The sequence below is a fragment of the Polyodon spathula genome, chromosome 5, assembly GCF_017654505.1.
Source record: "Polyodon spathula isolate WHYD16114869_AA chromosome 5, ASM1765450v1, whole genome shotgun sequence".
NCBI lineage: Eukaryota > Metazoa > Chordata > Actinopteri > Acipenseriformes > Polyodontidae > Polyodon > Polyodon spathula.
In genome coordinates, this window is record NC_054538.1 from 33,996,775 (window position 1) to 34,068,863 (window position 72,089).

Consider the following 72,089-nt stretch of genomic DNA (forward strand, 5'->3'; position numbering starts at 1 on the left):
ATGAGGGTAAATGACTAGTCGGGTTTAATTTTTAATTTATTGATTTTTAATCCTTGCATCAGATTTCTACCCACACGCCAGATAATCTTAAATCAGAATTTTATATGTGAAGTGTTCTAAATAAATGTACATTCTGGATGACAAAATACACAATTTTAAATGAAGTTTACAAACTATACACAAAATAGATAGTTCCATTATTTTTTTATTTCCATTTGGCTGCTGCTTGCTGGTGAGAGAGCCATCTCCCTGTACACTAGCAGTTTCCATAACAGCGAATTATGCTTCCATTCATTTTTCTTGATCTCGTTAAAATGCATTTGGCATAATGTGACCTGCAACAATTAAGCTTTTTAACGAGGAATGCTTTCATTAACGACCTCATCGACTCAATTTCAAGCACTAACGGATTGATTTAATTAACACATTTTGTTTAAAAATCATTTGCTGCTAAAGATCTCGTTACTATACCATGAGTTTGATACAAAAACACAGTTTTTTGAAAATTCTGTCCTGTGGGGCTTACTAATTACAATTTATGGATGATTGCATTTTTTTTTACTCTAGTGAAGAAACAGTTATGGATAAAGGATAATGGCACTCATAACATCTATGCTTTCTATTTCCTGTATTTGAGAGTTTATTAAGTTGATACCTTTTATTGACCAATTTGATTGTCTTCTGGTATTAATAGAAAAAAAAAGGATAGCACTAAACCATCAAAAGATTTACTTTGGTATGAAATGGGAGTATAATATTTTGGAAACTAAAATGTAATTTGGATTACAAGTTTCTAAGAATGTTATTCTGCTTCACTTAATTTAGTCAGTCATACAAGCTACAGTTAAAATAACTGACCTCGCAGTGGAACAAAACAAAAGAAAAAATGTGTTATAGGATAGACAAGCATCTAAACTTTTTTGCATTCTCGTTGTTCAAGTTAGTATTCCACTACTGCGCTAGAAAAATAAATCGCAGAACAAAAAGACACAAGCCATCACCAGGTCAGTGACCTTGGATAGAGCTGCGAATCCACAGAGATGACCAGTGACTTCACATGGTCTGGACACAAACGTGTGCTCCCCTAACTGTATGCTCATATATCGCCTTGCACACCATGTGGTGAGCCACTAAGGGACCCAATTTAGAGAGTATTTCCGAGGTTTCACAATGAAAAAAAAAACAACTGAAGCCTGAAAACCAACCTGCTGGCTATTAGATACTAAATAATTGGAGAGCACATCTTGTTCTGTAAATATCCTTCTATTATAAAATATTTCAATTGCATTTGTAATCCCTTCAAAACAAAATGAAGCTTTGGCAGTAACATTTTGACAACATTATGCAGTATGCCCTTGCTTGCAATAATATAGCAGCAAGGAATGGTTCGGCTAACAGCAGCAGTTCCAAAATTGTGTGCTTCATAGAATGAAGGTGTTTTCGGGGTAGTTCAGGTTAGTCTGGGTTGTATCAACTTGCGTTCTTGAGTAACTGACCATGGCAGAAAAGGATTTACGGGTTGCTTTTAGACTTGAAATAATATATATGGAGATAAAATCTATCCACAAGTAGAGGCAATTCCATTCCCCATCAGTTCCTTTGAAGGATTTCAGCTGCAATAAATGGATGCATCCTGGAGGGAATCAATAAATATATGATGGAATTATATTATATAGGATGATATAATATATAGTATATATAATCTATAATATATATATATATATATATATAACATTAACTCAGTCAGCATGATTCTGAAACTGTTACCCATACCAGAAGCAAACTACAGCAGGGATACCAACAAGGTCATGCTTTATCATAATTTCAGCATAACAGGTAACAATTTAGATGTTTTTATAACTATGGTATACTGACAGCAAAAGTACAGTTGCAGTAGTCAAATTCTGTGCTGTACTACGTATTATTAAGTGCTTATTAACACAATTATCCAACCAGTTTCAGACTTTTTCAATGCCTAAAACACCCATTACACAGTTTATTTGGAGCGCTGCTTACAGTTAACAGCTTATATTTAAAACTGCACTAGACAGAAACCAGAAAATGTAATACTATAATAGTTATACATAGTCAACAATGTTACAGCTCTATGTTGATTACCTAAACCATAATTGCATAGCCTTGTTCATGGTAAAATTCACACTCATTTTTGATTGCCAAACAATAAATAATGGAGAAATCCAAACAAACTGGAACTATGTGCTGCCCTATGAGTTCAAACCCATTTTTACTTACTGGCAGATGATAATACCTTTCTATGATAAAGCCATTTGTTTCTCGGCCAGAAAAGACACAGAAACTGACTACAAAGCACACTATGAATTTTAAAATGAAATAAAAGTTTAATGTTAGCACTGGAGGCGTGAAATAATGATACAAAAATGATACAGTAATAGTTACATACCTTGCATACAGTACTGCTGGTTGCAAACATTATATAAACATGCCTGTACTTTTCGTTTTACAGGTACATTGGTAGTCCCCCAGGGAAACCATCACAGCATATTTCTGATAATGCTTTTTAGTGCAAATTCCAACATCAAGAGAAATGTTTTTAAAAAATCCACTGAAGCACCCAAGAATTGTAACCATTGAAAAAACATCCGCTGTTTTATTTTGTGTGATCTCAAAAATAGAAGTACTATGACAAATATATTGCTATATGTTGTTTAATGTAGTTAGAATAAATAACATACATTTCTGTAATATAACTAACATAAACCGTGTCTTAATTTCTGGAGATTAGGGCAGTGTTTGAATCTAAAGATCCAAAGTGTAGTTAAGTGTGACTTGGGTCGTTGCCTGAATGCAGTTAGATTTGTGTTTCATGTTGATTTAAAAAAAAAAAAAATGAGCAGAAAGCTGAGATCTTTCAATGGATGCTTGACTATGTATACGGTAGCTCTCATCTGTAGTGGTTTCTATAGCACCTCATTGCAATTCTTTCTTTCTTGAGCTACCTAGGCTATACCCACATCCCTGACCTTATAGTGACAATTAAATAACTCCCAGCCCAGTTTAACATTTCCATAACATAATGATCCATAGGAAAATCTGTTCATTTTAAACATCTTTTTGTGCAGATAATAGATATATTTTAAGTAAAAGTAGCAAACAATTGCACGTCATAAATCTTTTACTATACATTGTAATAAGTAAAGTCAGTATCAGTGTCTTTGAAGATAATCAGCCTGATTTTTACAAGGTGCATTTTAGAAAATAGAGGTCACAATGCATTTGCACTGCAAGTTTTTTTGCCACCTAATTATACGTCTCGATTTTCAACAGGGGCAGGTTAATTTCTCCTACTCGCCATGCCCTTTGTGACTCCTGCTTATGAGTGATTTAATTGAAACGACAATTGATTTTCAGGTTCATTAACAAGCCAATTAGTCACATTTCAATAGTCTGGACTTGCATTTAACTAGAAAGGAAAGAAGCAACGCACATGTAGTCGCAACAATTGGAAAAAAGATTAGGACGTTTGGGAAGCCAGGCAACTGATAATATTTGTGTTTGGTTCTATTTTGTTCCACGTCCCCAACTGGAAATAGTATATACCCTTGCCCTATGGAAAAGTGCATCTGTGACATCAGTCAGTATCTTTGACATAGAAAACTGACAGATCCCTGCTGATCTATCCCCAGCTGTTGTCTGGATGGCACCCGTTGCCTGAAAATGAAGGGCTACTGTAACCTTTACAGGTACAGGTATAGCATGACTGCAGGCTGTTTGTGATTCTAAATCAAACTTAAGCAGATCACACAGCTCTGTTGTAGTGTCTATATGCAACCTGTATCTACGCATAACTTGTTTTATAGTTGGATCTAGAAATGTCTGACGGGGACAAAATATTCTGGGTTTAGTGTAGGGTCGTTTTTTCCTCATCCCTTCCCTCTCTTGCTGCAGTCAAAGAATTGGAAGCACTTCGATATCCTCCATTATTACTTACAGCTCAGTAGCACTGTCAACGGTCGCAGTTTGAGACACGAGAGGGGGGCATTTCTTAATTATCGGGTGTATTTTGGTGTTTTGAACCTTTTGGAAATAAGGTGTTATTTGCAAAATAGAACCCATTATGAATTTTAATTGCTTCCATTGCGCCACTGACTTATACAACTTTTTAAAATACATTTTGCCACTTACCGGGAGTCGCAAGGTGTTTTGCGACCTGTTTTTCCCTCTGCCCCTTTTGAAAACCATTCTGAATGTGTTGTTTTTGAATAATACAATAGTACATAATCCTTCAGTAGGATAACAACCTTTTTAATTCAATCTGATGTATGCTCATATATTCTTATTGAGCACATGTTTAACAATAAATCCACTGGGTAGGTAAATCTGAATTATTATTGCAGACTCGTGTGTAACAAAGGCCAGAGTACACATTTTTGATTGCAGTATGCTTTTGTCAGTTGAAGAAAAGTATATCAACTGATGCCATCACATTTAACCTGCTTCCACAAAACACATAATAAAATACATTCCAATGCATGGGTTTCAATTATTTTCTCTCATAGAAATGTGTAAATTTTACATTTAAGGCATTAGTGCTCATTGTGCTTTCTTAGTTCAGAAAAGGAAGATTTTGGGCGATTTTCTTTCAGAACATCATCTTTGGGTTTGAATCACCATTACCACTTCCCTGGAATAGGTACTCCACACTCGTACCAGCCCACATAGTAATGAGATGTTCTGCTGCCAATAAGTCCAAACTGCACCGGCTCCTGTCGATAAGCACGGTAAAAACCTACAACATGAATTAGGCTGTTAGATACAGGAGGACTCTGCAATATGTAATGAAGTATAGGGAGGCTTTATCAGCATTGCACTCTAGATTATTACATTTTCATTATATGCATTTGCTATGTGCCAGAATTTATATGAATATGCTGAATACCACATATAGACATAAAGTCAATAAAGTTAAGGTTATACAAATAATTCTCTGTTTGACACTAGTATGGTTATATGACATATACTGTTGTGCTTTCAGACTTTTTATTTAAGATATACACATTTTACCTGGGATAGTAGGCAGTGAATTTAAAGTATAACGAGGCCCTGTCCTTCCCTCCATGTGTGAATCTACAAACTGACAGTGATCTTCACCTCGACCATAGGTATCGCCAATGCTGTAGAATGTATCTGCAACAAGTCAGGTTATATACCAGTTACGTAAATAGTACAACTATTTATACATTAGATAAGTTTAAAACTGCTTTAAAAAAATATGAAATGTTTTTTTCAGGGAAAATAAAGCACAGTCCTTAATAATAACACAAAATATCACACAAATGAAATGTTATTTAAAAATACTAAAAAACTAAAATTCAATGACACTGATTAGGGTCCTCATTAAAAAATGGGGACCCTTATACACTGATCGTGCCCGTCTGTCTGTCTCTCCGTCCGTCAGTGACACTGTACCAGTTGAACACGAATTTTGCATCAATCTTCACAAACTTCTGTCATACTTTCCTAGCCTCCTATAGAAATTTTGGATTGCATTTGGCTGTAATGCAATAAACATTCGATTGTATGTGAAGACTGTACATTCACTCATTCACTTTCTTACCTTAACAGTCCAAAAGCACTACATCATCAGTTTATGCCGTATCCACCTAATATGCATGCACATAACATACTGTAGAGACTAAACAGTGCTCAGAAGTCATTCAAGTTACATGGGGGTTTACAATAAACTTTTTTGTTTATTATGCAGGTAATACGCATAGCAGACTAGCACCGACTTTTGAAACTCAGGCACACTGGGTGTTGTGGTGGGGTATGTCAATGCTATTTCTATGCAACAGGCAAACGACAATATTTATACCACCAATGTCATTACATAGACAAATTTACATGGTGCACGGTAAGTGAAAATAATTGATAAAAAAAAGATTTCTATACTATAATGATGTAAGCGATGTCTATTTATACTAGGTTTCAATGCTAAGTTTTACAAAGATACACAAACAAGGATTTCAGCTAGATGCAAACGGTTGGTTTCACAGACCCTGACTAGCACTAATCTTGGATGACCTAATGTTAGTTTAGGTAAGGAAGTTGAAGACTTGAGTCTGAGTCTATGAAACCAGCTGTAGGAGTTCAAACCAATTCTTTACAATTCTTACATATATTTGTTGTTGAATGTTCTTGGTTGCCCTAAATATGTGTTTATATTGAATACAAAAAAATTCTACAATATTTTTGTCACATTGATAGTAAACGCTTCTTTTTTTAATTTTTTATCTTTACATCCCAAATCATTCATCATAGAAAGTATGCAATACTGGAGTGTGTCAGTGCAGTGGGGTATTGAGTTATTTATTTGTCCTTTGTATTATTGATGTGCATGCATAACTAAACAACAGATTTCTTTTCACTATTAGCCAACATTTTTAGCCAAACACATGGTTGCTCCACTGAATTTCTATTAAAATATCCATGTAGTCCATTTCTATCTATATCATCCATCTACATGTAAACTGCTACATGGATAGAATCAATGTTCTATAAAGTACAGCATCTAGTATGTTAAATATGACCAGTATAAATATTTAAATTATACATTTCATTTAACTATTTCACTGACCCACAATGTCTGTCACACTCTACATTGTGAACACGATAACTTTGCACCAATCTACAACAAACATTCATTATTTTTTTTACACTCCTACCCTGCTATGTAAGTTTCAGTACACATAGACCTTGCACTTGTTATGGAATTATGAGGACCCTCTATCTGTGCCTTCACTGCTTTTATTTCCTTTAGTACTTCAAAATTCAGCACTATAGAGTGTTTAATAGTTATTGATGAAATGCTCTTTATGCATATTCTGCCATGACTTCAAAAAATATGTAGACACATATTTTATGTTTATGTCTTCATCAGTGTACAGAATGTTTATTTACTATTTAGTTACTTTATTTAGTATGTATGTAAACTTTCACGAAACTTTACAAATCTTATCAAGCTGGTTAAATATACCTAAAAGTTGAACTTAACCCTACCTTTCAACCCGTCTCCCATGAAGATTTTGTACCGCAATGAGTTGCAAAGGACAACACCAACAAATTTTCTGTACCAGGTACGCTTCACATATTGACTCCCATCACATTCACTGTTGGTCGAGGTATACTTGAAGGAGAAAGGAATCCAGATAGGCTCTCCTCCTACAAATTATATATATATATAATATATATATAATATATATATAATATATATTATATATATATATATATGCCATTCATACGGCTAAGTATGTTACGAAAATTATGTCTTTTATTGAGTCATGTTTAAGTCAGTCCTTGTAATACATTATACATGACTTTACAATACTAAGTTTTATATATATATATATATATATATATATATATATATATATATATACATACACACACACACACACACACACACACGTGTGTGTATGTGTATATATAATATATTTTATTTTTTTTCCTTTGGCCTTTGGCCTCGCCCAATCGATGTACCCCTGCCCATAATTTAGTTTGCTGATAGTGGAGAGGCTAAATATAGGGAAGCTGTGGGCAGCTGTCTCCCCCTTCGACGAAGCCGAAAAACAGGGGAGGAGGATAACTCTAACACACGACAGGGACGAATGGATGAGGTAAGATACAAAGCCCTTTCTAGCTGATCATTGGATGTGTTCCTTATCGAATGAGATACTAGCCATTTCACTAATGAAGGTTCTGGTAATGGAGGCACCTAATATGCTTCTTTACAATTTTAATCCAGTTAAAATATAATTTCCCTGCCTGAACCACTACTTTGCCGAATTGCAAAATGAATCCCCTCAAACTACTGTGTACACTGTATACGTCAATGACATTACAAATAACAAAGCACTTGTCTACTTTCCAGAATACATGTAATATTTCAACAGACATATTATTTAGTTCTTTCTACTGTAGTTCAATAACATCTTGTCCTTTTACCAAAAAAAAAAGCTAATTGCATATTGGGCAAATGCCTAGTGAAACAAATGTACTAGTTCATTTTATATACTTAGCTTTTAAAACAGAAAATGCTACATTTAATACTGCTCTTATTTTATATTTTCATAATTAAATGATGCTTGGATGCATACTCAGAATTTGGAATTGTAATTTACTTATACAGTATTTTGTATTTTAGTTGTGCTGCCACAGCTTTGTTTACATTCTGTCAAATTGCTCTCAAAGGAGCCTTCTACAGAGAATGAATATGTACGTGTTGAAATGCCATAATTATTCATTGTTAGAACAAGAAAAGAAAAAAAATACTGCCTGTACTGTAGATACTTACCAGGGGGCTTGGCTATCAGCAGTGGGTCATCTGTAAAAGAAACCAATCCCCAACATTTTATTTTGTTCACTGAAAGTTATCTATCACCTATGCTCAGTTCAAAAGTTGGTCAATTTGACCTAAACCACATTTAGCATCTCATAACTAATGCTCATGCATAGTCTCTGCTGTTGTTTTTGCTCTGTAAAAGCCCTGGGGCATACAGTTTGAATATAGCTTGAATATCTGTCTATCTTCCTAAAGTCCTGCCTGGCTCAAAGACACTATGAGAGTTTAAGATCTACTTGTTTACTGAAAGGTAGTATTTTGCATTATTTGTGTATTATTTTCTTTAGCATGCAAGGTATTCAAATTAGCTGTGTGCTTAGACAGACAAGTCCAGGGAGTAAACAGCAGTTGTATCCAAACTGTATAAAGCAAAATTATGGAAAATGTGAAAACTTGATTTTCAGATTAAAGTTAAGGTTGCTCGATCAGGGCCATCTACACAGCATAATCTGGTTGATTATGAAAAAATGCATCATACCAATATTATGGACAGACGGTTGAATTTAGACCACACCGAAAATATTTTTTAATTTGTCCTTTTCTCTTGAAGATTTATCTAGATCTACAATGACAATGCCTATAAACAGACATTGCACTTACCTGATTCAGTTACGTATGTAAATGTGTCACTGATAGGTCCAAGACCAAAAACGTTCTTTGCCTGAACTCTGAAGTAATACCTAAAAAAGATTTGACATTTAGTCTCCTTTTCATATCAATTAAAAATGAGTCCTAATTTATGTTTTAACAACTTTCTTGCCCAAACTGGTCAGGATTAGATGATAACATAACAATTGATTTCAGTGTCCATAGAAGCAGACCCACAATGAGGCTTTTAATAGAATCTGGGGAACAAAATTAGTTGGAAAATGTTGGCAGGAATAATTAGGTACAATGAAATTTAAATGGAAATCAATTAAATTTCATGCAGTATGATAGCATGAAGCCAAATCAACATTGCAGCTCAGTTAAGTCATGAAAAAATATAAAAAATACACATTGAAGGCCATATCTGTTACTAGAACTTTTGAGAACTGTGTGTTGTTACTCAGTTTGTTTGTGGTGTTAAAACCCAGGCTAACAGTCTTATTGCCACCCCTGTACCCATGCACCCATGTAATAACATGGAATGCAGTTGAGACCTAGTTTTAAAAAGGCAGAACCTTATAAAAACTGCTAGGACAAACAAAATGGACCAATTGAATGCATGATACTGGGTCACTGTCCACTATCAAGGAAAGACTTTCATTTACAATTGACGGATAAATCATAAAATGGAAGATTTATTATTATTATTATTTTTTTTTTTTTACAATGTTTAATTTGGATGACAACTGCCAGAAACCACTGTGCATATTCCCAAAGGGGATCAACATTTATTTATTTATTTATTTATATAACTCTAGAGCTTGTAAACATGGCTCCAGTCTGAAGTGTTAACAGTCTTTTCCGCTGTGCCGTGTAAACTGGGCTTATGCTGTGGTGAGAAAATGACGCTATGTACATTTCCAGTTCACAATTTTATTACCAGCACAATTCTGGATTTAATTAGGAAGCATATGACAAACTCCAGGAACCCAGTAAAAAACAGTCCAAACGAACAATAAAAAATGAAAAAAATCTAATAAAGTGTTTTAAAATGATACTTGTTTGGGATGAAGTAACCACATCTAAGGGATTTAGTTCAGTTGGAAAATAATTGACTCTGTTGGCTCTATTGTGTGTGCCAGCCTAGCTTTTTCAAAGCTGACTTTAATTCATTGTTTGTCTTTATGGTACTGTGCAGCTCCACGTAGATAAGTTACATTGGGTTTAGAACTCCACTTAACACACATGCAACTGATTTCATAGACCACGGTTAACACTAATCATGAACGAACCTCCCTTAAGGTACTATAACTTAGTCCAAGAATAGTGTAACAGTAACTGAGGCCTATGAACCTGTTATGGCTACATTTCCATTAAAAGGTTATAGTCAATAAATCTAGGCTCATTAACAATGTGTGACAAGCGCAAGGGAAACAGCTGATTTTGTTTACATGTAGCTGTTATTTGAGTTTCCAAAATATGGTACACTTGGCCTTAGCATGTTTAGGAAACTTCAATTCTATACTCAGTGGAGGTAAATCCTATGACTCAAACATGCCCGGCATTTCTACTTTGTGCTCCTTTTAAGCACAAGGGCTGGCCGGCAACTGATGGGGAACTGTGTGTGAGCTGCAACATCTGCTTTAAATCATATTGTATATATTTTTAGAATATTAATAAAAGAACACTGTTCGTTAACAACAATAAAAACACGTTTTTTGTAAAATATTGTGATTAATTTATTGTTTAGATTTTGCTTTTAAATTGTTTGTACCTGATCCATAGAATAAAACAACAGAAAACCTAAAAAGAAAATATACTCATATGGTTGTTCAGTATAGTAGATGACACAAAATAACAGCATAACTTTGATGGGAAGCACATTGGGTACTTTTTGGTTGAGATTCACACACGATGCTTAGTGAATACACAGACATTTATCGAAGACAATGGGGGGAAAAAAATGGAAGCGGGCTAGCATGCAATTTTCTTAGTGTACTTTGGATTATTATGCAAAAAAGCTCCATCACACCAGAGGCTCCAACATACAAATGATATTGCCCAGAAGTCTGCATGCCTAAAATAAGTCTGGCTTACAAAATCAAAAGGTTAGTTAGAGTTACAAATGAAAGTGTTGTAGGGTTTAAAACACAATACATTATTTTCCTGGAAAACTTGGGTGTATTTCTGGAAGGAGAATCTGCCCACTAATCAACACATCATGTCCATTTGCCATAAAAACTCTGTGTGGCTTGCATTCATGTCGCTTCTTTTGTTTGGCCTCCTCCCCTGCCACCACCTTGCAGCATGCTTTGTCTTTTGGAGGAGGTGAACCTATGACGTCATGCGAGTGTCATGTGGGTCGGCTACGCGATTTCTCACTGATTTTGATAAAACAGCGTTGACCTGGGTGACAGACACACGTAAACAATACGCGTATCGATGACGCGGAAGCAGCTTGTTAGAGACGCTTCCATCCAAGCTTCTCTGAATTGAACCATCGGCCCAAATGTTGATTAGAGCAAATGTTTCTTCATCCTTACTGCAATCTGGCTCATGGTGTGTCTCAAGCAACAAAATTGTGGCTAAACAAAATAAACAAAAACATTCCTTGCGGAAGTGAAACCTTCACGCAGGCGTGGCTGTTTGTTTCACTCAACCCAGATCAAAATGTGGCAACCCACATCCTGAGGTGGGCCACTGGGACTGGGTTAACCCGAGTACAACCCAGGTACGTGGTTTCACACTAAGCAAGATTATGACCTGGGTAGCCAGAACCTGGGTCCAGACCCAAGTAGGAGTGCCACTGTGAAAAGGGCTTGTGTTACATTTGAAATATGTAATGCAAATTATGTAATGTTAAGTAATAAAATGCTATTCACTTTCTGTTGAATTATTCTGACTCACTCTGGTTTAGTTAACAAATCTAGTTATCTGTAGATTCGTAGCACTAACTGGATTTGTTAATCAACACTATATCTGATCTGTACTCCCCATCAAAAGATCAAAGGGCGACGTCACAGAAATATTTTAATTGGGGTTATACTCTGTATATACTTTCTTTGTGATATGTTTGTTCTCAAAATAATATTTTCATTTATTCCTGAAAACCGCTGCAACCAGGTTTCAATCTTAGACCTTTTCTCAGATGATATTTTTGTGTAAAAAATAATGTGCATCTTCAGCAATAATGAATTCAGTTAAATAAATCACAATCAGAAATGAGATCAGTCTGTGGGAATGGATTTTATTACAATCCTGTAAATCTTTTTGTCACTTGCTGGTTCAGACTGTATGTTTCCCGGCAGGGTAACAAACAAACATAGTGTGATAATCTATTATGGTGGAGAATCTCCAGCTTCATTTTTTTCTGTCTCACAAAATACAGTAGTTCATGATTCTGAAAACAATACCCTCTGAGGAGAGTACAGTAGCTCTACTACTGGAGAACTGTATGACTGTAGAATATGAGCACATTTCTTAAATATGACGATGTGTGGTGGTGTATATGGGCAGCTCACTCCTATGTTGAGAACAGGATTAAACTGTTCATAGTTTCAATTCATGTTTGTTTTACTTTGGAAATGAGGGCATTCTACAACAAGGACATTCTATACAGGCAGGACAGACTTCACTTAAATAAAAAGGGAACCAATCTACTCGGAAAAAGGATCCTCCAGGAGGTTCAGAAGCATTTAAACTAGAAAGGAAGTGGGGAGAAAGCAACAAAAACAGAAGGGAGACTACATCAAAACAAGGGCAACAACTCATGTAAGATAGCCACTAAATGATTTATCTAAATGCTAGAAGTCTCAAACAAAATGTTAGAACTTGAAGCTACTGCACAAACAAGTAACTATGATGTGATAGGTGTTACAGAAACTTGGTTATCTGATAGTGATGGAGATGAATATAATATTAGTGGGTATACACTGTATAGGAAAGACAGGCAGGACAGAAGATGCAGAGGGGTAACGCTAAACATCAAGAATAGTCTTGAAGCCCAGGTGTTAAATCTGGAATAGAAAAACAATGCAGAATCAATATGGGTCACAATAATGGACAAAATTTCAAAGGGCATAATAATAGGGGGATGCTACAGACCGCCAAATTCAGACACAGAGCAAAATAATCTGTTATACAGTGACATTAGAAGTGCGTGCAGCAAAGGAGAAGCCATACTAATGGGGGATTTCAACTTCCCCCATATAAAATGGAAAACCTGGTGGGGAGCAAGACAGAGGAAATTTAAATGGTAGAAATGACAAATGACTGCTTCCTAACACAATTTGTAAAGGCACTGACTAGAGGGGAGGCATCCTCTTGATTTAGTGTTTTTAAATAACGAAGAAAGAAAATAACTAAAACAGTGGTTAGAGAATCATTGGCAAACTCAGACCACAACGTAGTCTCATTTGAAGTGCTAGTTAAAACCCAAAAGTAAAAACTAAAGCTAAGGTTTACAATTTTAAAAAAGCAAACTATGAAGGAATGAAACAGAGACTAGCAGATTGGAGTAAAATAGAGAAAACATCCACATAAAAAAGGATGGCTATTTAAAAAATATAGTACTAGAGGTACAAAACAATTACTTCCAAAAAGTAGACAAATCCAAATCTAAAACAAAATGGCCAAAATGGTTTAATAGATCAATTAAAAAATATGTCCAGTCTCCTGAGAAAGGGATTCTACCAACAGACTAGAAAATTGCAAATGTAATACCGAGCCACAAAAAGGAAGACAAAACCAAACCAAGTAACTACAGACCAATAAGCCTGACTTCTATTATATGTAAACTTATAGAAACTATAATAAGATAAAAAATTGGAAAATTACCTATATGGTAACAGTATCCTGGGAGACAGTCAGCATGGTTTTAGGAAAGGGAGATTGTGTCTAACATGCTTGATTTTTTTGAGGATACAACATCGCAATGGATAATTGCAAAGTATATGGCATGGTTCATTTAGATTTCCAGAAAGCTTTTGATAAAGTCTCGCATAAAATAATAATTCTCAAAATGAGCAAGGTAGGGATTCAAGGAAATGCATGCACATGTATTAGGGAGTGGTTAACATGTACAAAACAGAAAGTACTGATTAGAGGAGAAACCTCAAAATGGAGCAAGGTAACCAGTGGAGTACCACAGTGATCAGTATTAAGTCCTCTGCTCTTCCTAATCTACATTAAAGACTTAGATTCTAGTATAGTAAGCAAACTTGTTAAATTTGCAGAAGACACAAAATAGGAGGAGTGGCAAACACTGTTGCAGCAGCAAAGGTCATTTAAAATCTATACAGCATTCAGAACTTGGCAAACACACGGCAAATGACATTTAATATAGAAAAGTGTAAGGTACTGCATGCAGGCAATAACAATGTGCATTATAAATACCATTTTGGAGATACTGAAATTGAATACGGAATCTATGAAAATGATCTAGGAGTTTATGTCGACTCAGAAATGTTTTCATCTAGACAATGTGGGGAAGCTTTAAAAAAGGCCAACAAAATGCTCAGATACAGTGAAATATGTTGAATTTAAATCAAGGGAAGTAATGTTAAAACTTTACAATGCATTAGTAAGACCTCATCTAGAATATTGTGTTCAGTTCTGGTCACCTCGCTAAAAAAGGATATTGCTGCTTTAGAAAGATTGAAAAGAAGAGCGACCAAAATTATCCCGGGTTTAAAAGGCATGTCATAAACATTTTTTTATTTATTGAGTGTTCACGATTCATTCATCTTAAAAAGCTTTTTTTCTGACTGCTTTAGATTGGGCTTGGCAATGTCACATGTGCTTGTGCTCTCCTTTATTACATACAGCTGCTAAATTCATTGCTGGATCAGACTGCCATGAGAATAAACATAGCTATATTGTATAGCAATAACTTAAGCCAAATCTCTGTCTTTCACCCAACTGTTGCTTTACCTGCCATAATATTTTATTGGTATCACATTTACCTGCCAGTGTTAGTCTCATCGGCCTACATTTTTTGATATGGGCAGATTGCCCACTCCATAGTAAATGTACTGTATAATGCGGGCCATTTTCCCCACTGTGTAAAACGGGGCCCATTGTCTCTGCAACTCAAAGCCTTTTTATATTATGACATGCTGTTTAACAAGTTTCAACGTGTTAATGGATAGATAAGACATTACAGCAGACCTTGAGTTTGGCTTCAGGTTCTCCACAGGTAAATGTGTCCCGCTGGAGTTTTTGGTTGACCACCTGTTATTCAAAATATCATCATACGAGGCGCTGTGTACCAAATACCCTGTTGAGTGAAAGAGGAATGAAAGTCAGACTTTGCATTTGTTTCCAATTAAGTGTTGACCCAGAACCTTCATGAAACAGTGACTGCTTTTAACAGTGTGAAACACCTGGAAACTTTTTCTATAGGGTAAGGTAATCACATGAATACTACAAGCAACACACACACACATGATATATATATATATATATATATATATATATATATATATATATATATATATATATATATATATATATCTGCTTTGAGAACAATCTTTAAAAATGAGTATGAGTTACTTGGAAAGTTGCCTTAGAAAAGTTGTGTGAACCAATGAAAAAGCATTCTTAAATGCACAGCAGTATTAAGGTTGAAGGGTTGCAATACTTTTAGAGGTAGAGTGTTTTAATTTTTAATTATACATTGCGTAATAACTTGTTCAGATGGTAACATTATTAAATAATGGAAAATACTAAAATTAGCATCAAATAATAAATCCCATCACATAATATATTATCTGAGAAGTTGTGCATGGCATTTTTCCACTTATCTAGATCAAGTGGTGTTTTAGGCTGGCTTGAATCCAACACACCTGGCTATGTTAGTTTAAGTTTAAATACCGTTCCAGTAAAATACATCTTTACTGATTGGGACGTATTAGCTTTAAAATACAGACAACACATCAACACTTATTTAGTTTATCAAGAATAGTAACAGCTTTGCAATTTCCACTTTGCACACAAATACATATATGGCTCTGGATCAAAAGCTTATTTGCCTTTGTGTGAACTTCTATTCATCTGCTAAAGAAAGCACATTGCACCATTACTGCTGTATGACCTGTGCATTCCGTAGTTTGTGTTTATGAATTTATTTATACCATTCTCATATTAGTCACATGTATTACATAATGGAGCAGGTTGAGTCTCATGGCTAAAGCAAGGAATTGGGAGCCAAGAATGCCAGTTTGGGGTTTTTATCGCCTGTGTGTAGCTATAGGAGCACGTTTCTCAGTCCTCCAAGCTGCAAAACTGTCTAATATTATATATTCAACTAAAGCAACACCTGGTTACATTCACACTCCTCATCGAGAAGAAGTCTGAAGATGCTGAAAAAGACAAAACTTTAGTTTCTTTTAGTATTTCTAAATTTAGCACTTGAGTATTTGTTAATTAAGAATGAAGACTGAAACCAACAAAAGTATTGCCTTGGTCATTGTACCTGATACCATGTCGCCTTTCACAGGACGTGCCCAGTCCAGGATGATGAAGGAGTGGCAGCCTTCCATGGCTACTACGGTGATATTGTGGGGCTTATTTTTGGGCGGCTGATTTTTGCTGTCTTTTGAAATGAGATCTTCCATGATATCCACTTGAAGGTATTCCAATGCCTCAGTTAATGAGCAGGGGGCCCCAGGGTCCTTACGGATGAAGTTCACATATGGAGCTGGAAGAAAGGAAAAAAAACTATTAGTTCTATCCAGTGTATTAGTGCAACCAATGATATGCCCCCTATATATGAATGTGGTGGATGATGCTCTTATGTTACAAAACTGGTGAGAAACAACTCAGAGTATTTTTAGTAAGACTTTTTAGTAAGTGTTTGACTTGTAATACAATTGCACTTGTGCCAAAAATCTGTTTTTACTTAAAACATAAAAAGAACTAACAAGTACAAATAATTGGCATTTAAAACATGTTTATTATTTGCAATGACACCTGTAAGTCTTGGCATTGTTTCAGATATAAAAATTACATTATTATGAATGTCGGACTCATGTCGACATTTACCATAACACTTTATAACTCGCACATGTGTAAACTCCATGTTTTCATGGAAAATTATAAGCAATACTGATCACCTTACTAAATGAAAAAAAAAAAGGAATCACATTGGCTTGCAAGCTACACGCGTATATAAGCAGGACCTTCATTTTCAAGAACTTAAAAGATTACTTTCCAAGAGTTACCTCATGCAGCAAATTAGTTTAATTATTAAGCACCTGGAGGCTTAATTCAGAACCCTCAGACTTACACTATGTAAAATAGTCGTGTGTTCTAAAGTCTTCTGAAAATCCATGGGTCGTACTTAGAAAAGGATTAAGAAAATTGGCAAATGCAGGAAAAGCACCTACTTTCTGAAACACTGATGTCATGATTATGGTGTAATACTGTTATTTTTTTTCCATATTGTCTCCATAAAACAAGCTAATTAAATACACAGACAATGTAAGATGTGTAGCCTAATAAAAGGTTCATGAACTAAAATAATTTTAACACATGTTTCATCAAAAGAATACATTATTCTAATAAAGTGCAGTAGTTTCTGAATTCTTTTTTTTTTTTTTCCAGTGTTTTCAAATGCAAATTTCAATCAGCCGGGATAAAGAAACAGAATGGCCTGTTTTTGATTCCTGAGATGCTCAACTAATCCTTCTGTGAACTTTGCTTGCAACCTGCTTCAGATCTGCACATGCTGACAGGATTTACTGCTGAACTCCAGAAATAATCTACTAGTCTGACCTGGCACTTTTCAGCAGCATGCATGGACTTTCACAGGTTGAAATTCCTCTTATCTATTTTAAGATTAATTTATTTTTTGCTTCATATAAACAATATTTATCACTGGAAGGATATTTTATGTATTTGGCACATTTTTTAATACTTTTTGACAAAACAAGGATGCAAAACTCCATATCCTGATAATTGAACTTTGAAATCTATATATCAATCTTTATACTGCAGAACTGGTTATGAAATGGTATGATCATCACTGTATGATCAATATCTAGTTATTATTCCCACTAAACACAGGTGTACATTTATTTATTTGATTAAACATTTTAAGAAAATGGTCACGTCACCTCACCTATAACTAATGTATAGATACTGAAATAAAACTTGCAATAAAGTAAGGTTTTTCCATTTTATTTCTTGATCAGTTGTCCATCGCCAATCAGATAATGTTTAATGTAGACAAATAAAAAGCCATTGAGAAATGTAACCATTGTCATTAGTTTTAAGTCGCACCTCTAAAACAAAGTTCAGATTCCAGACTGACAGAATGAGCACAAGAAAACATCTACATGAAGGACGTTGCACCACTGCAACTGTCTTTATTATGGAAATTACTCTACCAGAGGTTAGCAAATTACAGAAAACAGGATGCACAGATTTTCAGATATTTGTTTTATATTCTCAGTTATAGCTGGAACACTGATGCTGCTTTGTTCAAATATTTTAATTAATTTCAGGTGTGGAGTGTAGTAGCCACAGCTGTGTGAATCATACGAGCAATCTATCACTTCTAGGATTTCTTGCCAACTTGTTTGGAAGCCTAACACTGTTGGCTCCTGCAGTCCCCACCTCTAACACAGATGTGAGTGTGGAGGAGCTCCACGATGCTCCAACCTATTTTCTTTAGCTAATCTACCTTTGGGAGATAACGATCACTGATGGGCCATTAATTAAGAAAAGGAAAGGATATTTGCATCAATGTCTGCAGGTACGCCAAGACAAGCTTACAATAAGGCAAAACTGAATACAACAACAACCACCAGATGTAAAACGTTGTGGCTAAATCAGAAGCAAGAGTTTTGGCTTTTTATGGAATTGCATAGGTTTCTATTAACTGCAATTCTTACAAATTCAGATTTTCTTGCAGCAAAAGGCATGTGATACTTCATTGGTAAAGAGTGCAGTCTACTGGTAGCTTTCCAAATAATGCTACCCTGGCGTGCAGCCATTTATCTTCACATCTTCTGTGCCTGTGGTAAGCACAGATAAATGTATGTGTCATGCACAATTATTCTATTCGGGATTCAGACTATTCCAAAGTGGAAAGTAATTCTTTATTCTCCACAAGAGTCTAAATGCTGATTTTATCTGACCTACTAAACAGCAAATCAAACAAAAAGCAAAAAATAAAGATCTAATGTTCCTCAAATTACTTCAAATTGCAGTTTAGGCTCATTTGTCACTTTTAGTAAGCCCGGCTATTTTAACAAAGCTTAAGGCACTAGCTTTTTGACAATGTTTTGATAATTCATGAAACGGTTTTGGACCAGATCATTTATGCTTGTAGTACCCATTTAACCAGATCACCAGATTTGTCAGTAATTTTTTTAATATTTTTAAAATTGAATCATTAGGAAATTTATATGAAAGTTTGTTTTTATTGTCATGTGGAAAATGTGTTGCTATGCCCTAGTTATAAGCAGAAAATAAAACAGTGCAGAACATAGTGAGGGAGACTGGGTTAGTTGAGACATTAGCTTTGACTCATCTCTTTTATGGTAATTATTTAGGTATGCAATGTTTTGAATCATAGATGAACAACTGCTCCACCTGTTAATATGTCACTTAATTGTTTATTTTTTGTAATAACAGGTGCAGTATTTTTTTTTTCTGAAATGAATGCTTGATCTGTAACAGAGGGGTGGACTGTCAGGGGTAAATTGAAACATTGCCTTTGGGGAAAGTTGAGCCATGAGGTAAAACAGTTTGCATTGCTTATAGGTTTGCCAAGATTGTACTCAGGAGCAACTATTAAACACAGTATTGTAGAATATTTTTTGTTAATTTAGAACAATTATCTATACATAGGATATGATGTACTGGAAACTTGTCCTTAAAGAGTAAGTAGCAGGGTTCTGAAGAATATAACGTTCCACGCCCCCACGTACGGTTTAAATAACGTACCTGTAATTTTTCTTTTTATTGTTAACATCCTGACAACTTTTTACACTTATAACTTTAAAGTCTGTTTCAAAGCTCTTTTCAAAATGGCCGCTCTAGTGCACTGCGGTTTGATATCTGTCCTCTAAATCACTGCAGGAAGATTGAAAAAAAAATAAACAAACAAAAAAACACAACAGGTGCTCTGGTTTTTCTGTTCTGTACCACATCATGGATCGTTATTGCTGTGTTACGTGTTTGACAATCTGGGCAATCACCCTTACACTATAAGTGCACTAGAGCTTTGAAACAGGCTTATAAGTGTAAAAAGTTGTCAGGATGTTAATGAAAAGAAAGATTACAGGTATGTGATTTAAACAGTTGTAGCAAACGTGGGGACTACTGGCTATTTTTAATTTGGTGATTGGGTAATTTTTTGAATAATTCAATTTTTGGCTAATATATATATATATATATATATATATATATATATCATATCTATATATATATAATCTATATAGATATATCTATATATAACCATGTTACTTTATGGTATTTGTACTACCTTTATTTTTTAAACACAAAAAATGCTTGATCAACAGTATTCAAGTATTTTAAGTATTTACTTTGAAGCCTATGTCTGCCCTTAAGTCTAGGATTTATCGGGTCAGAAATAGGCTTAGTTGATATTTGTAGTATATTTCTCTAATAGTGTGCCTTAGTATATTTCTATAGTAGGGTACTATATATTGACAGGTCTCTAAATTACACATATTCTACAGTTTAAGTAGGTATGCAACACTGCACTCAGAACATTAAAATCAGTACAATACATTTCATTATAAAGCAGTTGTTATAATCCAAATAGAAACACTTGACACCATCTTAAATCAAGACTGGATCATACATCATGTTATGTTTCCATTAAATGTATGACCTTAGGTGCAAAGCTTAACAATCATTACTGCTGTGGCATTTCTGTAAATGAGACTGCATAACACATGTCCTCACATCTCCTAAAAAACAAACATGCCAAGACCTGTATGAAGTCATTCTGAACATACCTGTAAATCGTCTTTTCCCAGCTATATCAAACTCTGATGAAGGGACTGTGTTAAATGGCCTAGTTTCTGGATATCCTTCCTCAGGTTCAGTTGTGGGGGCTTCTGTTATTGGAAGGAGAGTGGTCTGGGCCTCTGCAAGGGAAAGATTAATCTTTCTTTAAACATACCGATACAAGATCGCACCTAAGCCCTATGGATCTATGAAGCATTAAAAGTATTAAAATTTCACATATGTAACAGATTGAAACCAAGGTCTTGTTGGTCACTGATATTTGCAATTTGGACAAGGATCTTCCCAAACAAAATCATATTTATGTAAACATTGATCAACATATAAATTGATCAAGCAAGGAGAAAAAACAGTGAAATCTATCTTCAGTCATCAGTTTTACCCATTCCACTTTCTCCAAATGTGTACATTTTATCACTTCATAGCTATAGAGCACCAAGATCAATACAAAAAAGTGTTGGAGCATGAGTTGTGCTATAATACAGTGGAATTACCAACACCAAAGGCACTGACTAAAATGAGACCCCCAAAGTATAATGCAGTGGTGTTCAATGTAGTTTATGCAAAACTGTACTTATTTTAAAAATACCTTAGTTTACAATATCATGGACTCGTATATCAATATTCCGCTGATGTCTATGCAGGGCTTGCAAAATTTTGGTAATGGAACTTGGCCTTCGGGCAGTCCATTGTAGACATTTGGTTGTCCATAATTGACCTACGGACTGTGATTTGTACAAAGTACACTGTACTCAATATAGGTTCAGTGTCTCAGGGTTCATATACTTTTTCAACATCAAAATTCCATACTTTTTCCAGACTTCCATTTGTTTTTCCCAGACTTGTATTTTAATTAGTTTCTACTAGTTTTTGGATAGTTATCAAGATAGGCGGGCAGCCGTTTTTTGATTTAGAGCTTTTTGATCCAGAGCAGAAGTTGCTCCTGGTTTTCTAAAAGTATTTGTCAGAATCTGGAGGTGCATATCTAGCAAGAGACAATGCAGGTATTCAAAAGAGAAGCAAGAGAAGCAAGATACAATCTAAGACATATCCAATATTTGAGAACTACGTTGCATTATTTACAAAAAAAGAATATACAAAGTTGTATACTGCATACTTGTGCCAGAGTAGGATAGTATAATGGTACCAATAGTATACTAAAACCAGACAATTTTGGCACAAGTATACTTGCAGTATGTTACTTTTTTTTGTAAGGGGTGATATTGGATTCTGATCCAAACTTCTTTATACTCTCTGTTAAATGTTGAACACTATGGGAGGTGAAAAATAACAAAAAATGAAATAACAAATGTGCACGCATTATATATTAAAATGTGCAAGTGTCATGTATTAAGCATACAGTATAAGTTAAATACTAAATACAGTACACCCTCGCTATAACAACCCTGTTTGGGTCCAAAGCCTTTTGTTCTCTATAGTAAACGGACAATTCAAAACGAACAATGTAAGCTGCTGGAGTAAATTAAGAAGTGACCTTTGGATAACGGCATTAGCTAAATTATTAATAATATTAGTACTGTTTTGTTCTTTGATTTTCTTTATTACAGTATTTGTCACTACTAGCACTAATAATAATAATAATAATAATAATAAGATTGTGAATAAAAGTAGAATTACAAGTACAGTACCTATCTGTGGCATGCAGCATCCAGTATTCTGGCTATATCCTATTCGTTGAAGAACAACAGTTACGTGCCATAAAGATGACACTGGCTACGAAAGAAGGACTGCGACTATTGTCGTTTTTTATACACAAATGAAATAAGCTTATTTGATTTGAAAAACATCTTGCACCATACAAGCAAATTCAAACAGTTTGGTTTGATTGAATGAGTAGTACACAACAAGCTTCAATATAAAAGCTGAACATTAATTTCAATAAACAACAAGTTTTTAATGAAAACAAATATTGTAGCCTATAAAGTGAAAACTGACTTTTGTTATTTTTAAATAGCACTGCTTCCGATTATGCTACTGCTTAATAACAGGAACAATATTTTATTTGAGGTTAGTGTTCATGCGTTCATGCATGCCTGTACCCCTACCCAGTGTCGGGTTTACAATGGCGCCACGCCCACACTCAGGAGCCCACATTGGGATATATTTCCATAGGGAATAAGTATATTTAAAGAATGTGAAGTTACATTTTTTAAATATGTATTATTTGAAAGTTGTATACTTTTTCAAGTGTCACAGAAACATTCTATCTTCATAGCTTATGTTTTTCTTTCGCACTCTAGGCATTCACAGTTGCGTGGTGTCACTGTCACTAACTGCTTCGTTACTGAGCAGTAACGTTACTTAATACTCTGACCTACACTGACAATGGCTCTGATGAACATGGTGGCTCTTATTATGCTGCTTCTGTTGAAATCCATTCACTATAGTCACAAAACAGCAACCTGACAATTAATAATATACCTATAATATAATATAATATTCAGTATGTTTACATGAGATCAAGTTTTCCCAAAACCAATGTATCAGAAATGAAAACTAATATATCTGAATGTTAAAAAAACACAAAGTGTTTTTAGTGTACTTTCTACTGTTAACTTTCAAAACACTCATGTCACATTCATAACACATTACGATCAAAACTACACGCTGTACTTTCAAAACACTCTTATAAAATGCTCATAACACTCTACAGTGCATTAAGCTCAAAGCATTTACACATTGCTTTTTACAGTTATGGTATTAGATTTGTATTTTCCCCAAAAGTTTATTCACTAAAGCTAATTGAATTAACCAACATTTACTAATAGGAACTGTAACTGTACAAATGTACTGTATATCAAAATACAGAGAGTTGAAATACAAAGCAAACAAAACATAAAAATTAACAAAATGAACTATATACACAGTAAAGAAAAATAAACACAGTACTACATCCGGAACACACATGCATGCATACACACACACACACACACACACACACACACAATAAATTTGAATCTATGGCTAGAGGGTGACCTTCCAAGAATACTGGTTTAAGTTCTTTTGCTCCAAAAACAACAATCATTCTTGAGGGATTACAAATGTTTTTGCTATACAACATATTTGAATATGTTACTTTGTTTAACTAAGTTTATACTAAAGTGTAATTCCTGTATATACTGATGGAACGTGACTATTCTATGGCTCACCTTTGTCATTTTCTCTGTGTACTTTTGTGTTTTGTAATGAAAAAAATGCTGACATTGTCTCAGAAAATTAACCTTTCTTCTGCTGTTCCCTTTAAGTGCATCAGGGTATTTCCTGTTGATAAATAACTAAGTATTTCTAGAAAGTTGGGCTCTCATTTTCCAACCGGTCTACTAATCCCATTGAAACTCTCAGCAAGTGGTTGGATTGTGATGTTGCACATAATATCAACAATAAACCTGAGGCAGAATTGCATTCTTTTATGTATAGTTTAGTTTGATAAATAGTATTTGCTCTAACACTTTTAGTCAAATACAGAATGCCGTTCATATTTAGCCTCGTTTAGACAAATTTAGATTAGCAGTATTGTACACACGTTTCATGCATGTTTATAAGACAATATATATAGGCTACTAACAACAAAACACATTGACAAAATAAAACTAATAGGTGAAATGTATTAAATGTAGCTGATTTTATTTATTTAAGCAGTAGTTGCAAAAATGGTATATGTACATATTAGTATTACACTGTTTATTGATATGATGATGTTACAGGGGAGTGTTGTCAGTGTATGTACCTATTGTGTTTTGGTCTTGAAACAGACTGATTTTAATGTGAATTTGAAGTGAAGCAGAGTGTTTTAAGCTTAGGCTCCTTACACTCTAGAGCTTTTTATACTGTGGAGTGTTTTTGGGCTTCCTACACACAATTCAAGCCCTGATTGTTCATATGAGAAATGTGAAGCGTGAGAAAGTGTAGTTTCCTTTTTAGTGGGAGCAACACACAGCTGGTGTTTTGGCTAGCTTAGGCTATTATTAGCTGTTTTTATCCACAGTGTTTTGTTTGCATTTTATGTACGTTTGTGTGTACGGCCTTTGCTGGTACCCTAGTGGCAGCCACCTGCACCTGCAACTCAAACTTGTAAATATTGTAAATAAAACCAGCGCGCCTGTGTGTCAAAGATAACTTTAGTCTCGATCTCCAGTCTCTTAAAAACTTCCTCAAGCCCCCTATTACAAGAGGGAAAAATGGGGGCCCACAAATCTGTTTGGTGCCAGGCCCACAAAAGGCTAATCCGGCCCTGCCCCCACCCCCACACAGGAACATTGCTGCTAACTTCCCCTATCCAAAAAAAATATAAAAACAATAACAACGGTCTGGTTCCCTCTTTCCTCTTTTCAATGAGTACGATTCAATTAATAGAGAATAAAAAAAACCAAGCTAACAACTATACAGCCTAAACAGAAATGCATGTATTTCTTTGTTTATTGCAGTCTCCACAAACTGCAGGTTCTGTTGCATTCACACCGCTAATAATGCTAGTCAAACCAATTTGTGTAGGGTGCGTGTATACATTTTTTTTTCATCAATATCGGCCTTCTGGAGTCATCTGAATGCCTTTCCACTTTTTATTTCATTTTAATCCGTTTAAATGGCAAACCATAACAAAACAAAGAACAATAGTGCACACAGCAAAAAGAGTGGACGGGCAAAATACATAGGTGAATATACGTAGAGTATTTGGGGTTAAGTACACACCAACACACAATAAATAAATGTTTAAGTTTCACAATTAATCAGCAAGATTTAGTCTCGTCATTCAGAGTGCACAGAGTACAAACTAAAAAAAAAAAAATTGCAGGGTTTTTCATTGGTATTGTGACGATGGCTTGCCATGGGTTCAGAGGGAAGAAAGAAACAGGATTTCTATGGAGCTAAAAGGGCCGTTTATTGCTCCAGGTGTGGGCTAGGCTGGCATTTAAAAGGGCCGTTGGTTTCTGAATGCTCTACAAAAGTCACTGCCACTCACTCAGCACACTCTCAGGTGGTAAAGAGCGGACCAGCTTGGAACCAGGATGCAGCAGCTACACAGACAGACAGACGCACAACACATACTGACATTGGACACAGCATACAACTATTTACAAGCAAATCCCACCCCCCAGCAGTTTAATGCAGCACCAAAATGTCCCATTCATAAGTCCAAACGTTACAGTATTTAATCGTAACTGTAACAGGGGGGAGATCTGTGCTGACTCTTCTGGTGCGTTCATAGTGCTGCAGGAAGAGGGCAGCAGCCTTACAATCCTCCTGTCGGTCATGGCAGTGAAATGGAGAGGTGGGAGAGAGGGTGTGTGTGCTCTCCCTCTCTCTGAGTGGCTGAGCAACGGGTCTTGGGGGGAGTGCTAGCCCTATAAAATAAAGTTCTGCTGTTCCCTCAGCTCTGCCCCTGTAAGACGAAACAACGAGCTAGCGGAAGCTCTGCTCCAGGACCGAGAAGGGTTGCAAAAGAACGAAACCCAAAGAAAACAAAAGAAAAATATTAAAAAAATATTTGCCCACATTGCTCCAGTAAAATTAACCCAAAATATACTATATAGATATATGATTAGTTTACTGTATGACTTTAACTAATATTGTAAGATTTCATAAAGCTAAGATTCGATTTTATTTGGACTTTCTTAAGTCCTAGCTGTTATTATTATTATTATTATTATTATTATTATTATTATTATAACGACCCAGAAATCAGCCGGAAGGTTGCAAGTGCATTGCTTTTAAACCTGCAACACCTCATTTTAGCTATGTCCACCGGTCGTATGTTACACAGCTTGACAAAGGTTTGTTCTCAGCAGCTACTGGATACTATGCAGCAGTCACTCGACTCTGCGCAAACATATAGACTTGCTTCCATTACTCAAACATGGAATGTAAAGTTTTAACTGTCACTTAGGAATTTAGCGCATATTCCAATTTTACATAAAAAATTTTAAGCCTTGTTCGCATGGGACTAAAAATCACCAGATTTTCAGTTGGCTCTGGAACTTTTACTGACATCAGTGAAATTGAGTCCCATGCGAATCATCCATTTTGTTTTACCCCAGATAATTTTTCCAGCGGCCCTCCATATATACATGGATGAAGGCTATATTTGCATCCTGAGCCATTCGAAAGGCATAATACCACAGTAGTGAGGTCAAAAAGTGATAAATCCTCTAGAGGAAATGTAATTGAACTTTGGCACATTCGACTTCTCGAGACCATCACTTTCAATTCAAGCGCAAAATGTCTCGTTTTCAGTCACTCGACAACACCCACAGTACAGAAATGTTCACTAATGATCAACAAAATGAGAATATGTTTTAAAAAAAAGCCAGGGTATAAAAACAACAAGGTATAAAGACATGTATGGGAATAAAATGTACATTTCAATGTGTGTTCAGTATTTTTTTTTTAGTTATATCAGAGTTCAGGTTAGTTAAAGAAAAAAATACAGATTATTTCATTCTTACCTTCTGGGTAGCAATTCATTGTATTCTGTCCTACAGATACAGGTTTTCCATTTTCATCTACTTTATAATAGCTGCCTGGAGGACATTCAGGTAATGCCGAAGTTGTAGGAACCTCTGTGGTTATCTCAATTGTAGTTGGAATAGTAGTAGTAGGAGGAGTAGTAGTAGGAGTAGTAGTAGTAGTAGGATTAGTTGTGGTAGTAGTCGTTGTTGTGGTGGTAGCTTTTGTGGTAGTAGCTGTTGTGGTCGTGGTTGCTGTGGTCGTGGTTGTTGTGGTCGTGGTTGTTGGTGGTATTGTTGTTGTGCGGATCTCCAAACCAGCCAGTGGCTTGCCTCCCACTGTCAACACAGACTTCCCCTTAGGGTTAATCACAGGCCTGCTATCACGCCCATGTCCAAAAAAAGGGAGCCCATCAGGGTTCAACAATGGAGTTCCTTCGTGATCTTATAAGGAGAACAAAAACACATGAGCATAATGCTGACAGTTATCCGCTTCCAAGATGCTGCTGGCAATATATTGGGCTGATGTGAATAGCACTTGGTAATATATCAAATGTTTTATATTTGTTTGGCCATGCTTTGCTGAAAAATAAATCGACTGAATCCGGGGGAAAAATCTGGTTAGTATTAGGCTTTTTCAATAAAATGGATAACAAACATCATTTAGGTAATGAACAATGAAGAAAATCTGAGGTATACTGTAAATATATTGACGTATGTATAGAGTTACTATAGAAAAATAATTTCTACCAGAATTAACGGCTGAAATCTTTAGATGCGTTAGTGGCAGAAAGTCAATCTACTTTACTCTGAAGCATCTCTTAAAATACCAATACATACCCAGAACAGTACGCCCATCTGATCCGAGCTGTACTCCAAGAGGTTTGCCATGTGAGTCTTGAAGAATTCTTCCTTCCTGATTCATTAGCACCCCACGGTCCAAGTCTACTATCTGTCACAAACATAACCGAGAGCATTAGTACACAAAAAACTTCCTTCATTAAATATTAAGAAAACATTTTCATACAGTATATTTTATAGTGGTATTTCGTAATACGATTAACCAAATAATGTTAAGAAGAAGCCCATATTAGTAAAACTGTAGTAGTTACCCCAGAATTGCCAGTGTAGTTTTGTAAACATTTGCACATTCATTTTACACTGACACATAACAACAAAAAAACAAAACAAAACAAACAAAAAAAAACCCTACCCTTTATAAGTGTTCACATCATGAAGGTATACAGTAGGTTTCTTTAATAAAATCATCATGTGTACTTTAGCAACGTGTGTCATGTGTTCAGCTGTATTAGTAATAAAAAAAATTGAAAATACCTGAATTATAAATTAACCTTGTGCTGCTCACTTAACCATTTCCCCTCAAAGTCGGTCTATTTGTAGTTGCTTAAATACAATTTGCTTTCCGACTCAGACCCCACTATGTAAGTTTGTGGAATAGGCTATATGCTTGTTATAGTGCTCAGCAGTTACATGCAATGAACTATTTTTACTCCATATATAGAACAAAGAAAATAAAGCCCAGATGTTGCTATGATCATGATAAGCTCTTCCAAATGGCCCATTGGAAAGCATTGGAGCGCTACACAGTACACATTTAAAAAAACAAAAATCATGTTCAGGGTTTTAAACGGGCTGAGAAGGGAACTCAAGTTCAAGTTCAAGTTCAAGCTCTTTCTGCTCACTGGTTTCTATCGCACTGAGACACCATTTTGCATGCAATGTGAGAGCCCAGCTGCACAATATGCCAGGGACCTGCAACACAGCAGATAGAACATACAGATAGCTATAAAAAGTAAAGGCAAGCATGCATTTCACATATTTTATTTGTGATTACAAATGCATATGCTGTACATTTATAATTAATCTTTCAAAGCCCCAATGAGACTTCCTCTTGTACCCAAATGCTATGCACTGCATTACACTTCCCAATTTACTGTCAGAGTTTGCAACCTCAAGAAACTAGTTTATTATAAAATAGCCACAATGTACTGTATGGTTTTACTGCCTAAATAAGGAATAGCAACTCACCCATTTTGCACCTTGAGGGCCATTTATTAACTTGAGACCTGTTTGTTTGACTTTGTCTTCGGGTGTAGAAGAAACTTTTCCATTTGCATCTGTAAAATTTGGTCTACCATTTTTACCTGAAATACATATATATTATATATATTGAAAACAGGAACTGTTTATATGTCATAAAAACTATATATGGAAACATACTGTACCAGGCGCATCAGAGTTGTTTTTATATAAATTTGCCAACTGCCCTTATAGAAAAGAAATATATTGCAACATATATTTTTTTTATATATTTCTACCTTCAAATATATTGCAAAATATATAACATATATTAGCCAACTTAACATATATTTAATACTCATCCCAAAATATATTAATGAAATTAAACAAATGTTGACATATATTTTAAAGATAAGCAACATCACAAAGAAAAAGACATTTTATATTTATTTTTGTTCTCTGTATTCATTCGTGTTTATTATTATTTCCTCTCTCTCCGTCTTTCTCTCCTGTTTATTTCAGCCTGCATGTTCACTGCACATTTCGTCACTTGATGACCTTCGACATCGCGCTCTTGCGAATTGGTATTTCGATCACCTCGAGTGAATGGCGGCTGTGTGGTTGAGTCAATTTCATCTTTTGGAATCAAGTGGTCGTTTGTTTTGTGGAGACAATGGCATTGAGTAATACATGAAAGTAGGATGAAAACCAAGGCTTTAAGCCAGAACGGGACAAAGTGTTTGCTTTCACTGATAAACATCTGTGTCTCATCTGCAATAAATCGTTTACACAGTAGGTGAGCAACCTCAAACGTCTATGAAACAAATCACAAAAATTTTTACTTATTTTTTTTAAAATGTACTTATTTTTGTTTACCTGAATATCCTCCTGGATCAGATTTGAGGCGAAATTACAAGCAATGGTTGCGCACGGAGCACATATAACACAATGTACAAAAACATTGGTATGATCTACAATCGTTGAACTGTTCAATAATAAACTAATGCTGCTGAAGAGATTGATAATGGTGAATAAACGGTTAGGGTGGATATGTGACAGGCGCATACACGACAGATTACTGTATTTATGTGTTATTTCTTATCTACTAACAAAAATAACAAACATATTACCTTGTTCATAACTGGGTTTCACAAATGTGCCAGGTCTTTTCTCTCGTGTAGCAATATCCGCTCGGCCAGGGTATCGGGTCTTTGTCCCTTGTATTGGTTGCCGAGATGAATGCACAGATGGTAGAGAGGAAGAAGAGGTCTGCCTGGAGGAGGAACGAGGCAATTGAGAAGAAGGAACCCGGGAAATGCCTCTATCTGATGATGAAGCAGACTGAGACGCACTGGTAGAAGGGGAGTTTGACGAGACAGAAGACTGACCCAGCTTTGTGTTTTGAGATGGTAGCACCCTGCTGGAAATCCTAGAGCCAAATTGACGGTTTGTTAGTTGAGGGGAATGGGACCTTCCATTTGAGCGTGAATTAGGCAGCTGTGCGGATGAATGCACAGAAGGGGAACTTGATTTACTGTCTGCATCATCTTCCTCTCTGTCCCCAGTAATGCTAGAGCTTGTCTGTTTAACAGAGGATGAGGTACTTGGCTCCGGTGCCACAGATTTCAACAATGCAGAAGCTGAATGAAGTTTATCAGCTTTATCATTCAACTCTTTGCTTCCATAATATTCATAGTCATAGTCATCATCCTCTGATCCAGACTCTGGTAGACTGGGAGTGTGTGTGTGTGAACCTCCTTGAGCAGATGAGGGTGAAGTACTGATGTGTGAAGAGGTATCAAGCTTTCTGGAGCCACTTGAAACTGAATGATGGTTTGGCAAAGAGGATTGAGAAGACCCTGATGATCCATGGCCATACTTTGATGGTGATGAGGAAATGGGTCTTTTTTCTTTTTCATCAGTCTCTTGGTCTACAGAAACATCAGAACCTGATTGTGTGTGTTTTGGTGTTAGTGACTGTGAACCACTAGACCGTGCGGAATGGGTTGCTATGTTTTGTTGGGTAGAAGGTGAACTTAGTTTTGTTTCCTGTCTGGGCATACTGAACCTGTGGTTACGGTTTGTTATCAAAGATAAACGATTACGCCCAGAAGGAACTAATTTGGTTGAAGAAGGGTTAACCCGAGATGATGGGGATAAACTATGCTTTTTAACAGAATCATCAATTCCTTTGCTGCTGCTAACACCAAGGTGTGAGTTTTGGGGACTCCCTTTAGGAACAGCAGAAGAAGGTAAGTATGACGAAGCATGGTTTGATGTTGAAGAGATAGCTGGTTTCACCACCTCAACTTCTGTCTCACTACTTTCATAATCATAATCATCATCCAGTAGTTTAGACGACTGCTGTCTAGATGATGGCCGAGCTGTTGTGGGCAGAATAAACTGAGATTTGACTAAAGAAGTACCAGGTTTTGGCTGACCATCTCCTACTCTGCTAGATCCTGGTTGATGTGGTACACCTGTTTGATGGACAGAACTTGAAAAATCGGTAGAACCAGTTCCTGCTGTTCTGCGGCCATTAGTACTCAAATGACGGTTGGATGAAACAGGTAACCGTGCCCCTCCTGAAGTCCCTGATTTAGATATTGTGGATCTGGAAGAAGAGGAAGCTGAGACACTTTTCAAATCAAGGTCTGCTTCCTTTTTATTAGGAAAGCTACGAGCTGAATGTTCATTCTTTAAAGCAGCTGACTCCTTATTATCAGATAAGGTGGAGGAGGGCACACCTGATGAGGAAGAATGAGTAACCAATGAGGGTGATACAGATTTCCTGTTGAAAAAGGATACTGGTCTTCTTGGCTTATTGGTCTCTGAATTAGGAAACGTGTGAACAGAAATCACTGGTCTATTTCCTGATGCTCTGGAGAATTTGGGCTGGGATGACCCAGAAGATGTTTCTGGAACTTTAGATGAGGAATTTTGATGAGGAGTTTTATGATTTGGACTTTTATCAAAAACAAAACTAGAATGTTTTTTATTTGCAAAATCACTGTGTCCATCATCTTTTGCTTTTGAATGAACTGGATTTTTTTGTCTTACAACTTCCTCATGTTTCTCCTCAGTATCTTCATCAAGTTCCTTGTCTAAATCCTCACTCAAATCTGTCTGTCTTGAAGAGGAAGTATGTTGTCTGCCATTTAAATCTTTGGTCTCATTGTCTTTAAAATGAGGAGATGATGTAGTTGTGTCTGGACCTTGTTTGATGGCTGATTGTCCAATCCTAACAGGTGATCTAACCGAAGAGAATATACTGTGGTAAGATCTTGTCTGGGAAAGAGGACGAGTTTTTCTCCTTAAGTTAAAGGTGGTGGCTTTCGATGGCGAGGGAGGAACAGGTTCAGAAGGATATAGTTCAGACTCATCTGGTTCCTCAGTAGACTGAAGCTCTGTCTCCAATTCTGACCTAACACTAACAGCTTCATGTGAAAACGTGTTTGGTGTTTTGGAAGCAGGAAGCTTTTGAATGTTGGAGGTAGAACGAGATAAAGGCAACTTGGATGAAGATGTTAAAGATGTCCTATAAGGTGGTACAGAGCTCTGGTCATTCTTGCCAAAATCAGGATTCTTGGATTGCTGATGTGAAGTTGATACAACAGTACTAGCTGGCAAAAAAGGGACATTGTTAAGTTTGGAATGCACTTAATTGAACTATACCATCATAGGAATAAACATTTTTATTAAACATTTTGTCTCATCATGCATTACTGTATAAGACAGAAACTGAATACAAGGCAGTAATTAAAGAGAAACTGAGAAGGGTGATAGCAACAGAGCAAGCACTGGACCACACAAGGCAACTTTTAAAAAATATGAATATTACTAAATGGGTAGTCCAATGATTTACTAAATTTACAGACATGCATTAAATTATTATTTTTGCACGTGAGACAAACTAAAAAATAGACTTACATAGAGAATGGGGAAGGTTCAATAATGCATTAAAATGACCAGTCAAATAATTTACTTAAGGATGTCAAGCTGGAAATAATTCCTGGAGTTCATTGTATCAGTGCAGTGCTGTGGTAAGTAAGGCTTTGTGATGCAGCCAAGGAATGCAATAAAGAAGTACAAGAAGCAACAAGAAATTCAGAAGTTATAGAAAGCAGGTCTAATGCTTACTTGTTGGCATATTGACACTGAAGGCTTTAGACTGAGGACCTTGTCCTCTCCTGTTTGCTGCACGAATTTTGAAAATATACCGGTCCCCAGGCTGCAGACCTTCAATTATGGCAGAAGTTGTATCCCCACGATAGGTAATGGACTTTGCTCCAAATGGTTTGAGAGCCGGGGCGTATGAAAGAATGTATTCTGAAATGATTTGGCAGATGGTTGAAAGGAGGGGACTATATAGGTAGGATGAATTAGAGCGTGCATTGCTAACAGTTATACAGTAAATTAGCAATGCACGTCAACTGATGGAATCTAATATAAGACATGTTGTATGCTGGCAAAACTTGAACCCAGCTATGAGAAAATAATGTTCAAATAATTAAAAAGCCCCACTCAATACAATCAATGTTTTATATTCTGTTAACCCATGCAAACCATTCTTGAAAAGTTTCCTCCAATATGGTATTATCATATTAACCACTAGGAATAATTCACATCAGTAGCATTTTATATACTTGTGCAAAAGATATAGGTTGACTCTGACATGCTAAAAGCAATGTACACCTGTTCAACGTGTTTGTCCAATGCATATAAACCGTCTGAAATCTGTTGAATCCAGTTGTCTGTATTGGTGGCAGGAAATTTCACCTTAAATTATCTTGCACATACTATGTAAAATAATGTCACTGGACACTAGTCTAGAAAACTGAAACAATACACTTTAAATAATCTATATATAATGACATCATGTAAAAAATAATAATAATTGAAATGAAGCCAGCTGTCAGGGGTTACAGTAATTAATATTAAGTACATTAAAACTGAAAAGACCCAAATCTACAGTGCACTGTGGTTTTGATTTTAAACAATTTTAAACAACGAATCTATTGTGACCATTCTGGAATTGTGGTTGGCACTATAAGCATTAGATTTATGGTTTGCAGTAACTCCCTCAAACATAAGGCTCATTTTGCATTTGAAAATAAATATTATTAATCTGACATGGCCATTTTTTAAATAATGTAATATCCAGTAATTTGAGATTTGAACACCCTTATAACTGTAGGATCATAGGTTATTATTTAAATACTTCTGTTATATTAAATATGAATTTTAATAGGAAGATTAATGGGACATACTTTAACATACGGGTACAGTGCTGCTTGTAGTTACTCTACAGTCACTATTTACAGATAATTACACGTTTCCATAGCACACAATCATGTGATTCTCAGGATGGCACGTCATACAACAAGAACATAGCCAATAATGCACTGTTATTTTCTTGCTCATTTCATTTTGTTGTAAGTACCGGTGTCAGGGGAAATAAATTAGCCATGAAATAAGTTAGCGTTTGCCTTTATGAGCCTTTCTATGCATGCGCGACTCTTAGAGCGTAAAGGCAAGGTTCTCTGTATTCAACGAAAATTATGCATAAAAGGTATCAAAGATGGTGGGCTATACTGCACTGGCTGTGACCTGCTACTGAACCCCATAATGTCCAGATTTGGCATTTGTATTTTTTTTTTTTTAATTTTTTTTTTTGAGAAACGAAAACAAGTTTTGCATTGCAGACAGTAATTTTTGTTTAAATATGTTGTCTTCTTATTTATCGAAGTGTATTGCAGACTGTTTTTTTAAAAGGTTACATTTATCGTAATGTATATTTACGTTTCATTTGTATTATAAATACATTTTATCTTAATGAAATAGCTTGCTGTATTTAGTTTTTTTTTTTTTTTTTTTTTTTTTTTTTTTTTTTTTTTTTTTTTAAATATAACTATTTTAAAAACATTATTTTGCCAGTATAATTTATGTCTATGCATAGTTAAAGTCACTACTTGCCAAATGTGTATTTCCTATTAAAAAAATGTCGTTCGTGGACAACGTCATGTACTGTGGGGTAAGCAATAAGTGTTTATGTAGGCTCATTTTACAAGCTATGTATTATTTTCATGGTAAATTGCTCGGTGACTTTGAACCTCTGAATTAAATTGAGTGGAAAACTGGGTACAAACACTTTTCTTCATGTAGAGAATAATGTTTTTGACATTGTAATCAAGTGTACGTGGGATATCTAAACCTGTTAATATGGAAAACGTACACGTTTTTAGTGGAAGATGGTGTTTTAAGGTGTATATATAATATAAAACGTTTTTGTTTTTTCCTAAAGTGCATTTATATTATTTATATGGACATCTGTAATCTGAGTTGACAGTGGATGTACTCGCACAGCACCAAATAGTGTACTAGATAGCTCTTCAATTTAATGTAGTACCATGTGCAAATCTCTGATCCTCACTTCTACAATAAAAGTCCCCACTCACTCATCAGTAGTTGTATTTCAGGAAAGATAAAACGTCATATTACAGAGGTTATACTTTTTAAGGTGTAAGGGTGGGTATGGGAAGGAGGGATATGTTTGCAGAAGGTGTGGTTTAATTCCATGCTGGAGGTTTATTTTTAGGAATATATAATCATATGGACAGCACCCCACCTAAAAAGCCCAACTTGATTTAAAAATGTTTTGGATTATTTAGTTTTTTTTTTTTTGGCGCTGCCTTTACAAAGACGTGGCTGGGTGATGCACGAGAACATTTTGAGGAGTTTAGCAGCTGCAGCTCCAACCCGAGGCGATTTTTTATTTGTTAAGTTCCTGTTTGTGTAAACAGACACAGGGACGTTTTTGGTCAACGACATTTTAATAGTAAGCAGCAAAAATGTCTGTTCTCAATAATTTAAACAACATGGAATCATCCTTTAACTTACAATAAGCTATTAGTAAGATTTATTTCATGCTTATTAAATATTACATTTTTCATTCGTTTTGAAAATGTATGAAAGTGTATTTCATCGCTCGTTTTATTCCAGTGCAGTTCTAAATCTCTCGGCGTGAAGAATTTCACTGCTTCAAAGGGAAACTGTCTACAAATTAAGCGTTTGATTGCTCGATAAGTGTCTGATACTTGACCGGCATTTCAAAACTGGCTCATAGCTTTCAACACTGTCTTATGACCGCAGTATATAATTGCACATCAAAATAAATCGCAAGACAAATGCATAATGGTTTCTGATACAGTATGTCAACAAATACAAATTATACATGCATGTATTTCTCTTTTGCTGTATTATTTGTACGAAGAAAACCTAATATAAATATCCGCGGCGATTACAAATTTTAAATGACAACTCTGGTGAAGGTTTGTCACGTCTTTGTAAATTGGGAATTAAATGTAACAAGTATTATTAAATAATAGATAATATATTGTATTACAAACTGTTAGTATTACATTTTAAACACAAATATAATTGCGCATCAAAATAAACCGCACGACAAATGATAAATTATTTCTGTTTATGTCATAACCCATATACAAAATAATGCATGTATTGTATTTATTTCTCTTTAGCTAATACTTGCAAATATATTGCATGAAGAAAACCTATAATATAAAGTAGCCAGCGACTAAATGTAAACTTTGTAAACTACGTAGCCTAAAGTTAACCTATTGTTAAATAATATGAAACACGTTATTAATATTACAACCACGTGTTTCCGATGTTTACCACGTGTACTGTAGCTTTTAATAAAGATTCTGACATTAAGAGTAAAACAATTTTCTAGACACATTTGAAACACGCAATAACAGTCTGTTCTGAATAAAAGTACACAGACAGAAAATCGACGGCTTAACCTTGCCTTTAAGCTCTAAGATTCGTGCATGCGTAGAAAGGCTCAAAAAGGCAAACGCTAACTTATTTCACGGCTAACTTATTTCCTGTGACACCGTCCATGCTTTGTTCACCTACCTCTAATATTTTCATTTGTGTCTGCAGGTGGTTCCCATGTTGCAGTGACAGACGTTCCCTTCCCTTTCAGTGGCTGTACTTCAAAATTTTCAGGTGAACCTGTGGGTGCTGTATAATACAATGCAACACAAAGTCATAAGTAAACTGTGTTTATCTTTAAATGCAACATACAGTAAGCATGTCGCACATATGTTGTCATATATATATATAAGCTGTGTCAGAGTTTTGTGTAACCATTACCCAGTGACTTTACTAGGGGCAAGATAGTGGGCGTCTGTTCTTGTCCCTCAGCACAGAGACAGCATTGACCAATGTGTTTATCAAGACGGTCTCTCTGGTGTTCCTGGAACTGCATCATTTTTAGTAAACCACCATCAAAAAATCAGAAAACTGTTTGGAAGCAGGTTATGACGGATCAATTCTGCAGATGTGTGGAATGTATTGGGACAGTCAACCAACCTGCTAATCCAGGACCTGTTAATTACCAAATTACAGAAACCATCACCACTGAACAAGACACACCTGTTTCCACAATGCACTGGAATCTGGACATTATGGGGTTCAGTAGCAGGTCACAGCCAGTGCAGTATAGCCCACCATCTTTGATACCTTTTATGCATAGTTTGTTAAGTTAATAGGCTCTTTAAAAAAAATAAAAACATGACTGTGTTAAACAGCTCAGCCAGCTTCATGTGTCACGATTTACTGGTTTTTAAGATGTATATAAATACATAAAACAGAACAGTGCTGGCCATGCATCACTGCACATTACAAAGTTACCTGTAGTTGCTATATATTATGAAATGAAGCTTACCATATTTAATATTATTATGATCTTTATTAAACAGTAGGGAATTTCCTTGTTGTTGCTGGCCAAATGCCATTAGGTAATCTTAATCAACATTTTGTATGAAAACTGCATTTTTGCAGGCCAATTAACAAATGAAAGGTAAGGCAAGGAATGTAGGTTTTCTGTATACTATATCTGTAAGACACGTTTTGTCCACATAGCGCAAATAAACTAATGTAGAATTGTACTAAGATCTGCCACTGTTTAGATCATTAAAACATAACCCAAGATTAAAGTTAAGGTAACATCTACAAAATACAAGGAAGGTTATGTATAAAAACAGTGCTTTCAGATTCTCCTGGTATTTCACTGTACTGTCACCTGCACACTTCTGGAATTAAAATGCCAGTAAACCCATTTTATGATTTAGAAAAAAGCTCAACCTGCCAGCGGAAACCCTCATACACAGCAGTTTTGTAAAATGTTGCCAACTTTAAATGTAAATTACTTATGGAGGAAAAAAACCAGAAGATTCAGAAAAAAATAGAGGCTGACTTTTAAATATTTTCTTTTTCAAATATTTAGTGAAACCTGATTTAACCATTCACAGAACTGCACATTTTATAAACTATTGACAAATAAAACATTCTTGAATTTATATGCAGCTAAATTCAGTTTTTACACATTTATAAAGTTGGATTCTACCTAACCATTCCTTCTTATGAGAGTTGTTTTCTACCCAAGAAATGGAAACATTTTCAAACCTGTATTCCGTGTGTTTGATTTATTTTTCAGGAAAAGTTGTTGATTTATGTGATTCATAACCTTCAACTATATTAAAAATAAATATTTAATAAATCAAAAGCCCTTCAATACCTGAAACAAATGATCATCCATAAATTGGAACAAGCAATCATAGGATCCCTATTGGCTAGTTGGCTGGTAGCCCACAGGGTGTGCTAAATTGGGCTCTGGCCTACTGTGGGCTGTCCGAAAAACAGTTGGGCATCGTTCGTTTTATTGCACTTCAGTGACCCCTACTGGTCAGGTGCCACAGTAGTCCAGGATTGGATTTACCAGGCTAGGCCTCACCTCTAGAGTTCAGTAGCTTGGTAATATGTGTTGCTTAAGTTCACAAGCTTGCCCCTGATCTTCAGATGAGAAAGTAGCTTTCTCATAACTGTATATGTCAATATAACTTCTCTAAATTGCCAAAGTTGTGTTTACAGTTCCTCTAAACTTACCAGATTCTGGGGTTCTCTGAAAGACTGAAACACTCCATTTTCCATCCCTATTTCCCTGTGAAATTCGAACAGAAAATTCATACATATTGTCTGATGAAAGTTTGTCCACTAGCACTCGTCTCTGGGTGGCATGTTTGTAATCCCATCTGGCCGACTCCCCCTTTTCTCTGTACCGAATGGTGTAGTGCCTATAAAAACATTACCAAAATATTGGAACAGATTTCAAAACATGTGCCAGCATCAAGATATGCAATAAACTTCACCACTTTACTTTCATTTCATGTAAACTGTGCATTTTGTATTTAAGTTTGGCAGGGATGTGGTGGAATGAGGCTGTGTCTTGGCTGAATAACTGATCATCAATGAAGTCCCAGCCACATGTCATGGAGGAAGTTTAGGGGAAAAGCAGAGATTAGCAGGCGCTGCACTCAGCAATTGCACCGAGATAGCTGTTGCTTGGGTGCAGGTTTCTTTTTGTTTGCATTGTTGTTTTTGTTTGTTTAAACCTTTTATTTTGCTTTAATAAAAGTGCGCTTCAGCACTAAATTGCAGCTATCACGTTTCGGTCTCCTTCCTGAGGATAACAAGCTTTGGCCAACACGTTACCCTTTTACACTTCTAAAAACACATTCTTAAAAGTATAGTGACAGTGGACATACCTGGTTGAGCTGACGTCTCTGTTCATTTGTTTTTCATATAAAGGATCCACCCAGGAGACAAATACAGACTGAGGGGATATTACTCGAACACTAATATCCTTAGGCTCGTACAGCTCATCAGGTTCTGAAGACAACAACAATGGTTTGGTTTTTAAGCTTGCTTCATCAGTACAACCAAAGAAAGTGCCATAGTAATCCTAATAAAAAGAAAAATAAAAAACCTGAAGCAGTTTTGCCTATACTCTAGAACCACCTTTTAACCAAAATTCTCTGTTGATGGTGGGGTCATAATATAAAATAAAAAGTGGCTTGCAGTGGCCTGTCATACCTATTATTTTCACCCCTACTGAAATATGTTTTCCTGCACTTTCTAATATTTTTATTTCAATTATTGCATATACATTTTCACCTAGTACTGTTCTCAAAACATAAATCTGAAACAGAAAACATTACCTTCATACCTATCTGTAGAAACCTCAGTCAGGTTACAGCAAACCAACTAAGAGTGTTCAATACTCCCTTTACTTGTATCTAGACATTATTTTACAACTGAATTACAATTATATACTGTTATCAGCATTTTAAAAATCTGCATTGATTTAAAGTAATTCTAATGGTTATTGTATCTAGATTCTAGCAGATGGCAAACTTGAAAGACAATACTTACAACCATGACTGTCTGTCATTGACCATTCAATTAGTAAAGCTAGATAGAATTTTTTTTATCATCCATGCTTTTTAAATATGTACATCATTTAAAAATGTACCAGCTGTTAATAGTTTGAACAGCATATTGAATCGTACACTCTAATAGCTCATCATAGTTTTTGCACATACCTGAAGCTTTCTTTTTTGTCGTGACTGCCTTATAAACAGGAGGATTCTGTGCATGCTGTGCCTGCAGCGATACCACATACACGGACTCAGAAGCTACAAACAAAGAGGAAATATATCTGTATCGTATACTGTAGCAATGTGCAGACGAAACTGTAAGGTCTATGGCCCAGTATTTATCCAAATAATGTACAGGGCTGTCATAATGCCAACTGGTACACATTGTTATCTAGCTGAAAAACAGCATTGAATTTTGGTAATGATTGCAATAAATAAATTGACCATATACAGTAGTTGACTATATAAAGCGGTGTGTGTGAAGCCTGGCCTCATTCATTCAGCTTTGTTTTACTCATTCTTTCAGATTTGTTTACTCATTCAGCTTCGTTTTACCATTCATTTAGCTTCGTTTTACTCATTCATTCAGCTTCGTCCTACTCATTCATTCAGCTTTGTTTTACTCATTCATTCAGCTTTGTTTTACTCATTCATTCAGCTTCATTTTACTCATTCATTCAGCTTGGTTTTCCTCGTTCATTCAGCTTGGTTTTCCTCATTCTTTCAGCTTGGTTTTCCTCATTCATTCAGCTTGGTTTTCCTCATTCATTCAGCTTGGTTTTACTCATTCAATCAGCTTGATTTTACTCATTCATTCAGCTTCCTTTTAGTTATTCATTCAGCATTCTGCTTCAACACACCCCCTATGAGCATTTGGTATTGTATCATTGTGTTAACAGCAGGCTCTATACCAGAAACAAAAAGCAGAACTCTGCATTATCTAGATCTGCCACCACATGTGTGAGTATACCTGAAATTGTCAGCCTTATCAGAAGTACCTTTCATCAACTTATGTACTAGGAAATAACTTGTTAACTTACCAAGCTTCTGTATTTGATGATTTCTCTGGTCCTGCTGCAGAGGTGCATTGTGCATTTTCCTGCCACTTTCTCCAACACCAAGGCGGTAGCCCCTCACTGCGACTGAACTGTTTTGGCCAGACAAATGGGGGTGTCTCCACCGCAGAGACAGACTATCCTCTGAAGTCTGTGCCTTTACTCTTAAAGGTCTTCTTGACACATTCTTTTCTAAAAACATATGATTAGATACATGTTAATACTATGATGTATTTATATCACTGTTTTACATTTACAGCTGCTGTACTGTGCATCTTTCAATCAATTCTTTATTTTGGTATTTAATACATGTTTTTTTAACACAAATGTGGCTAATAACTTATAATGTGTATGAATGAATGATCATTACTGTTACTGGAATTGTTAGTGTAGCTGAGTCGTGATGAAAGTAGCGTGCCTCCATTAAATTTGACTGTTGAAATTTGAACATTCTTTAATGACTGAGATAACAGTATTTTCTTCATAAACTGTATGCTGGATTAAATAATAATGCAAATCATAATGCAAAACTCAATTCTGTAAATTCAGCAAATCAACACTAAAGACATTGTACAGCTCCAGTTTCCTATTTATTTTGGACAGTACACAGACACTGTGTATACAATTTATTTGTTTTTTTTCAGGAAAGCCATTAAAGTTGAAGCCCATCACAAGACTGTGCATTGAGTAATAACAGATGGAACCATAAACAACTGTGGAACCATAAATATAGCTTGGAGGGGTAAACTGTTTCCAATAAACACTGATAATAAAACCTAGTTCTGTGTGTCTCTCTCTCTCTGCTACTATTGTGTCAGTCAAAAGAGGTCTGTACTGCCCACACACTGCATTAAACCAGGTTTTTGAATGAATCAATTTTACACTGGTATTACAGCTAGATACAAAACAATTCTGCTTTTCTTTTTTTTTTTTTTTTTTTTTAAGTGCTGAGAACAAACTGCCAACAGTGTCCAAGCAGGGATGCTTGATGAACTGGAACAGTTTTTCCTGTGATGTTTTATCACAAAGTAGAGGTGACCCACACCACAGGAAGGCACCACTGATGAAAACAATGTTATGCTACTTAAAAGCAGCTTGCACTTTCTCTTTTCATCACAGCTATGTGCACAGCCAGAAACAGCTGGGTGACCCTTTCAGCACTGGATGGTTTCCTGTATGGTCTTACTGTTTTCACTAAGCCTAATTATAGGTAATCATGGGAAAGTAACTTGTTATTGTGTGGCTAATTCTATTAAACTGGCACATTTGTATGTTATAATAACTTTTGGTGGTGTAAATGGGAAATGAATTTATTAAAGAAAACCTGTCTAAGCGTTTTAATTTTACCCAGCCTGAATCAACAACGTATTGTACATAAGCAGAATTTTACCTCTCTTTCAATGAACTGTCAAAATTATGCCATTTTATCTTAGTCTCACATAAACACGGACATTTATATTTTACAAAATGAGCTATAATGTGTTTTGAATCAGGAGGCTGGAAACGATTGTATAATTTTAGCTCAGGGCCTTTTTTTTTTTTTTTTTTTAAATACTGATTCATGAAGTAAACAATTATTGCATATCCATTAAAGAATGTCAACAAGAAAATCAATAATATCTACATTTAAAACTGAAGAATAATTATAATATAGAAAACCGATTGTGTATATTGTTAATACAAACCGAACCGTGTCACCGTCAACATTGTCGGCCTCAAGGAGTCGGCAGCACTATATTTGCACAGAAGAAAATCTCTCGCCGCCATGATTTGCAATTTTCCTTATTCTTGATTATTAATATATATTTTTTTTTAAAGTGTATTTCACGTCTGAAATTAAAAAGATGTTATCCGAAGGTAACTGGCTGTTCTTGTAATTACGCTGCATGCCTGTAAAATGACCAGCCCCTACGTAGGTACTACTGTAAAATGACGTAGAAAATGTGCAGTTCGTTTACATTTATTTAGAACACCTACTATTTTATGTATTCTTATTGGTCCAAATCAATATGTGTACTAAATAATGTGTTTTTGTCCCAGATGTGAAGCCCAAACAGCCAGTCACTGGCACAGCTTCAACATGCCACAAAGAGTACAGCAGGAGCAGGAGAAGGAACAAGACAATTATAATAATTTCTTGAGAATGTACCATTTAAATTGCACAGAATATATTGAAAATACTTTTCCTGGAAGTTACAGGTCCCTTGCTAATAGTAAAAGGGCGAGAGGCTTTCAGAAATACTGATAGACTCCAGTGGTTCCAAACACAAGATGTGCTGTACAAAAATGTAAATTCTTTAATTCCTTTTGCAAAGAAAGTCTGACTCATACCAGCTGAAAACAAAAGTACCAGGAAAGCTTTTTGTTTTACTTGCAGCCACGTGTACACCTTAAAATGTTTTATGTAAAATAAAAAATGATTTACTTCAGTAAGGTGTGTGCATTGTACTGTATCAGCATAATGTGCCAATGGGGCACTGAAATAATTGTTTATTTATTTTTGTATATATGAATGAATGATCATTCGTGGTACATGGTTTTTATTCACCACAGGAGGATGTCCCAGTATACCACAAGTATATTTTTAAAATAAACAGCTACAAAATTTATAATTGTTTTTTTTTTTATTTTAAAGTCATTAAGTTACGGTTTATTTTACCTGGTGGATAGTACCTTTAATTTTCAACAGACTGCTTAAACTGATTCATTTCGAACCCTGTTTATGGCCTCTTCGCAAAACGACTTCTTGTAATGAACATCGAGCTCAGTCTGTCAATTTGCAGCCTCTCTGTTTTTTCCTACCATTACCGGTGTAGTGTTATTTTCAGGTACGTGCTAAAAAATGGTACACTGCGCACTGCACTTGCTTGCGCATCCCTAATCAACTTCATCTAAGAAGGCAGGGACGTGCCCATCTAAATCTGGTAGTTATGCTTTTTTTAGTCGTTTGCATCTTCTTTAATTGAATTAATCATATTTTCCAGTCTTTTACATCGTTTTTAATGTAATTTATCATATTTTTCCACCATTAAGCAAGACATTTTTTTACTTGTGCAACTTTTTGGTGGACATCTCATTGTGTCTTATTCGTGGTGAATTGTTTTGTTTTACTTTTTAGAGAAATTGATGGTCTGATTTCAGTTTAAGTTTTCTTAAACTGAAAATATTTATAATTAATGGTAAATATACCTCTGGTTGACAATAGATAAAAAAAACAAAGATCAGATCGCAGTTGACTTCACCTGTACTAAAATCTGACAATGTACCACTTTCTGATGTTACGTGGGTCAAGTTTAGGTGTGTGTACCACATTCTGATGGTGTACCACTTTCTAACACTACACAGGTCTTATTGAAAGGGTTACAGGCTGTTCAGATAAGTCAGATGCAGGCAGATCAGTAACTGACATTTCTTGACTGAATTCGTGCTCATGGAATTCAGGGTCCGGATCAAAAAAATAGAAATCTGAAATTATTTCAGACATTTTAAAGTGGTAAAAAAGTTGTATAAAACATGTATCCGTGGCAATATTGTTTGTACTGTACTGACATGCAGCTCCGTTCTGAATTTCAGCAGCACACAACTGGATTGGAATGTAAGCAAAGACACATTCAACACTATTCCCTATAAGCATGTTGTTCTACTTAAGTTATCCCACTTATGTTATCACACTTGTTATTACACTTAAATATATTGCAGTTGTACATTAAAACATTGATTCTCGTTGCAGCAGAAACTAATAAGAATCAAAGCTATAGATTATGTTTGGGGTTTGTTTATTATCTAATGCTTTGTTTTTGTTTTTTTTATTATTATCATCACACAGTGTAGTTTATGCACACAATAACAATAGAAACTCTAGTCTGGAATCAGTACATTTCAAGATACAATTTATGCTATTAGTTTCTGTGCATGTCAAACTTCACACCAATGAAAGCTTTGATTGCAAATAGCTGTAGTTCCAATGCAGGGGATTAGAATACATTTATTTATTTATTTATTTATTTATAACTTAAACTACTGTTTGATTGTTTTGTTTAATCAGATTACAATATTTACAGGAAAAACCTGTAACTCAAATTTAGTGGCACATTGTAATCTGGCTACTCTGGAAAACTGCCTAGACTTGGAGATAAAGGAAAGAACAGAGAACTCCAGCGAGACAGAGCAGCTTCAAACATTGTCAAACACAGCCACGTTTTTACTGGTTTAATATTTGTTTCCCCTATAGAACAGGTGTGGGGCTCAGTCTCTGGATAAGTTATCTCCAGATAGCTCATCATCAACAGCCTTTGAAAGTTAATTCATGTAACTCCCATCAACATCCTTTTACAACAGCACTCAAGATTCACTTTTAAGATGTAAACAACATTTTACCACACATGTACAGTAATGTTTAAAACTGGTTTTCATTTTTATTAAGATTATTATTATATTTGGGGATGTGCTTCACAATGCAATTGAAACTGGCATGCCATGTTTGTAAGAGAAATGAAAACTACTTGTCTTTAATCCTCAATTAGAATGATTCAATGATAATTAAATTAAACTTCATTTGATCCAGTCCATAACTAAAAATAAACAAAGCAAATCCAAACATGGTCTGTTACACTAAGATCTCTTTCCATATTAGAAATCCATGCTTTGAGTAGCTGTGTTTTCTATTGGCTCTAAAATGAGACATTAAGTGAACCTGTTTCATTAAAAAAAAAAAAAAATGTTGTCATTAGCAATGCTCCCTCCAATGGTTGGCACTAATACATCAATTGTTTCTGAATGTATTTTACATTTAGTTTTTAGATAAAGCTTTAACATTGTCAGGAGACTAATACATTGCATATACTTTAATACAATGGAGTACAATGCAATGCAGAAAACAAAACGTAATCAAATGCACCTCTAACTGAGTTCAGTGCAGTGGTTGATAGGGAAGTGGCCCGTTGGACGTATCTCTTCCTAACATACCTATTCTTTTATGTTAATATTAATTGTTTCAATATTATGTTAATATTCATTGAGGGTCCTCGCTAGATTTTTTTTTCAAAACAGGTCATGGGAAGATGGAAGAAACAAGCAAACAACAGTTTCAGAAAATATCAATTCAACAACCAAACCAAACAATGTGTCCAGAATAAGCACTGACAAAAGCAATATCAAGTTAGCTGTCTTATTAAAGGAAGGAAGTGCCGTTCGGAATAGTAAACAAACACCACAACAACACATCTGCTGTCCAGCTGCACATATGTTTAATATGAGACTAAGTCTCATGGTGCGGACATTGTGCCTTGCATTCATTAAGACAGTGAATATACTGTCCATATTGCACCCACATTGCCAGACTATCAGCATGTCACAAAATGAATATGGCAGTTCATATGTTTTTAGATTTAGAGGAAGGCAGTTGCAGACAGACTGAACAGAAAATTCTCTCCCCTGGTTGTCATTGTTGGTGTCAACAGACATGACCTACAGTTTGTATGCTGCCAGTTTTCAGTTTGTACAGGTGCTGGTCTTTAAATCCGGGGAGGAAGTGCAAAGCGTCTTTTTGAGCTTGCAGTAGGGACCCACAAACATTTTCCCAGAAGCCAAATATATTAAAAAGGAATAAATTTAAATGTATCCTTTCACACTCTGTTCGACAAATCTGTAGCACAGCAAGACCATTATGTATTCATTGTCTATCAATAAAGTGTGGCTGTGTGCACAAATTACCACTACCCCATTATGGCATTATACAATGTGGCCGTTCACAATGGAAATGTGTTCCAGTTAGTTTTAAAACATGCAAAAAGCATATTTGTTTTGCTACAAATTAATTTTAGAATAGAATAAAGAGCCCCAATGAAAGAATACGTACCATATTGGATGTCAACGCAAAAGTCTCCAGAAAACAAAACAAAAAAAATCATTGGAAAAAAATGTAATACAGCAATGACTCCTTAAAGGCACATTAGAGTGATTCTACTTCAGTCTCTCTGTACTATTACAATGTAACTACAATACTGTGTCTGATCTGACCTATACCAATAAAAACAGGAAGAAAAGTCTACTTTACAATTTAAATAGTCCTATTGCATTTTTAAAATATGGTACATTAAGTAGCCTGACTCTTACAGATTTTTTTTTTTGAATAGCTGTCAGTGTCATGAAAAATATTCACAAATTAACCATAATTAGGGCCCTGCTTTTTTTTAAACCTGTAATTTAGTTCTGCAGACCCAAGATGCCGCTATAGCCTCCACAGTAATCCACGTGATGAGCAATCATTAAACAAGCATCCCATTACATTATTTTAACCATTTGAATGGCTTATCCATTTACTACAAAGTACATATAAGCAGATTAAACAGAACGTCGTAGATGGCTACTGACATTTATTTAACCCCTACATCCCTGGGAATATGCATAACAGGATTTTAAAAGGATGATTTGTTTTTTAATATTATTTCAGTTAACTCATAAATGTAAATACATTATTTATATGTTTTGATTTACCAGTATATATTTTGTCAACAGAAGAGAAGATATTGTTTAATAGATTTACTGTTTCTGGCATCAATCTCTGCACATATACACACACACACACACACACACACACACACACACACACACACACACACACACACACACACACACACAGTGCCTATGAATGTCTACACCCCCTTGAACCTATTTTAACATTTTCTTGTGTCAGTGCCTCAGAGTTTCATACATTTAAATGAGGATTTTTTCCACTTATCTACACACCATACTTCACACTGTTAAGAGGAATAGTTTTTATTGAGAAGAAAATTATATATTAAAAATATAAAACTGAAAGATCATAATTGGATAAGTCTCCACTCCCCTGAGTTAATACTTGGTGGAAGCACCTTTGGCAGCAATTACAGCTGTGCGTCTGTTGGGATAGGTCTCTACTAACTTTGCACACCTAGATTTGGCAATATTTGACCATTCTTCTTTACAAAACTGTTCAAGCTCTGTCAAGTCAAGTTCCTTGTTGATGGACAGCAATCTTAGCAATCTTCAAGTCATGCCACAAATTTTCGATTGGATTTAGGTCGGGGCTCTGACTGGGCCACTCAAGGACATTTACCTTTTTGTTCCTTAGCTACTCCAGTGTAGCTTTGGGTCGTTGTCATGCTGAAAGTTGAACTTCCGTCCCAGTTTCAGCTTTCTTGCAGAGGGAAGCAAGTTTTCCTCAAGGACTTCTCTGCACTTTGCTCCATTCAGTTTCCCTTCTATCCTGACAAGTGCCCCAGTCCCTGCCGATGAGAAACATCCCCATAACATGATGCTGCCACCACCAGGCTTCACAGTAGGGATGGTGTTCTTTGGGTGATGCACTGTTGGGTTTGTGCCAAACATAATGCTTTGAATTTAGGCCAAGAAGTTCCATTTTAATTTTGTCAGACCACAAAACTTTTTTCCACATGCCTACAGAATCTCCTGAATGTTTTTTTGCATACTTCAAACGGGATTCAAGGTGGGCTTTCTTGAGTAATGGATTCATTCTTGCCACCTTACCATCAGGGCCAGATTTGTGGAGTGCTTGAGATATTGTTGTCACATGCACTTTGACCAGTCTTGGCCATAAAAGCCTGTAACTCTTGCAAAGTTGCCATTGGCCTCTTGGTAGCTCTCTGATGAGTCTCCTTCTTGCTCGGTCATCCAGTTTGGAGGGATGGTCTGTTCTAGGTAGGGTCTTGGTGGCGCCATACACCTTCCACTTCTTAATAATCATCTTGACCATGCTGCAGGGGATATTCAAGGCCTTTGATATATTTTTTTATACCCATCCCCTGATCTGTGCCTTTCACCAACTTTGTCCCGGAGTTCTTTTGAAAGCGCCTTGGTGCCCATGGTTGAGTCTTTGCTTTGAAATGCACTACCCAGCAGAGGGAACCTACAGGAACTGCTGAATTTATCCTGAAATCATGTGAATCACTACAATTTAACACAGGTGGAGGCCATTTAACTTGGTGTGTGATTTTGAAGGCGATTGGTTACACCTGAGCTAATTTAGGATTGCTACTACAAGGGGGTGGACACTTATCCAACCAAGCTATTTCAGTTTTTATTTTTAATTAATTTTCTACAAATTTCTAGAATTGTTTTTATTTGGAAGTTGTGGGGCAGGATGTGTAGATAAATGAAAAAAAAAAAACATTTTTTTAATGCATTTTAATTCCAGGCTATAAGGCAACAAAAGGTGAACATTTTGAAAGGGGGTGTAGACTTTCTATAGGCACTATATATATATATATATATATATATATATATATATATATATATATATATATATATATATATATTTACAGTTGTTGGCACCTAATCAGGATCCTGATAATTGGGATTTCTGCTTAAATAGGATACAACTCTGGGAGACGGTTCTTCCCTTCATTTGATTGGGATACAGTATTTTCAACTGATGAACAGAGATCCAGAACAAGAACAAGACACAGTGCAGTGTGTAGAACAATGCAGTGAGTACGTGATAACGCCATAAATTGCGTAAATCATGTTGAACTCTTGAAGGAGCTGGAGTCTCCTGTGGTTTCTTAGGCTGCTGTTGCAAAGAAGGTTGCCATGTCAATTTCGCAGGTGCACAGCCTAGCAAAGGTCTAATGTAAAAGTGTCTAAGCTAAACAGGACACAGCTGGGCCAAAAGTATTGTATTCATGTTGCTACTAGTTCCTCCTACTATAAAACCTAGTAGTTAAGTGTTCTCTCTTGTTTAACGTAATCACTTTTACATTTGATCTTTACTAGGCTGATACTTTTACAATGTTCTAATCTAACCTGGCCACATTCTCACATGACCTTTCAGTTCCACTCCAGTTAGGTCACACTCAATGCCTGCCCTAATACAAATATACACAATTACATATATTTATATTTCTCATGCAACAGGGGACAGAAAAAAATAAACTGGTTTTTAAAGTCTTACTTTTTCATTTCAAAGCAGAGGTGACTCATCTTTATTAATGTAAACACAGTCACGCATAATGATTGTAAGAAAGTGTGTCCAGCATGAAACAATAAATAAAACAATAGTTAATAGCACAACTAATGACTGAAAGCTCACACCTATAATATGGGGTCATTTGCACAGAATTATATATTTGATCTCAGGGCTTGCAAAATTTTGGTAATGGTACTTGCCCTTCAGGCAGTCCATTGTAGACATCTGGTTGTCCCAAAAAAATGTCAAGTTGCCCATAATTGACCTATGGACTGTGATTTGTACAAAGTACACTGTACTCAATATAGGTACAGTATCTCAGGGTTCATACACTTTTTCAACATCAAAATTCCATACTTTTTCCAGACTTCCATTTGTTTTTCCCAGACTTGTGTTTTAATTAGTTTCTACAAGTTTTTTGATAGTTATCCAGATAGGCGGGCAGCCGCAGAGTTTTTTAGCTTTTTGATCCAGATCAGAATTTGCTCCTGGTTTTATAAAACTATTTGTCAGAATCTGGAGGTGCGTATATATCTAGCAAGAGACAATGCAGGTATTCAAAAGAGAAGCAAGATGTCCAATATTTGAGAACTACATTGCATTATTTACAAAAAGAATATACAAAGTTGTATACTGCAAGTATACTTGGGTCAAAATAGAATTGTATAATGATACCAATAGTATACTAAAACCAGACAATTTTGGCACAAGTATACTTGCAGTATGTTACTTTTTTGTAAGGGATGATATTGGATTCTGATCCAATCTTCTTTATACCTTCTGTTAAATGTTGAACACTATGGGAGGTGAAAAATAACAAAAATGAAATAACTAATGTGCACACATTATAAATTAAAATGTGCAAGTGAATAAAATTCTGAATAAAAGCAGAATTACAAGTACAATAGCTATTTGTGGCATGCAGCATCCAGTATTCTGGCTATATCCTATTCATTGAAGAACACAGTACTTTTTTTTAATTTATTTATTTAATCGTATAATGAAGACCTATAGCGAGGAATGTAAATCGTATATCTACACTCGGCTGACGGTTTGGACCCGACACTGTTGCTGCACTCTGTACTGTAAGTTACAAGCAAGCACCATACATTTAAAATAAAATCACCGCTACATTTTCTTAATCACATTGAAGAAATTTTAAAAAGCGATGTCATGAAAAATCATAGCTTTCAATATAAGTATATACTTTGGCTGTCGTAGTGTCCATTTACCCTTCGAGCAGACAGTCGTGTGACATCAGCACGCTGACTAGATAGGATTGCTCGAGTTGTCAGGGGTGTTACACCCACGTCACCCCGGAAATCTCTCAAGCATTACCATTGAAAAACAAACGTCTTTTACCGTGATGATCTGTGAGCGGAATCTGGACTGAGAAACCGCTGTTTGATTAAAGCACAGAACGTTGTCTTGTTAACGTAAAACATCGGATTCCAAAAAACACGTTGTCCGACAGATTTTATTTTTTTTGGTTGTCGCGGAACGTCGGACTAGCGATTTTGCTAGTCCTGGCTCTCTATTACATATTGCATTACTTTGTCAGAGTGGCTTGTCATTTTATTCTTGATGTTATATTGTTAATGCATATGGTAAGTGGCGATATTAAGACCTGCCACTGTTTAGATAATTAAAATAGACCTCACTGAGTTTTATTATAGGAAATTGTGACGAACTATAGGGTTACAGGTTTGAGGAATTGGATTTTTTGTATTGCCCAATGGTCCGGGCAGATTTTTAGTTGCTAATGGGAGGATCACTGTGTTTGGGTATGTTAATGTCTAGTCTCATTGGATGGACAGAGAAGATTAAGTAAGGATCATTCCCACATATTTCCAACCACTATGTCTAATTCCTCTTGGTGCGTTGTGTGTTGTGTACTCTTAAACAGTCCTATCCTAGTATTTTACTTACAATGAGATTACAGTTTTGCTGCCAACAAGTGTTTCAAAAGAGTTACAAACCAAGCAGCTGCTATCCAATCTCCAGTCTCGTTGTTATGTGTGATCTCATTCAACAAATATTTAAAAGCAAAAGCCACTGACATAAAGACTGTGGTAACGTGGCAGCTGTAAACACTCCATTATAGGTCTATATGGTTTTGCTGCTTTATTATCGCACAGATCACAATCCTCAACTTATCACAGATGCAACACAAGTGCCCAAGATCAGAGATAACAATGTCTATAACAGATTGTCTTAGTTTTCAACACCAGTCCCAAGGTTATTTTCATTTCACAGGTTATTTTTTTCTTTGTTAAATTCCAATTTGCTAATTCTTTAAGTGTTCCTTTAAAAGGAGTTTTACAAGTTATAAAAAAAAAAAAAAACATTCAGCAGCTGGCAACTACTGTGCTGGTTCTCATTTCCATTCGAAATAATTAATATTATGGGTTATAAAATACAGCTCTGCCAGTGCAGATAGCCCAATATCTAAAGGTGTAGCCGCAGTGCAAAATGTCACCCTCACTAGAAACAAAAATTGTCGGAAAACAGGAAATGAGGAGTTAATTCATTATAGTTTATTTCCATAATTCAAGTAGCTTCTGTGTTTTCAATGATCCATTATAAACAGGTTGGTTAGCATTTGCAAAGGGCTCAAGCGTGAAGGCAGAGAGTCACAAAGCAGTAAAACCTCCCAGCAAACATGGCTTAACATTTTTTTTTCACTTGTGGGATCATTTTTTCTAAAAGATGAATTGCCTTAAATATGAATTATTAATTATTTAGATTCTTTCCAACATTCATTTTTTACTCAAAATAGATAGATTAAAAAAACAAACACGTCAGCAGTGAGTTTTCCATATTATATGTCAGAATTCAGTCACACTTGGCAGTAATACGGTTTGCAATCACAGCAGTCATCTTTGTGAACACAGTTGTCTTTGGAAGTGCAGTATCTTTCTGGAAGTTTGATTATAAAGCGTCATAGATGGAAAAAATGATTAAAAAGCAGTGCTGTATTTTTTGGAGTCTATCTGATATAAACTTGAAATTTTTTAAATGATATAAGACCACAATTACGCTGTATTCATTGTAACTACACAACAACATCTGTGTACAGGGAAATTATATATATATATAAAAAATAATTAAAAAACAAAACAAACAAACAAAAAAACACTACTAAGTTTGCTATTACACAACACAGCTAAATAGTATATTTACATTGTAATGAATGCCACCTAATGTTTGGCCTTAGTAAATTATTCCATGTTGTTGTTGTTGTTGTTGTTGTTGTTGTTACATGAACAAAAGAAAAACAAAATGCAAATGACTAGAGAATACAAAAATTCCAAATGGTAGTGTTTATCCAGGTAGATAAAAATATAACTGCAAGGATGAATGTAACCGTATGATAGTAAAATCAAAAGCACTGAAAAACTGAAAATGTTCCTTTGTGGAAGCTTAGGCTTCCCAAATAAGTACCTGTCTCATCTCAGCAATATATTTGTATCTATTGAAGATCGAGATTGAGAGACGGGAGTTGAACATAAACACTGACAGTGGTGGTTTTTAATTAATAATTGCACAGTATATTCCAGAGCTTTTAAGTTACTTAACTGGCAAGTGTATGTAACTAGTTTTCCAAACTGGGACAAGTCACAGCTTATATTCCTCTGAAAATAATTCAACGTTGTCATCTTTTGTTCTCAAAACAATTACAACAGAATATCATTCTTGCACATCTGCAGACCCGTTTCACAACATAATCTGTATTAGGTATTGGGGATCAGTCATATTCAGAGACACTGATTAAATAAACTCAAAATCTTTCTCAGGTAGGCTACTGGGTGAGTTATACAGTAAATGATGTAATATATTATATGGATCAAGCAAATGCAGCATATAACAATAGGTTTAAATATAAACCTGAAGATTACATTTAAGCACAGAAAGAAATCCACTGCCCTCTAACAGATAACACCTGCCATAAACGTAAAGGAGGCATATTTATCCGTATTTGGCTTTCATCATTTTGGATTACTTAGGAACAAAAAAAATAATAATGACATATACTTTCAGATACACTTTTTATATTTAATTTTTTCTAGACCATAGACATGCATATTGTGTCCTTAGGCACATATTTTACATTTTGAAATGTAAAAGTTTCTGTAACATATCTACTATACCTTAAACAGCAATGCATATTTAACTCTTCTACTTCTTGGTGGTAACCAGTCAAATATTTATTTTAAACGATTTGGTGGCACAATAAAATAACCATTTATTTAGTGAATAAAGCACCCCCCCAGACCCCTCCACACCCCTTGCCTAGCTTTGAAAATGTAAACACTGTTCCTGTGCATGTCAAATTCAAACACCTTTGTAACAAACTTTTTAAAGTTCCCCCGTCTAACTTTCTAGGACAGCATATCACTCCTCTCAAATCATACATGTATTTTCCAGTTCAACCTTTATCTCATGCATTTAGACTTCTGGTTAGTGTGTCAGAATTTGCAGAAGTAATGACATCCTTTTCCTACCTTTTTCTGCCGAAGTGAGCTCAATAAGTGAGATGAAAAGAGCTAAGAGAATCCTTGCTGTAGTTAAAGACATGGTGAATCGCATGATAATCCTTCAGTTTAGTGCTGAAGTAAAGGAGCACCAGTTTGTCTTAGCAGTGGATGAAGCCACTCGGAGGATAAGCCACATCATAATTGTCTTGAATGTAGCTCCTTCTGTCTCCCCCGTCTGGAAAAATACAGGATTACAATCCCAGCCTGCTTATTTGCTGTTCTGGAAGGTATCAAGGTGGCAGCTCAAGTAAGTTTTGAAGTCAGCTGTCATTTTTCAAAGAGCAGAGGTCATAGCCTCTATTCCTAGTAAAGCACAAGATAACAGCAAGAATTTGATTCACAACCTCTCTTAGGAAGTCTGCAGCCACCAAACAGCTTCAGCACAAGAGAAGGGCTTTTCACTTCCTTTCTTCTCTGAAATGAATTCTAAAATGCAATTAAATGCAACTGCTTCTAGTAAAGTTCTGTTATCAAATATAGTTATTTTGTATGCCCCAAAAATCTATTTTATGCAGTGCTTTCACTATCTGTCTTGGTGTAAATATATATATATATATCATATATATCCTATAAATATATATATATATATATATATATATATATATATATATATATCATATATACTGAATCATATATGTGATCTTTACTGCTCAGTTGTTTTATTTTTTCCTTTTCGTCTGGACCTGAAGTAAAATAAATGCTGCTAGGTACATTCATAAAACCACACGGACATTTGAAATGTTTAGAGTCAGAGTGGGTCCTACTATAATTCTGTGTATGAAAGTAACAGAATTGAAATACACAGGGAGATTTTAAGCCATTATCTGCGTCTATTTGGTTTCTGGTCATAAACTCCCCCATTGACAAAGAATGCTTTTTAAAAGAGTCGTAAACTAAACACTGGATAAATGGCTTATCTTCACAATCGCTGAATGACTTTTGTAGGCGCAAGCGGTACAGTTCTGGGTGCTTTGACACCCAGGACAGAAAACAGTCCATCTCATAAATCCAGCAGACAGGGGCGGTATAGTGGACCAAGTGAGGGTCCTCATCGGAACGAGAACAACCAATGAGAAACACTACATGTGGACTCAGGCACCGCCCCAAATGAACAAACTATCCAATCACAGGGGTAAAGAGAACATTACACGTGTGCGCGCGACACTCAAAAAGGGCTCCCGGTCTCGATACGCAAACAAGTCTATGAACTGTGACGAGCTGAAGAGCCAGCCGGCGACCGACTGGAAAAGAGATACCGTTTTCTCTAATACAAGATAATTATTCTAGTGTTTGATTGATGTGGGAGTCCACTGCGTAAAACATCTAAAATCCTGTTTCAGTGCAATACCTGAATAGTTAACGACTCTTGTTCTTTGCAAAGACATTTTTTTCGTACCCTGAAGTGGAGACGAAAAACAAGGAAGGCAGTCCCCAGAACCTGGGCCTTTCCTTGCCAGCAAGAGAGCTGAGAGCCTGCATTGTTGAAGACATGGAACAGCGGGAGGAGGCAGTGCACGTCCGTTAAGTATTCAGAGAGTAGTGTTAAATCCTCTTGTGAACTCGAGAATAAGCAGACCTTGAAGTAAAATTAATGTTTTGTTTTAAGTGGAATGTAAGAAAAGTGTTATTTCTTTCAATTCATGCTTTGAGTTAATGAACACTATAGTAATTGTTTGTATGTGATTTATACAAATTGACGTGGGTTTTACGAGGCAATTATCATTCTGCGTTTTAGGCTAGAATCCAAATTTAGCTGTCTTGGTAATAGATCATTCTCGATTGTTTGTTAGAACGCAAAGAGCGTCTGTATCTCGCAAGAGTGAGAATTGCCTTCTAAACAAAAACACTCTCAATAAAGCCGGCCATTCGAGAACTGCAAGAGCTGACTGCCTCTCTCATTTTATCCTAGAACCCTAAACGTTACAATATATATATGTGTGTGTGTATGTGAGACTGATTTAACAGTGCTTTGATTATCAGATATTAACGAAAGTAAATATTTGTTACTATCGATACCCCTGTTAAGACTAACCTTCATCTTAAATAGCTGTCATGAATGCAGTTGTAACCTTTAAGGGAATCTTCCACAGATTGCGTTGGATCGCTGAGCAGCCAGCGGGAGTGGGATGTTTAAACTTTCTTTTCTGTACTGTTTAGTTTTAATTCTTACTTTCTGTATTACGTTAGTTTAATTGTTGCACCTTTTAATTCTTCCTTTATTTAGTTTTATTTCTAATAAAACTGTTCCTTTGTAGTCACTAGAAACATTGTCTAGTCTGATTTTATTTCGCTCAAGGTGGGTTCTACATGATTTGAATTCAAAACAGAGTATTTTATTATTACAAATTAAACTTGTCCAAATACAAATATACCTTGCACACTACAGCAGTGTGCTGTTAGACATGAACACACATCTATGGGTACATTTATACTTTTATTAGAAATGCCTGGCATAGATTCCACAAGGTTCTTATAAATGTCAGTAAAATTGGTATAAAAAGACCCAGATTACCTTTCTCTTACAGTGTAAAATTGATATGGAAAGTCATTACTGAATATGCCCTAGCTGTCGGAACATGCTGTTAATATTTTGGTCACATTGGATCAGAGGTGTGGTTTTAAGTTTTTTTGCGTTAAGTTCAACAACAACATTTCTTTGATCGGTTGAAAGAAGACATCGTAAAAATGTTGCTAAACCAAAGGAATGTGAAAAACTTTACTAAAGCTAAGGCTATAATTGCCAAATTTGTCCGAAAGACAGGCTTAATTAAATATGTAATCACTCAAAGTAACTCAGTTTAATTGGAATGTAGTTTACATAATTGTGTTAGCTACAGTTTCCTCTAGAGGGAGACAAAGTATAGTACTTCAGCATTCAGCTAATAAATGTAACTAATCTTGTTTAACACTCCTATTATGTTCAGAATTTATGTACAGCTGTTATAGTTTGGGTCATACTGACCAAATTTCAAACTAATTTAAACAGCCTTAAATTGATTAAATGTTTTTATTTGCAAAGGTGTTACTCTTTTATGCTCTTTTAGTCCAGGAGCTGTGATAAAAACTTGTTTGACTGCCAACCTGGGAGCTCCTCATTTTGGAGTGTCTTTACCAGTGAGATGCTGTTGCAATACTGACTGAGAAAATTAGGCTCTGCCTTGTTTATAAATATCTCCAGACAGGTGCAGCCGTTCCCAGAGATGATAATAGAAATATAATAATAAAATAACAAATTAAAGAAGTTTATTTTATTTCTGCACACCAATCGACATTAAAAGGGCATAATAATAGGAGCATGCTATAGACCGCCAGATTCAGACGGTGAGCAAAATAATCAGTTATACAATGACATTAGAAATGTGTGTAGCAAAGGAGAAGCCATACTAATGGGGGATTTCAACTTCCCCCATATAAAATGGGAAAACCCGGTGGGTAGCACGAAGGATGAAATAGAAATGGTGGAAATGACAAATGACTGCTTCCTAACACAATTTGTAAAGGCACCGACTAGAGGGGAGGCATGCCTTGATTTAGTCTTTTCAAATAACAGACAGAATAACTAAAACAGGTCAGAGAACCACTGGCAAACTCAGACCACAACATGGTCTCATTTGAAGTGTTTTTTAAAACCCCAAAAGTAATGACTAAAGCTAAGGTTTACAATTTTAGAAAAGCAAACTATGAAGGTATGAAACAGAGACTAACAGAAGTAGATTGGAGTAAAAAGAGAAAACACCCACAGAAGAAGGATGGTTGTTCTTCAAAAATGTAGTACTAGAGGCGCAAAACAATTACATCCCTAAAGTAGACAAATCTAAATGTAAAACTAAATTGCCAAAATGGTTTAATAGATCAATTAAAAAAAAAATATTCAGCGAAAAAAGGCACTTTACAGAGCATTAAAAAAGGACCAAAAAGAAAGTACACAAAGAGTACATGGAACTGCAAACGCAAGTCAAAAAGGAAGTTAGAAAGGCCAAGAGAGAAATAGAAATGAACATTGCTAAGGGGGCTAAAACCAATTCCAAAATGTTTTTCCAATATTACAACAGCAAGAGAACATTCAAAGAGGAGATTAAATGTTTAAGAGATACAAATGGCAAAATCGTAGATGAAGAAAAAAAAATAGCAAATATATTAAATGATTACTTTTCACAAGTTTTTACAAAGGAAGATACTGACAACATGCCCCACATGTCATCCAGTTCCTATCCAGTTTTAAATAACTTTAGCATAACCGAGGCAGAAGTGTTAAAGGGACTAGGAGCTCTTAAAATAAACAAATCCCCTGGGCTGGATGAGATCCTCCCAATAGTACTCAAAGAAATGAAAGAAGTTATTTACAAACCGCTAACCAAGATCATGCAGCAGTCTCTTGACACAGGGGTGGTACCGACAGACTGGAAAATTGCAAATGTAATACCGATCCACAAAAAGGGAAACAAAACTGAACCAGGTAACTACAGACCAGTAAGCCTGACTTCTATTATATGCAAACTTATGGAAACTATAATAAGATCCAAAATGGAAAATTACCTATATGGTAACAGAGTCCTGGGAGACAGTCAACATGGTTTTAGGAAAGGGAGATCGTGTCTAACTAACTTGCTTGATTTTTTTGAGGATGCAACATCGATAATGGATAATTGCAAAGCATATGACATGGTTTATTTAGATTTCCAGAAAGCTTTTGACAAAGTCCCACACAAAAGATTAATTCTCAAACTGAACGCAGTTGGGATTCAAGGAAACGCATGTACATGGATTAGGGAGTGGTTAACATGTAGAAAACAGAAAGTACTTATTAGAGGAAAAACCTCAGAATGGAGTGTGGTAACCAGTGGTGTACCACAGGGATCAGTATTAGGTCCTCTGCTATTCCTAATCTACATTAATGATTTAGATTCTGGTATAGTAAGCAAACTTGTTAAATTTGCAGACGACACAAAAATAGGAGGAGTGGCAAACACTGTTGCAGCAGCAAAGGTCATTCAAAATGATCTAGACAAGATTCAGAACTGGGCAGACACATGGCAAATGACATTTAATAGAGAAAAGTGTAAGGTACTGCATGCAGGAAATACAAATGTACATTATAAATATCATATGGGAAATACTGAAATTGGAGGAGGAATCTATGAAAAAGACCTAGGAGTTTTTGTTGACTCAGAAATGTCTTCATCTAGACAATGTGGGGAAGCTATAAAAAAGGCTAACAAGATGCTCGGATACATTGTGAAAAGTGTTGAATTTAAATCAAGGGAAGTAATGTTAAAACTGTACAATGTTAAAAGTAAGACCTCATCTTGAATATTGTGTTCAGTTCTGGTCACCTCGCTATAAAAAAGATATTGCTGCTCTAGAAAGAGTGCAAAGAAGAGCGACCAGTATTATTCCGGGTTTAAAAGGCATGTCATATGCAGACAGGCTAAAAGAATTGAATCTGTTCAGTCTTGAACAAAGAAGACTACGCGGCAACCTAATTCAAGCATTCAAAATTCTAAAAAGTATTGACAATGTCGTCCCAAGGGACTTTTTTGACCTGAAAAAAGAAACAAGGACCAGAGGTCACAAATGGAGATTAGACAAAGGGGCATTCAGAACAGAAAATAGGAGGCACTTTTTTACACAGAGAATTGTGAGGGTCTGGAATCAACTCCCCAGTAATGTTGTTGAAGCTGACACCCTGGGATCCTTCAATAAGCTGCTTGATGAGATTCTGGGATCAATAAGCTACTAACAACCAAATGAGCAAGATGGGCCGAATGGCTTCCTCTCGTTTGTAAACTTTCTTATGTTCTTATGTTCTTACATAGATAAATGCCACGGGTCACAGTGACCCGAAACATCTTCTTTGTATACATTATCTGTTCTAAAAATATAAACATCTCAGCGGTTCTGTTATCTGTATATAAGTTCTTGAGGAAAAGTCATAAAATATTATACAGAAAATGAAAAGAAAAATAGAATTTAAGCTAATTGGAAACTAGAGTCAGGTCAAATAGACCCCGAACCTAATAGGAGGGTTAAATTCATCATTGGTACAGTAAAGATACTGTAGATATAGATATCCCTTCCATTCCTGTGTCAGTTCAGATATTTGTGGTGCATGCCTCAATTTTTTCTGAGAAAGTTCTTCTTGAAAATTGATTCTTAATTCTTTTTTTTTTAATTTGTAAAAAGCAATTCGAAATATTACTTCTAAGTTTTCAATATAATTCTCATTAACTGTGTCCATAATAAGCAATATCGTGTGAAATTCAGCTTTTCTTACACCCTATAGCATATACAGAACTTAGTGTGTAAGTAGTGCAAGAGGTTTTTTAAAATCAAGTAAACTTATTTTTGAATAAAAAACAACATAGTCGCAGTTCTTGTTATGCTGCTAACGTCATTAAAGACACTCAGCTAAAATCGTAAAGTACAAAATTACGAATTTGGCAGCGGACGCAAGAACTGTTGAGAATTTTAAGAAAACGAATTTGAAGTGAAAAATTTGTATGAGATTTTTATCTTTCATAACTGAAGAATTTCCGGGGCTGTATACATCTTGTACGTCAAGGCAATAATGAACCGTGCTGAAATCTATTCTTTTTCTTTCTGTGCCTTCAAGCAGTGTTGTCAATTTATTGACTTTAAGGGCTGACTTGGCGAGATTTGTTGTCAAAAGCAACTAGCTACAAATCTAGCGATTTCCGGTACAGTCATCGGTAAAATGTTTCGATTATCCTGTATTAGCAACGTTCTTTTATAAGAATCATTGTCCGGGTAATTAAATGAAATCCAACAATGCCACGCCCCATTTGAATACGCATGGAATTTCAGTGCGTCCAGTATTTCAGTGCGTTAGAGTTCCAGTACTTCCAGATTTAGGACTACACCATTGCTCATGATATGGTTCTGTAACATCAGCAATACGTTTTGCAGAAACAGTGATCTAAGATGTTTAACATTTTACGACTAAATAAATGTGAAGTATAAAATGTAATTATGTACTGTTTATGACGCCCCTTTGAATCTGCCTACATGGTTACGCAGGCCCTGCACACAGTGAAACACAAAAGGTCAATTGCAATGAACTGAAAGGACCGTACTGGGGATGATCCTGTGTTTAGTACAGAGGACAGTACTAAACCAGTATGCAAGTTAATACCAATTGCAATGAACTAAGCAGCTCAAGATAGTCCCCAGCTGCATATTAAAATTGGTCTCAATTGCAACAAACCCTAAGTAACTGCCAAAATTGCTCTCTAGTCTAGAGGATACTAAAACACAATACTAAGGTAGTCCAGCAATTTCTCTAGACTAAAGACTTGTGGTATCGTACTAACGACAAATATGAAAAATACAATACACCTTTGGTCCTATAAACGAATGCCTTTGTTTTGTGTGTGAATTAAATAATGAGGATTACTATAAATTGTGTTTATCCTCTAATGCAGCTTCATTAATGTTGGTGGTGTTTTAGGAAAATTAGATTATACATGTGAATTTGGTTTAAGAAAATGGGAAAATATGCTTATGCAATTGTGCCTTAGTATTTACTTTTGTGCGTAAATATATTTCCATACATCATTTTCTTAAGCTCAAAAATGTAAATAAAAAAATCAATAATAATTAGATGTTAGCTTAATCCTGAACTCCGCACTAAAGCTGTGGATCAGCTAGTCCCCAACTTTATTCCGCTTCTTTTTTACATTAGTACACAGCGGATGGAGGATGATCCCGAGATAGTATAGTACTAGCTGGTGTGCAGCTTCGTACTCAGCTCCGTACTAAATCTACAAGTTCACTGCAATTGACCCAATGTGAAACACATACCTACTCCCTCTCACAGACAAAGGATTTCTCCTCCCTTAAATACATGTGGCCACTTTCCAATTAGCACTCAATTATGAGAGGTGAAAGTAACAAAAAATAAATAATATAATACAAACTCATCTATTAACAAAAAAAATCATCTATTAACAACAAAACAGCATACCTTAAATCAATATTTAATTTACTCAATGACAAAAAACAGCATACCTTAAATCAAAATTTCATTTACTCAATGACAAAAAACAGCAAACTTTAAATTAAACTTCAACTCTTTATCTGAGCCCTTGAATCGTGAATAAGTAACTAACTTCAGCCCATTCCTTCTATAAAGCTTGGAGCCCCCATCCAGAACTCTTCTTTTGAGTGTCAGTTTTGGGTTCCAACTAAAGTTAGCTGTGATTGGCTGAACGTGTGGGCAGACAGCAAGAGCAAGCCCCGATTTCCTCGATGGAAGTGGGCGAGGCTGAGGGGAATGATTGACACTTTGTGCTTGCACAGTTCAAATTAAATTTATTTAAATAAACTGTGGGGCAAAGGTACACAGCTCAAGTAAAGATAAACACCCCCTTGTGTAAATTGAATTTCCATTTAAGGTATGCTGTTTTTTTGTTAATAGATTATTTTTTTGTTAATAGATGAGTTTGCATTATATTATTTACTTTTTGTTACTTTTACCTCTCATACTCAATTACCTAACTGTGGAATGGCCACACCTGTGATTGCTGGCAGGGATATATTTAAACCCATCCCTGCCAAACTTGCATCCCCCCCCCCCCCCCCCCCCCACACTATTTACATTAAGGGTTTTTGCCCTGCCTCAATGCGTCAATGTAAATACGGTTGGTTTGTATCTATAAATTCCTCTACAAGTAAATGGTTCGACAGAAATTAGTTGTTATGGGCTTTAGAAAAAAATACCAAAATAGATTTTCTGTCTGACTGTGGTTAAAGAGATTCTTGGCAGTGGACCTTGGTTTTTCAATGACTAACAGATTTGTTTTGATTTGTTTTCAAACAAATGCCAGTAACTACAGCATGTGCAAGCTAAGTAATCTACACTTCATGCACAGCGAATAAAAACTTGGGATGAGATTCGCAATATTTATTCACTTGCCATAATCATTACTGCAAGAAATCCCACACTGTGACAGCAAAGCTCGCAAATCTGCCCAATGTTCTTCTTACTGGTGCAACATTCATCAGGTATTGTTAGACAAATAACTGGCACTAAAAAGAGTGTTAAGTTTGCATGGCAATGTTGCAGTTTAATTGTGTTTCCCTGCCATATACTATACCATGCTAAACATAGTTTTACTTACACTTTTTTCATTATTATCATTGTGTATGTGATGGACCATATTTTAAGTTTCAGCAAAACTTAACAATATTGATATTTTCCTTATTATGTGGCAAACATATTCATTTAAGAGAGACTGGTAGGAGATATTAGAGTTGTCTCAATTGTTCTAGTTGTTTAGATTTATACTTTTCTGTTTCAGTCATAACATCCTAAAATTTTTTTTGTTTAAAGTCACAAGAAAAACTCCTCTGGCCTCAATTCAATAGCGTGCTCAGAACCACGTATACATTCTAAGCACAACAACCTGTCCCTAAGCGCTCTGCCTAGACACCATTAGAAGTTAACATGCATTGGGATAGCTGCCAAACCTCCTTACCTCTCAGCATGAATCATAACATTACTTGGTTTTACTTATTGGATACAGCTATAAAGCCTTTAGGCTGCATCACACAATCAAGTGTAAGTCGTGCTGACAGGAGAGGAGGAACCAGGTCTGTTTTTACTGGAATGACCAAGACGGTCATTTTGACTATTTTTGGAATTTCAATTTAAATTGTGTTGTGTGTGTTTAAGATACAGAGCTGTGCTTTCCTGACTTTTCCTAAATATATGTATTAATTACCCTGACAAAGAAAGAATCGTGTAGCTGCAAAAATTAGGGAGATAAAATACTGTCATACCTATTCCGACCAGGAGCGGTCAAATTGACCAATACATATAAAACATATTATAACAATTAAATGTTGTGGTATTATTTGCATTGTCTGTCGAGACTTGTATTTTGTATTATACTGTATTTACAGTATAGTTGTAAATCTCGAAAAACTACTCACTTCTAAATCTTTTGTAGTCATCTTTGTATTACTTTATGTGAACGAAAAGACACACATTTGCCCGTTTTCCCATTGGAAATAGTGATATTTTGAAATATCACTGTCCTGGTCACAAAAGCAAAGTTTGTGGGGAATAATAGCCATGTTCTATACTTTTGAGGCATAAGCAATTAGGAAATAACACTTACTACCCAGGAACAAAAAAAAAAAAAAAATTTGTTACACAGTGTTATTGTTTACCCCGTGCAGTACACACTGTTGTGTACTACCAGGGGATTATTGTTTAGGTCACCAGACCTGGAATATAAAAATAAAGTTCACTGTTCCAAACTGGATTAAAAGGCTCTGTCTGTTTAATTACCGCACTGCACACACTATAGCTTTAATATACACGCCCAGTCTGGGTCTGGATAAAAAAAATTAAAGAAAACACAAAGCAAAAAAGAGGTTTAAAACAAGCCCATAATGGGCAGAAGCCTTCCCGTATATGTAAAAAACAGAGAGAGAGAGAGAGAGAGAGAGAGAGAGAGAGAGAGAGAGAGATGGGAAGCACAGTTGCCAGTGGTATTGGACTTCAGTACAGTGCATCTACAGGAATCATGCAGGAGCAGGTCGGCCTTCCTACAGTGAATGGGTTAGCCTGAATTTCAGAAGAGAAAGAAATGTCTTTCCACGTCCCGATTTACATCACACAAAGGTAAATCACAAAAAGAAACCCTACTGTCAAATAACCATACCTCTATTTACCCAAATACTATCATTGGACACCATTAAACAGGGGAGAAATTAACTCTGTGATTAACGCCATGAATGATAATTAACAAGAAAAAGCATGTAAGTTCATTAAAGTAAAATGAACACAGCAATACAATGTAAGAATAAAATAAAAACAAGCCAATGCAGCAACTAACAAAATAGTGCACCTGGTTAAAATCAAGGGGCGCTAATTAAAGAGGCAGATCACTTTAGCCACTAATTACCCCCATCAATTGTAATGCACTTGATTTCAGACGTATACAATTAAAGTGCTTAATATAGTACCATTCTAACAACCCAATACTAAAGTGGCAATATAGGCTTTACTTAAGCCCCAGCAACAAATAAAATAACATTAGCATCTGCTTGTTACAGAAGTTTAATATACAGAAACGGTTAGATGTCCCGTTCTTCAGGTTAAAAACTACAAGCTCTGTACACACAGAGCACCAGACATATTTGAGTTTGAATAGATTCTGATTTTGAAAAAGGTGTTATATGTCTCAAATAATAAATCTGCTTTGCAAATTCTATGCAACTCTGCTCTACCGCGACTACCCTGAGAAATAAAGAGACAGACAGCTGCTTGGGTTCAAATCTTGTGGTAAACTGCCAAGCTGCTCATCTAAGATTTTTTCCATTATAGAAGTGATCTCACAAGTTCTGTGCCCTAACTTGCACTGTTGTAACAGAAGTTCCATGACACATGTGTAGCCCACCTGGTAGAAGCAAGGCTAGGAATTCTGCTTTATCAGCATCACTGCTAGTTTGCTGTAGTGCTCTTCTCCACATCGGCCACAGCGATTTAAGAATGTCAATCTTAACTTTGGCACCCCCTCACATTATAAATTCCTGTCAATCAACTAGGCTGAACTTTCTTTAATGTTGTTCACATGTTAACCAGGGTTGCCAGATATTTATTGAAAGTTATGAGGGATTAAAAAATGTTTACCTGCCAGACAGAGCTCCCAATTGTAGTAATATACAGAATACAGTGATATGCTCTTACAATACTTTCAAAGTGGTATAAAAAAGTTGGGGAACAATGCTAGTGTCCTTTCCTATATATAATAATTTGACACCTTATTAATGATAGACCTGCAGAATACCATCAATATTTAAATCTTGTGAATTATACTTTAAAACAACACAGTTTAAGAACAAATCACAATTAGGTGTTTGTATATCATTAATATATATATATATACTATGAATAAACAATAAGAAAAATCAGTTGATTACAAACCAACACACATCACATACACAACACATAAAACATCTTACTAACAAAACAGAAATGTCGTATATATGACTTGATAAAGTGATAAATGACAACATTTTTATTTCACATTTCGAGTGCTACAAATACCATTTTTACATGAGAAAGAACTATAGGGGTTGTTTTTTTTTAAATGTATCGTTTGGGTGTATTGACAAAAGGTTTAGTGTTTAATGTGCATTTTTTCATTTGCCTTTTTGTATTGTTAATTGATGTCCATTATTTTTTCTATTATGTACCAGCCAACTTTGAAAAATCTGCTCTTTAATTCTGTCTCCTCCAGATTCTTCTGTAGCAGTCTATTACACACAAAAAAGGATATTACACCATTTCTACTCAACCAACACAACCTAACACAGAGTACATTACCATTAATTAAGAATTTCAGTTTTCAAAAATTATACTTAATTATTTATAAGTAGTTAACAGAGAAGAAGGAACACGCTCGCGAGTTGTTTAAAACTATAGTTTTAACTTTGCACTATCGAGATGCAGAGATAACTAACACAAAGGCTGTAGATTTATTTGATTTGAGTGTCATCTGAGGACTTGCTTTCATTTATTTTAAATAAATGGTGGTTAGCGCTGCTGCCTCACAGCGCCACGGTCCTGGGTTCGATTGTGGAGTTTGCATGTTCTCCCTGTGTCTGCGTGGGATTTCTCCAGGTACTCCGGTTTCCTCCCACAGTCCGAAGACATGATGTTCAGGTTGATTGGTCACTCTAAATTGCTGTGTGTGTGTGTGCGGTGCCCTATGATGGACTGACGTCCTGTCCAGGGTGTAGTGTATCCATGTTTATGGTTCACTAGCTACTTTTGACCTACCCAGAAGAAAGACTTGCAGAACAAGTATTGGAAGATAAATAGGTTATATAGGTTAAGGAACCAACAGGATTAGCATAGCGAGGTGAGCCTCGCCCCTAGAACTATGGCAAGCCTCTATTATAAACAACAAACAACGCTAAGTTCCCAATGTGTCAGTGACTGGATTCCAAACTGCAAGTTAAGTAATGGATTTATTTTTTTACAGCAGTAAATGTATGACTTTACTAAACCTGACCTTGCCACATTCCCCATCCAATCTGTTACTAGCCAAGAAAAGTATCTGTAAAGATTTTAAACTTTTGGAATAGGAAATAAAGTTTCCATTACACCCAATGTAGGCTGCCAAACACAGGCAGGCAGACCAAATGAGAGACAGATTCAGATATACACAGCTCCTACACAGCTGTTTCTGTTTCAGTTAATGGTTGTGTTTCAACCTACATATTGAATTGATGATCATTAGCACCTGTTTGGTATAATTGTTTAATCATACATCTGACTATATGCCTACAAAATCCCTGACTTTGTGCAAGTGTACCTAGAAGAACTGATGCTGTTCTGAAGGCAAAGGGTGGTCACACCAAACATTGATTTGATATAGATTTTTCTTCTGTTCACTCACTTTGCATTTTATTAATTGATAAATATAAACTATTAACATGTCTATTTGTGAAAGCATTCTTACTTTACAGCATTTTTTCACACCTGCCTAAAACTTTTGCACAGTACTGTGTGTGTATATATATATATATATATATATATATATATATATATATATATATATATATATATATTAGATATATATACTGACAGAGACCTTGAGATCAGTTATGTTCATATCCAAAAACCTGTATGCTTTTTAGTTCCAGTTACACAGCTTGGCTTCGACCTCTACAAGTTTATAAGTCCCACCTGCTCCTCCACTATATACCAAGGAAAGCATATCTCCACTTAGCTTCAACCATGTAAAGTGACTAATATGGTAAAAAAAAAACACCCTCCTCAATTGTGCAACATTACCTTTTTACCCAACTATCATCTCCACATCTGCCTGACTTACAAAAACAATAAACCAATGATCATTTCTTCTGCTCTATGAGCCATGTATTTGTTTTTTCCAACTGACTCATATATAAGGTAGCGCTTGTATTTTATCAGTAAGAATCTGGGTAAAACTTTATTACAATGCTTGAGCACTTGTCTAGCAGGACCTCCCCTCTCCTTTGTGTTGTGACTGGTATATGCTCATTAGCACTAGCTGAAGTGATCAGTCAGAAGTCCTGATTATTCAGTTAATGCTTTATCATGCACTGACACTGGGGCAACTCCTACCCTCCCGAACTAGCTGCTATTACACTCCAGACAGAGACAGCCATGAGGAGGAGAAGTTATGATGATATTACTGCTTCAATAAGCTCTGTAAGTACTTGCAGAAATTGTGCTTGTTGCCATGAAAATATGTTAGAAATTATGTACAAATGCATGTCTTTAAAGAAACAGAGAGAAAACTGTCATTTACAGATAACAAACCATTTGAAAGCAAAAGGTATGAGGTTTTATCTTGTGTTTTATGTCTTCTGTAAATGATCTTAAATGCTTTGACAGGTACAGAATATAAACTAACAGTATGAACACATTTAGTGTAAATCAGTCAACAAGTACAACAACAAAACACCTGTAGCTATAACACAATATAACATGCAAACGATTGTCTTGTGTCCAATAGGGCTATACATTTAATAGTATGCCAAAGATAACAGGTTTTACTTTCTTGCAGAATATGTATTTCCATAGGTAATGTTTCATTTTCACAATTCCTGTCTGCAAGTAGCCTTTTTTCACACAAAGAAAAAAAAAAATTATATTATTAGTCACAGCAGATGATAATCAGTTAGTGTTTACGTCAATATATGTTTCTGACACTTACTGTATGTACTTCACCTAGGAGAAAAAAAAAAAAAAAATCAGTTATTCTTTTTCTGAACAGCTTTTAGAGGCATGTTGCTTGCAATTCAATCCCTCCTCACAAAATGTTTTTTTTTTTCCTGCTCTGAATTTAATTTCTAAATATTAAGTTAAGTCTTTCATTTAAGTTTATAAGGCCCATTTTAAACTCTGTATGTTTTACATCTTAACATGGAAACATGTGCCACCAATTAAGCCCACTGTGTAATTTGTATAATTATTTATAATTGAAAGGCTATTTATTTATTTTCTAGCAAATGTCACTGATATTTGGGGGAGGTATTATGTTCGTTTCGATTGTAATATGTATTGTAGGTGATGACATCAGCTTCATATCATGTTTGTACTTTAATAGGTTCGTTATAAAAAAATGTTAATATCCTGATAAAAAAAGAGTATATTCTTTGTTTCTTGTTAACAGCAGAGTTACCAGATTGTATAAGTTTTTAAATATATTTTGTAATCCAGTATGGTGTATTTTAAAGTTGTTTAGACACATTTTCCAGTGGTATATTTTTAAGGAGACATGTTACTTTATAAGACAGTTGTCAAAAGACAGTAATGTCATAATAACTGCTTGGGCCACAAATTTGTCAGAAAACCTCACAGAACGGCAAAGTAAAATTAATAAAAATTACAGTGTATTTTTAACTGGTTTTAGAACCTGGTTAAACCAGAGTGTGCATTTGCTCCTCTTTTGTGTTGAGTAATGTGTGTAACATTCAACTCATCCATCCTTTAGACTATAATGACAGAATTAAGCGCTGGATTATAGATTTGTCAGAAACAACAAACAAACAAAACAAATCACAAACACAAAATACAAAACAGACTTAAGGTCAGGCTGGACAGTTGCCTTCACTGATCCTTTTGGTATTTTTATAAATTTTCCTCTCTCTCGCTCCTCGATCTGCCTCTGAACTCACCCCACCCAGAGTGCAGAGAGCTTCAGGCTTTTATTTACTATGGCCGAGGGGTTAACTATCAATTCTCTCTTTACCCCTCGGCCACAGTGTGCACAAGTTGTAAAATTAGCAACTGCCAGAGGACAGGCTGCCAATCTTGTCTCTGCCAGAACACATCTAAATAAAAACAAAACAATAACAAAACAAAAGACATATTTAAATCCACTAAAATACAAAAACATCCATGACTTTTGCCGTCAAAACAATAACAAATACAATAAATAAATCATAATATATCAATACAAAATAACACAGGGGCGGAGGGGGAGACCCATTCTAAAAATAAACAAAACAATACATTCAAACAGCCCTGCTACAATCATGGTTTAACCATAGGACTGAAACTAGATACCATAGACACTGCATGGGTTACCAAATGATGAACTGCATGCAGAAGTGTTAGAAATTAGTGTGGAATGCATAGGCTTGAGTGGTGGAATAAATAGTCTGAAAGGAACATGGTTTACGATCAGTCCCAGAAAAACAGAGGTGCCTAATAAAAAAAAGGGAGACTTCATTTATAGAACCCGCAGAGGAAAAAATTTGAAGGGAAATAAATGTTGTGCTAAGAAAATGTCACAGAGATTTAGTGAACTGGAATGTTCTCTGGGAAAAAATACATAAATATAAAAGAAATTGTATTCAGAAAATAGCATTGAGACTAGAGAAAAAAAAAAAAAAAAGCCACTGGTAAAAGCCCAGACATACTGGAGTAGAACTTGACTGGAAGAAAAGCAGAGTAAAAATACATATGGAAAATAAATTAACCATATTAACCAAAGTGGAGTTTAATCTGAAAACAAAGAAATACAGTATATTGTTTTATATGGAGTACAATGTTTGTATGGATATGTCAAATTGATTTAAATAATGATGTTTTTGAACTAGTTGAAAGCAGTGCTTAATCATGACTTTATGTGTCCTTTGTTTAACAGCAACATAGCTTTTAGTAATATTCTATGCAGGGGCAGTGCAGCATGCTCCTAATTACTAATTGGTTTCTCTG

The 72,089-nt window shown here is 35.5% G+C and overlaps 1 protein-coding gene across 1 annotated transcript; it reads right to left on the reverse strand.

Annotated features, from left to right (window-relative positions):
* Positions 1–2,336: 2,336 nt before the first annotated feature.
* LOC121315880 (fibronectin type III domain-containing protein 1-like) lies at positions 2,337–55,452 on the reverse strand. The gene is made up of 19 exons (XM_041250436.1): positions 55,307–55,452; positions 41,822–42,028; positions 40,947–41,039; positions 40,110–40,233; positions 39,451–39,638; positions 37,417–37,524; positions 33,616–33,804; positions 30,606–33,098; positions 29,485–29,600; positions 28,276–28,387; positions 27,436–27,879; positions 20,962–21,093; positions 16,443–16,667; positions 15,137–15,245; positions 8,981–9,060; positions 8,333–8,362; positions 7,039–7,200; positions 5,044–5,166; positions 2,337–4,768 (listed from the first exon to the last, which is right to left on the reverse strand). The coding sequence occupies exons 1-19, from the start codon at positions 55,389–55,391 to the stop codon at positions 4,653–4,655; spliced, it is 5,136 nt and encodes a 1,711-aa protein (XP_041106370.1). The 5' UTR covers positions 55,392–55,452; the 3' UTR covers positions 2,337–4,652.
* Between the last annotated feature and the right edge of the window lie 16,637 nt (positions 55,453–72,089).

Coding starts and splice junctions, on each gene's coding strand:
- LOC121315880 (XM_041250436.1), bottom strand. CDS start 55,391: ATGCGATTCACCATGTCTTTAACTACAGCAAGGATTCTCTTAGCTCTT. Junction 42,029..55,306: donor GCTCACTTCGGCAGAAAAAG/GTAGGAAAAGGA, acceptor ATATGTTTTTAG/AAAAGAATGTGTCAAGAAGA. Junction 40,234..40,946: donor GACAAAAAAGAAAGCTTCAG/GTATGTGCAAAA, acceptor TGTTGTCTTCAG/AACCTGATGAGCTGTACGAG.